Source organism: Melanotaenia boesemani, chromosome 19, assembly GCF_017639745.1.
Source record: "Melanotaenia boesemani isolate fMelBoe1 chromosome 19, fMelBoe1.pri, whole genome shotgun sequence".
In the NCBI taxonomy this organism is placed as follows: Eukaryota; Metazoa; Chordata; class Actinopteri; order Atheriniformes; family Melanotaeniidae; genus Melanotaenia; species Melanotaenia boesemani.
Genome location: NC_055700.1, coordinates 18,338,557 through 18,390,690, shown reverse-complemented (window position 1 = coordinate 18,390,690; position 52,134 = coordinate 18,338,557). Strand labels below are relative to the sequence as shown.

At 36.6% G+C, this 52,134-nt stretch overlaps 4 protein-coding genes across 8 annotated transcripts; 2 read left to right on the top strand and 2 right to left on the bottom strand.

The window, feature by feature from the left end:
- Positions 1–863: 863 nt before the first annotated feature.
- hook3 (hook microtubule-tethering protein 3) lies at positions 864–23,046 on the bottom strand. Of its 4 annotated transcripts, none has more exons than XM_041969957.1 (25): positions 22,898–23,046; positions 17,084–17,169; positions 16,197–16,269; positions 15,948–15,998; positions 15,713–15,845; positions 15,535–15,602; positions 15,350–15,412; positions 14,930–15,013; positions 12,513–12,676; positions 12,260–12,400; positions 11,924–12,011; positions 11,660–11,773; positions 11,377–11,487; positions 11,103–11,187; positions 10,898–10,967; positions 9,161–9,301; positions 8,818–8,905; positions 7,677–7,711; positions 7,430–7,512; positions 6,971–7,071; positions 6,757–6,861; positions 6,536–6,607; positions 6,041–6,073; positions 5,457–5,593; positions 864–5,285 (listed from the first exon to the last, which is right to left on the bottom strand). In XM_041969957.1, the coding sequence occupies exons 1-25, from the start codon at positions 22,952–22,954 to the stop codon at positions 5,273–5,275; spliced, it is 2,196 nt and encodes a 731-aa protein (XP_041825891.1). In that variant the 5' UTR covers positions 22,955–23,046; the 3' UTR covers positions 864–5,272. The 4 variants fall into 4 exon arrangements, with proteins under 4 accessions (XP_041825891.1, XP_041825890.1, XP_041825892.1 ...); XM_041969956.1 differs by having other exon boundaries at positions 864–4,060; XM_041969958.1 differs by lacking the exon at positions 6,041–6,073 and having other exon boundaries at positions 864–4,060.
- A 2,158-nt stretch (positions 23,047–25,204) lies between these two features.
- Positions 25,205–29,785, bottom strand: rnf170 (ring finger protein 170). Of its 2 annotated transcripts, XR_006008543.1 has the most exons (8): positions 29,578–29,785; positions 27,816–27,973; positions 27,393–27,468; positions 26,874–26,988; positions 26,548–26,621; positions 26,145–26,276; positions 25,624–26,041; positions 25,205–25,491 (listed from the first exon to the last, which is right to left on the bottom strand). XR_006008543.1 is itself a non-coding variant. In XM_041970843.1 (7 exons), exons 2-7 carry the CDS (start codon positions 27,947–27,949, stop codon positions 25,772–25,774), a joined length of 801 nt encoding a protein of 266 aa, XP_041826777.1. In that variant the 5' UTR covers positions 27,950–27,973; positions 29,578–29,785; the 3' UTR covers positions 25,535–25,771. The 2 variants fall into 2 exon arrangements, 1 of the variants encoding a protein (XP_041826777.1); XM_041970843.1 differs by lacking the exon at positions 25,205–25,491 and having other exon boundaries at positions 25,535–26,041.
- Positions 29,786–30,262: 477 nt separating this feature from the next.
- gpn3 (GPN-loop GTPase 3) lies at positions 30,263–32,519 on the top strand. The gene is made up of 8 exons (XM_041970688.1): positions 30,263–30,420; positions 30,558–30,666; positions 30,870–31,037; positions 31,187–31,311; positions 31,412–31,527; positions 31,764–31,860; positions 31,937–32,065; positions 32,168–32,519. Exons 1-8 carry the CDS (start codon positions 30,373–30,375, stop codon positions 32,231–32,233), a joined length of 858 nt encoding a protein of 285 aa, XP_041826622.1. The 5' UTR covers positions 30,263–30,372; the 3' UTR covers positions 32,234–32,519.
- Positions 32,520–32,592: 73 nt separating this feature from the next.
- arpc3 (actin related protein 2/3 complex, subunit 3) lies at positions 32,593–35,681 on the top strand. The gene is made up of 7 exons (XM_041970689.1): positions 32,593–32,710; positions 33,104–33,203; positions 33,687–33,763; positions 34,237–34,305; positions 34,585–34,711; positions 35,192–35,286; positions 35,435–35,681. The coding sequence occupies exons 1-7, from the start codon at positions 32,705–32,707 to the stop codon at positions 35,495–35,497; spliced, it is 537 nt and encodes a 178-aa protein (XP_041826623.1). The 5' UTR covers positions 32,593–32,704; the 3' UTR covers positions 35,498–35,681.
- The last annotated feature ends 16,453 nt before the right edge of the window (positions 35,682–52,134 follow it).

The following is a 52,134-nucleotide window of genomic DNA, read 5'->3' as shown; positions in this document are numbered from 1 at the left end:
AACTTAAATAACCCCTTAAACAATCGTCATTGAGTCTTCGTACCATATGCAACTAAAGAATAGAAAACATCAATTTCTGTAACTGAACATAACTAATCCCCCCTTATACTTGCTAATCAGAACAAACCCTTTAAATATAGGAAATTATGTGCTTTTCCTCCTGGAACACAGTAAGTATGGTCAGTAATGCTATAAAATTAAATATTTAACAAACAAAACAGTTTTAACCAAATAAATAGAACTAGATGTATGAATAGTGTCTGTGTTGCTTTCAACAGATATTTATGTATATTAGCTGTACTAGAAAGCAAAAACAAACCAACCCAGGATAGTTAGTGTTTGCCAACCTCGCAGCAAGATCGAAGCAAATGTTAAATCAAACAAGTATGGTTAATTCATGACTGTTGGAATTGTGTGAAACAGAGATAAATAGTGTGGACTTACCTGCTTTGTTACAGGGGTAGAAACTTAATTTAAAAACTAAATTTTTCAAGATCAATTTTGGAAATTTAACAGTATATATAGTATGGCATTGTAGACTGATTTGGGATGGGATTCTGGGAGACAATCAGTTTTTGGGTATGCTTGAGTTACAGGCCATAGAAAAATCCCTCTTCCTTAATCTGCTCTCTAGAGGTCTTTAGCTGGCATAGCCTTAATTAAACTGAATAATGTCATATTTAATTTTTTTTATTACTTTTATTAGCTACCACAGGGCTGTTTTTGTTCCTTTCCCCATAAATTTATATAACATGAGGAACACACTAACAAATTAAGCCTGAAGACTAATTTCTGCAACTTCATTGTTTAAGGTGTGTGTAGGTGTGTGGTCACTGAACAATTTACAGAAATGAGAAAACAAGCAGGCAGAATATTTTATTGTTTTTCTTTACAAGTTTTATTTACAAGGTTGTTTCCAGGTTTTGTGGTTTAGGAAGCACATTTCCATTAGCAGGTCCTCAATGAACAGATGTGAAATAAAACCCACCTAAGATGCAAATTTTACTCTCTCATTCTCAGATATTTAGATACTTCCTACACCACTAATACATACTGTATGTACAAAGTATTTGTATACAAGCAATATAAAACTTGGCAAATGGAAGGTTATTTGCTACTTCGGTATTTCAAATGAGTAAAAAAAATAAAGCAACCACAACACGCGTAATAATTCTGACCTGTGAGCAGCCTTGTGTTGCTCATGTTATCTAATACATTTGACTGGGCCACGGCGCAGTTAGCAGCAAAAACACACGGGGAGGGCAATGCAGATTCAATTCAACATAGTGAGTTTTGTGGATTACTTTAACTCAATTAAAATATTTAGTTTAAAAAAAATGAGGAGTTATACTTTCAACAGAGTAGCATGTTGTCTTTTTTCCTTCTTCACTGCTGATCAGTTGGTATTGATAAACCCTGAAAATGGCCCAAAGCTGAGTTCTGACATCAGGTAGTAATAACCACAGAAAATCTAAGCAAATAAATATGAAGTGGTAAATTTAATGGGGAGAAAAGGGAGAAAAAATCCCTTTTGAGCGAGATATTAAAAACAAAGGTTTTCCCACATCCCTGACAGAAATGCCAGCAGGTCCAGCAGTGTGGATGAGTTCCATTATTTACAGATTTCTTACCTGACTTCTAGGGATGGACGGTTAATCTAACTTAACGCTCCAACTGCAAGATGTTTGGTGGGTGCTTTATAAAACACTTGGACGAGACTATTTTCTGAATACACGCCACAAATGGAATTTTACCACTCAGTTTTGGAGAACAAACTCCTTCGGTGACTAATTTCGGCTGCTAACACTGAATCAAAGCTTTTTCAAATGCAGCTTTGAGCTTATGACGCTGGTCTTTGTTGCTGTCTAAACCTAAACACATCACCTGCAGGATCGTCGCAAATTCACGATTTCAGTCAATCGAAATGTGCTTTTTAGTTAAGAAAAAAACAAAACAAAACATTGCATACACAATATCTTTGCACAGTGATTTTCTTGTGGAAACCAGAGATTCATGTACTGTAACATTTCTCTCCTCCAGTTTACACCATTTGTTCAATGCATTGCTCCTTTTGTATTTTTAACTCCATCACATCCATTGTAACAGTATAAGTGATAATACTACTGATAAAAAGAACAAGTGTTAACACTGCTGTAGAAGCGGCAAAAGAATAAATAAGCCATTAAGAGAAAATACATGGCATTGATCAAATTATGGTTAAACGATTGAAATATCTTAAGTAAAACAGGGTATATATACAGAGAAAAAGCCCTCATTAAGCCCGCGTAGAGGTTAATTATCAAGCAGATGAATCTCCACTGAGACATTTTCTTTCCTTAAAAATGACATAACGCAGCTCATGAAGCAAGATGCCTTACTGCCTTTAAATCCTAAAAAACAGAAGGTTTTAAATTATATAAAAAGGCACTAAACTGGAGGATTCACTCATCTCTCTCATTTAAGTTTTTCTATGCATTTACACCTACAAAATGCATACAGCTTGGTGTAGTGTGTAAACTTCAAATTTTAATAAGCTCTAAAAATAAAACTTAAATAAGAAATTTATTTAAAAAAGCCAAACAAAATGTACAATATTACTTGCAGCAACATATGTTTCTCCATGTCTAAAACTAAAATTTGTGTCATTTAGAACACTGCATACGCAAGGAGTCCCCTTATTCTAGTTAATGCCAACATATAAATTCCTATGGTTACACAAATGAACAACACTGGCATCTAATGCAGGATGTCTTTAAAGTGAATAGTGTGAATGTTTTTTTTGTTTGTTTCTTTTTTTCTTAAAATAGTCTGTGAGCCAAATAATAATTTAAGGTTATTTACTGCATCTGCTTCCCTTTCCTTTCTACATCTTCACCTCTTTGAGCCTAAATGAATGGCCCTGGCATTAGCCTACACAAGCAAACGCAGTTTCACATTCTTATTTTTCTTTTAAATCTTATCAAAATATTGCTCAAAATGCATAAAAAGGTATGAAAAATTGCACTTAGCAGAACATATTTGCCCCAATTAGACCACAAATGATTTGCCTTAAAGGCAATAAATAAAATAATAAAAACACCTACACCAGAAAGACGAAGGAAATGACTTTTAAGTGTGCATCGCACGAGACAGAGGCACACTGAAAAGCATTGCAAATAGGCTTAATGGGGGCTTTTATCCTGTGTAAAAGCACATCAGTAACAATGTTGTTCATTTAAACACTTTGTAATCTTATGCTCCAGCTGCAATCTGCCCAAAGAAAAGCCTTCAGGGCAACACAGTGAAGCCCTGTAAAGCTCTCCTTATTCTAAAACGGGCTATATTTGATATGTGAGGTTTACAACAAAGGTAGAGTATGTCTCTAGAGCAATCTGGAGACGTGTTTAGAGGAGGCTGGACATAAACATTTAATGTATAGGTTTAAAGGATGTCGACTCCTTACTCTATACCATTCAGGCTGGTTGGCAGGGTACACCTCTCAAATATTACCTCCATCCTTCAACCATGCCAATTGAAACAGATATATGTAAATATGTCACTGAGGTATCCTCAAACAGCCAGCCAATTTCAAGATCCACACAAATACTACAGAAAACAGACAATATTGCTGTATCCTATCCCCTCTTCCATATGATATGTTGAACTGTAACAGACTGGATGCTCAAGCAGGCATGTCCATAAGAAATGAAAGAAATGGAGAAAAGACAGAGGGAAACAGACAGAAACAGTAACACAAGAGCATCATAATGAGCGAAGAGTAGCCAGAGTGGTGGAAAAGAAATTAATTGGGAGAAGAGTTTTTCTTTCTGACCCCATCCTGCCTCAGGCTTGTCTGGAGGTTATGCTGCACAACACTGCTGAGGGAGTTGTTAGTGCTCATGCTGCTGCTGCTAGAAGGCCGGTTATTCGCAGGCTTGCGTCAATGCAAGGTTCATGCAAACAGTACGCAGGGCAGGCAGTTCATGCATTGCATGCCTCAGCCTAGCCCAGCCATGGAGACAATGTAGGCCACAGAAAGGCTTGGGCAGGTCACTGGTGTGTCAGTCATGCAGTAACATTGCTGTTGAGGGAGGAGAGAGAGAAGTGATGGTCAGATGGGAGAGCTTGTTAGCGTGAATTCAACATTGCGCCCTTGATCTACTCAGACACAGATCAGATTAAGTTCAGAGTTAAGAGAAGGTCAATCGTGATATGATTTAAAAACAAGAAAATTGGTTAGAGAAAAGGATCAGAATAATTGCCTTTAGATAAGGTTCAAAATTCCTATTAAGAATGACACAGGCAGTTCTATCGAATGTAAATAGAACCAAACATTCTTATTAAATTATGACAGCAATCAACTGATTCTAATCTGATACGGAAAAGCGAAACAACTTAAATGCGCAAAACTAATTACAGCCAGCTTTGTGTTTGTAGCCCCAGCGTCTTCAACTTAGCAACAGTCTTGTGGTTAAATGGTTTTATGTCAGATCACTGATACAATCAATCTCTATGGCACATGAGGTGTTGTCCGACTATCCTCGTATATGCTGGTAGAGCCAAAACCAAATCAAGTAGTTTTGCTTAACAGTGACTTTGTTATTTGCTAGATAAAACAAACTTATAACGGCTATTAGATAGATCAGCATCTAAGAAAACCACCAAACTGAAGATTGCACATTCTTAAGAAACTTTAAAACCTGCCGAAGCACCTTTTCTTGGGAATAACCATAAAAATTATTGCTACACTGTTACCAGCCAGCAGTTACCAGCTTTCACATCATGTAGTCTTACTAGAAATCATTTAAGGAGATCATTCAGACTTTAAGTAGTCAAATCAAACATTTACATGTGATAATGCATCTTCCTTTGCCTCAATCAACTTAAGACTAATTCAAAATTAGATGACTTCCATAAAGCTACATTGTAAGACAGTCTCCAACCCAAAGAATACATGAACATCAAATGTTATCACAGGTAGAGATGTGCATAAATACTGCATGAACAGGTAGAGCAGTTCCTCTTATTAAAAATGACAGTAACTTGTCAACAAGATGTGTTTCTTCTGAGCCTTGCGGTCCAGATTATCTGAATAGTAAGTTTGCCACACAGTACAGGCTCAACAAGTGGTTGGGAGGGGACGAAGAGAAGATGCTTGGAGGGATTAGTTCCTATCAAATATACTGGGGTTTGAAAAAAGGTAGAAGTCTTGCTTCATAGGATTCAAGGTAAAGAAAGTTTAGTCAGGAAAAAAAAAACTGGTGCAACAACTGGGCAGCCTTGCCCGGCATCTCTACCTCATGGATCTGATTGAGAAGAAAAACAGAAAGTCAATAGGCAGAATGCAGTAAAACAAGAACTCGCATTAGACATGAATGTAAATAGTGTGCCTCAAAACAGGCACACCTACTGAATGCAAGTTCAGGGGATCTGAAAAGTAGCTTGTCCCAGTATTTTTGGGTTCTACAGCCATCTACCTTGCGGTAGCTGGCTGGACGTGGCCTGGGTAGGAGCGGCGTGTGCTGGTGGCCTGTCTCTGCCGGGCCAGGAATGACTGACCAGAGCCCGTGTTAGCAAGTCGGTCTTCAGCCGCCTTCTTCTGCAGCGACATGCCCTGGGAAAACATAAAAAGGAAGCATCTTAATTGATGGTAGAGCTTTATTTGTAGGTAGAGCCAACACCTACATAAGACTACAAAATGTTTTAGTACACAAAGTCTGCCACCATCAGTGCAATAATCCTCATGCTGGAAAAAGTTAATTAGGCTAGATTTATTAGGGCTGATTTAACAAATCACAAACAATATCAGGTATTGATCAGATGCAGAAAGGTGACAAATCAAAGCAAAAATTGACACAAAGTGTTGCTCTGCTTGTCTGCGGTGCTTTGACGCTGGTTCGACTGGAGGGACCATATGCCATTTTTCCAAAAGATATTCCCTCTTTTGTTTTGATGATAGAGGTAAGAGCCACAAGTCAGTCCAACTGTGTTCAAATTGGCAGACATCAGGTAACTATAAAAGTCATAGGCCATTTTCAAATTCATCAAATCATTTACTGACCCCTCGTGGTCTATGGATCGGGGCAGTGCCATTCTGGAAGAGACGACACACACCAGGAAAGAAATGGGATGACTCAAAACAACTATGTATTGACTTACAATGATCCCTTCCCTCAAAGGGAACATTTGGACTCAATACATTCCAACACATCACATCTCTGACTGTAGTAGGGGCCCTTAGTCTGGGCCTAGGTCTTCCTTTAATTTGTTATCCATCTGTACGTTATGAGCAAACATGATCTGCTATCATCATAAAACAGTCTACGCTGCCCTCTAGTGGCTGAGTTGGTTGATAACAACATCCAATTCTTCGCTGGATATGAAGCTGTTTTTGCTTGTTTGATCTATTTTTTGACTATTTGATCTATTTATGACTATTGATCCATTTTTCTCCTTTGCATAAAATCTCAAAATAGAGCCATAACAGAATTTAAAAAAAGAACACTGGCAACCAGAGATACCAGTGGTGGTTTCAGTCTATAAAGCTGCTTCTCACCATGTTGTACCAGGCTGAAACAATCAGTTTCTCCTCGTGGTCCCTCTGGCTCTTCGTCTTGTCCATTTCTTTCTGTTTGGAAGAAGCACAGATACAAAAAAAAACTGAAGCCTTTCAAGAATTTTCTAAACTGCACCCCAAAGCTATCCTAATGTTAGAACTCTAGTGACAGATATAAAAACATTTTTTGTAGGACTGCTGATGGATTCTTAACTTTCTACCTCCAATGAATGCAACATCCTCTCCTTCTCCTGCAGCTGGTTCTTCAGCGCCTGGACTTCTGGACCTGAACCCTGGTTCTGCTTGGGGTCCAGTGTCCGGATCACCTGTAAACAGCAGATTTCATATGTTTGCTTGTTTTTGTTTACTTACAACAAACATAAGGGGTAAGTGTACATCCAGTAAATGATATTTAATTGATGAAAATTCACTCACACTCTTGGCTTTTTCAAGGTATTTCTTATATCTCTCTTCCATTTGCTTCATCTCTTCATCTTTCTTTTTCAAGGCTTCTTCCAGCTCTTCTACTCGTTGGGCTAAAAAGGGGGAAAACATTGTAGTTTAGCTGCTTCTACAACACCTCTACACCGTCATTACAGCTCTGTTTTCAGAATCAAGCCTCTTCCACTAAAGCCAATGTTTCACTCTTCAATTTTAATAAAAGCCACCTAATTCTGCACGATATTGATGGCTTCTTTCTTTGCCCAGGTTTCAAATTTCCACCAAGTTTACTAAAGTTCACTTTGGTAGCTTTTGCATTATTTTGATGCCAAACAGAGAAATGAAAATAACCCAATTTCTCTTGCCTTGACAGCGGAATGAAAGCGAAAACAGGAAATCAAAGAGAATGAAAATCATCAGGTTTCAACAATTCAGCATTCACTCCAAACTCACAGCTGGCGTTGTACTTTGGCTCCATTTCATCAATGAAGGCATTTTTCTTCAATAACTCATTGTTTAATTCTGTTACTTTTTCCCTGAAATAAAAGAAGAAATCATTGATTAAAAGTGACCCTTTTTGTCTTATAAATGTTTCATAGAAAGCACTCTGGGATTAAATGATAAGGACACATAAAAGTCATTTCCAGAGAAATTGCACATAATTCTGATCCAGTGAAAGAAACATATGAAGATCACTTACATGTGCTCTTCATATTTCTTCTTAAGAATTGAAGACTTGGGGGAAAAAAAAGAAAAGAATATCATGTTAAATAACACATGTTCAAATTTCTGATCACTATGGTATGTTCCCCTTCTTTTAAACAGATAAATGAATTCATATTTAATATTCTTTCAAATCAAAGTTGCAAAGAGTCCTGAACATTGCTAAGTATGTCCATTTGGGAAAAGTGAATATTAGACAAGTGTTAGAAACTTTCATCACATACTAAATCAAAGCGGGTATGGAATAATGATCAATAATGAGTTTGTTAGCAATATCCACCTCAGCTTTGTATACCTTAAACCAACTTTGTTTAGATAGTAATAAAATGTACAATAAAAGCTGCACATCTTTTTTTTATATTGTATTTGGAATCAGAGCCAGTAATGAGTGTTTCAGTGTGACATGTAGTCAGGCGGTATGCAGCACACCGGTGTAAAAGCCAATCAGTTCACACTATGGAAAGATCACAGGTTCTGGTTTGTTACAGGATGTAGTTAAAGGGGGAAGCAGGACTGGGTTTCTACTCAGGGAGGTGTTCTCGCTCTATTTTTGCTCCAAACATTTTTTCAGTGCACTAAATATACTTTATTCTATTTTTCTATACTATACATTTAATTCAGGGGGAAAAATAAACAAACAAAAAAGACAACATCTTGAAGGTAAAAGTAAATAGATATACTTACTATAGTCTAACAGTGGAGCATTATTTGAAAAGGAAGTGGACAAGGGTTGAAACTTGTTTACCAAAAAGCAAAAATCTTACACAGACCAAATGTGTAGAATTTATCATTCATGTAATAATCTCAGTTGTCGTTTAGATTTTTGGCACTGACTTAAAACAGTCCAGCCCCCTGCCTAAAAGCACTAAGATAGGCAGAGTAGAACAAAATAAAAAGTCATTCTGATGCTTTTGGCTACACAGAGGCCAGTAAGTGCATGTTGAAAAAAGTGATGGTCTGTCTTTTTAGCCTTGAAAGTTGAAAATAAAATGATCTATGAGTGTAATGTAGTGTTGGAAAAGTGGTATGACTGGAATTTGGATTTTTTTTGGTTAATAAATCTATTTCCACTGATATCAGAAACACACAGAGTACAGAAAAAACATGAAACCACTTACATCGTCTGCTTTAGAGCCCTGTTCTTGCACAGTCTTCTGCAGTTCTTCTACCTGACTCTGTTCCTCCATCAAACGCTGATTGATTAACCTAGATAAAACAAACAGAAGGCCAATTTGAAAACATAGACTTTCACACTGCAGTGAGCAAACTGATAGCTAAAAAAAAAAAAAAAGATAAATAAAACATTAGGTCTGTGCAGACAAAGAGAACCTTTGTGGGGAAATGAATGGCTGACTGATTAACACTAACATGCAGGAGAAAAGTGACACTCAATGTGAACAAGCCAAGAGTCCCTGCAGCAAAATCTTTCTTTACCCAGCAGAAGAACGAGTCTGCACCGACCTGTTCTCTGTCTCCAGTTCATTTTTTCTTCTGTTGGCATCTTCTAGTAGACTCTGCAACAGAGCAATCTTCTCGTTGTCAGAGCCCTCCTGGGCCAGCTTCAGCATCTTGTTCTCATGCTGAAGACGGATCAGGTGTTCGCTTTAGAAACACATTAGACAGTAGCAGGTTAGTCTAGATAAGGTAAAGGTCCTTAAATTTACTTCAGCCAACCAGATCCAATCTGATCACATTATCAAGCATGATTAATTCTATCCATAACTTACAGAAACATAGACAAAGACACACAACTCCATCTCATTAATAATTAAAGCTTTACAGCAAATAAAGACTCATTCCTGTTGCTGTAATGAGAGACTGCAAGTGTTTGACCGTCACACACTGACACCACCAAAAGCTAAAAATAAAAATAAGCCTGAGTAACCCCTGTGGTTGCTAAGCTGGGTCAATAAAGGTTGCCTTTTTTCACACAACATTGATGATCCAAATCAGGGGTGGTACAGTAGCAGGTAAAAGCCGTCAGTATAACCGGTTTGCACTTAATATCAGAAAAGAGTCAACCAAACAATGACGGAGAATTTAACATTTACAAAGGAAGGTGAATGACTAGGACAATCTTATCTTGGACACAGGTCTGTAAAACATCTAAATAAATAGTGAATAAGAGGGCTTTGTGTTGGGGTAAACATTAAGACAGAGGGTGGAGAGCTGGGTCATTTCTGTGTCCTGGCATTTTGCCCCTTTGTCAGATCACAGGTTGGTTGTTAGTCTGTCGCTTGACTCATGTTTTTTAGGGTGTAGCTAGGAATTGTTTTCCAGCAGGAGAACCGACAAGTCTTTCCATTCATTTCCATATAAAACTCACAGGTCCTGGCAAGCAAAGGTAGAGCCAGGGTAGAACCAGTACAGTAAACTGAGATAGGAATAATATTTCCAGCTGATGCTCTTGCTTTGTCAGCTTACATAATGTAACACTAAATCCCTGACAGGGCTTTTAAAAGCAACAGGTTGAAGCTGAACAGACACTTAAGAAACACAAATTTGCATTATTTCAGACACCAAGTGGACATTTTTTCTAGTTTAGTCTAAGTAAATGACTAAATATTACCATAGCAACACCTTCAAAGGCTTTCCGAATGTGAAATCAGGTCATGCCCCAATAGCATTGTTTGGTGAGTAATAAGTTTCTTAAACTTAATTCATTTAAGGCTTTTCCCCCTCCAAAAAAGCAGCTTTTCAAAGATTAGGATTAGTGTAAATCCACAATTGTTCTAGGTTCAAAAGTGCTGTAAAAACCCAAAAGCACAGTATTGAAAACTCCATCTTAGAAAGCTGTTATCAGACTGATGCAACTCTTGCACAGTTGTTTCCTAAGTTTCTACAGAGAGCCCTCTGCTAAAATTAGCTCCCTTAAACAGCAGAAAAACCCAATGAATAGACTTAAGGAGCTGGTTACACCATGGATGACTGCACCACGGATGTTCAATACTGTCCAAAACCTTGAAAAAAATCTTTGTTTAAAGTAACTTTCTTTTAAGTTATTTCCTTTTTTTTGCAAAACATTTAGGAACATGTCTAAAATAAAAATAGAGATCATTGATTTCCACACAGAAATCCTATCTTAGTTTCTATTCTTTTACATAGTTTGAATGGCTCCATTGTAAGTTGTATGGTTTTTCCAAAAAAAAATGTATTAGAACGGTAAAATAATTTCTGAAAAGACGTTTATTATTTTACCGAATCTCTGGAGTGGTGATCTCAGCTGCCAGCGAGTCAGAGCCGTCATTGTTGACCAGCGGGAGCAAACCTTAGCAAACAGATAACACCCATTAATACATGGTCGTCTCAGCTGGGAAAGAGCCGGTAGACTACGCTCATATTTAAAATAAATAAATAAGTTCAATCAATCCAAAATGCATGTCTCAGTTGGACATGTCTTTACCTGATGTAAGCTGTCCCTCTTGAGCCTGGACACAATGAAGTTCCTCAATTGTCTCCTTTAGTGAGTCTCTCTCAGTCCTCATACGCTACATAGGAGACAGAGTTAAGATCTGAAATAAAGTCTCTTAATGTGCTTGAGGTTGTTATTGTTTTTGATTTAAAGTAGGCCAACTTTCTACCCTAAAACATGACCCAGTACTTGCATAGTTTGAGTATTAAGAAAAATACTTTTTGGACTATTATTTTCTCTGTATAGTCAAAATAAATGTACATACATCCTTTTCTTTTTGTAGTGAGTCCACTTTCTCTTTCACACGTTTGTACTCAAACTCCATCTTATCAGCTTTTTTAGACTCTTCTGACAGTCGGTTCTGAAGTTCCACTACCTGTGCAGAGAGAAGACAGGTCAACAAAAGGCATTATCTCCCCAAAATATAACATCTGACTTGTGCATGAGAGCATTGCAACAGCAGAGGGGCGTTACACTGCACAGCCAGGGTTAGTGCTCATAATGAGCTTTGCATATGTGTGTCGACATGGTTGCTGTCTGTTGGGTACCTGTCTCTTGTAGGTCTCCAGCTGGCCCTTGGTAGCATTCGCCTTTCGAAGCTCTTCTTCCAAGCTGACGTTGGTCTGCATTAGTGCTGTGTTTTTCTCCTCCATAAGTTTATTCTGAAACAGAGTAAGCAGCAATGTTAGCTTACTTTCTGATTGCTGTTTTCCACATTTTTTTAAAACATCCAGACAGTGATGGGTATTAAAAGATAAGAAAATTTAAATGAGAAACAACACAAAAGGATATATGGATCTGTTTGTGTGTACCTGTCTCCTGAGGAGCCCCATGTCCTCCAGCTTTTTCTTGTAGTGTTCCACTGTGCCCTCCAGCTTTGACACTTTGTCAGAAGAGTGCCTGAGAAGGGGAGCAGTTCTGTTTTGTGAGGTTCTATAAACTAATGCTAACATCCAAAAGGCTTTTGGTGAAATACCTGGGATGTATGTTTTAATCAGCCAGTTATTAGAATCAGACAACTTTCAGTTTGCTCGTCCAATCAAGTTCACGTTTTCTGATGTTTTTTTGTTTGTTTTTTTTCCGCTCAGTCAATCCAGTTGTAAAGACCTCTCCTATTCTCTGATGCACTGTTAGTTCTGTGTTCTTACCTGAGGACATCCATCTCATCCTTGAGACTCTGCGCTTCATCAGCCAGTGAAACAAGCTCTTCATTCTGGGACTTCACATCCAGGAGTTCTTTCTCAAGCTCCTCACAACGGATTCGGTAGTCGTCTTTTGCTGCCTCCAACCTACAAGATAACAATAACAAATCATTACATTTAAACATTATAGAAATCAGCATCAGTCAGTTCAACTTTTCCTTGTTATGTAGCTAAATCTTTGCATGTTGCAGCTCCACACCTGAAAGTTTCTTCCTGTAGTTGCTCCAGTTGTGTCTGCAGCTGGAGATGTCTGCGTCCAGCAGGGCTGTTTATGTCCTCTATGGAGTCAGACTGGTTAAGTCTCTCCATTAGAACTTGGTTTTCCGCCAAAAGACTGCTCTTCTCCTCTTGCAGGGCAGCAACCTGAGGAAAGGAAGGTGTTGAAGAAGAGTGTAAAGAAAGGAATGTGTGAGATCAGCAGAGGAGATAGACAGCAGGGATTTGGAAGGGTAAAAATGGAAAAGCAGGGAAGATAAAAGGAATGAAGGGAAACAAAAATGCAGAGAAATATAGATGGAAAAAATGTCAAGGATGAGAGGAGATGCAGAAAAGGGAAATGAGTTAGATTAGAATGAAACAAAAATCAAAATGATTTCTCTCAAGTTACTAAAGTGTGCTTGAAACAACTTCTTAACACTCAATCCATTAGGTCACCGCAACACACGCCAACAAGCCAAATGAACTCATGTAGCAAGGCTGCGTCTGGGTTGATGCTGTCATCTCAGTGATAGACAGGAAACCAAACTCCACACGAAGCAAAGCAGAATAAATAAATCTGTCCTTTATACTGTATATGCATTTTTTTTCCTTTTTTTTTTTTTTTTAAAGCCAAAGCTTTTCTGGAATTCTGGCAGAGTTACTTGTGATATTCAAAAAAGAATTATTGAATTTGCTCCGTTTCTATGGTAGAAGCTATATAATCGTGTGGCAGAACTTTGTATTTACCTTAAATTATAAAATACAGTATATCCCACCTGCTGAGTCTTTTGTGTATTATGCAACTAATTTAAAATAATTTTTAAAAGACTACATATATACAATTTTAAACCATTTAACCTTTAAAATGTATGCCATATCATAGAAATGCTGGTAACAGGAATATGTAAAAGCACTCTGGAAGAACTTACACATGTGTGAAAGTTCTCTCACAAGCTTATATCACATCAAAGATGTGACCAGGACTTTAAAAAAAACAATATGGGGGATCAGCTCAATTCAAAACCAGAAAGAGGTTACCCAGAAAACATGCTTGATCATTTATAGCTGAAAACTGTAAAAAAGAAACACACAAAAAAGGGTAATTTTTCTATGTGAAAAGAGAAAATTAAGCAGATGAAAACTACATGGGAATAATTTCCTTTACTATTTTTTTAAGAAGAAGTGACTCCTTCCTGGATTCAAATGCCAACCTCTTTCCGTTGCCATTCATTGTTGCAGTAGGAAAGCATGACACACACCGAGGTAAGACACGCTGAGGGTTATTAGTGAGGGGGCGACATCTGACACACCCAGACAAAACTGCAGTTGAGGCTGGTGTGCCCATATTGGACCACTGTGTAAACGTGTGCACAAACATTTGTGCACAAGCGTATACACACACATGCACACACAGTGTGGAGGAGGAGAATTTGGTGCAAGCAGACTTTTAAAAAAAAAAAGGACTACTTGACACACCACACATCATGAAAGGAAGAAAGCAGCACAGAAAAAAAGAAAAAGTTTGGATTTACCCTCTCTTCTAGCTCATTAAACTCTAACCTCAGTCTATCACGCTCTTCTTGGACATGGAGGGCCTTTAAAACAAGGCACACAGTATTGAAATGGTAAGGAAATAGGAGGAAATCCATTCAACAAAAACGTTTAAAATTATAGCTCCAATTTTCCTGAATTAACCCTCCATTTGCAGACAATAAGTGTAACATATGTGTTTCCCATTTTGCAGAGAAGACAGACATAAAAAGTATGGCTTCTTATTTTCTTTCTGTTTTTATGCAAAGATTAAAAAAAGTAAACGATTTCACAAGGAAAATGTATATGTTCCCATTAATAACAACAAAAATTGACAGTTTAGATACCATGTCATTGTAGACCAGTTATGTCCAAATATAACCTAATAATATATCTATATCACTAAAGACTGGCAACATCATTTAAACAGTAATTATTTGCAAAACACTACACAAAAAATATGAAAAAAAGTTTACATTCAATATAGATTCAAGGTTGGATACAGCAACTATTTATGCATTTTACCATTTACTTGTCTCACACATGTTAAAAGTAACAATAACAATAATAATAAATAAGACCATGTTAAACCAATTTTGTTATCATAGCAGGTATTACCATACTGATGTCACTTGGCTACAGAATAAGATGCAGTGCAATTCACTATGTTTTCATCACTATTATAGATGGACAAGGAGGCAGATGTGCTACCAAAATAAATAAATTAAAAGACAAATATTAACAACAAATAACAATGCTTGTGTCCAAATGTAAAAAAAAAGTGTCAAAAACCTATAACAGTTTGGATGGAAAATTAGTCATTTGCAAGAGTCATTGAAAAAGGGTTATGTGTTAAATCATGGGAGATAATCACTTCCTGAAACTAACCTGCATGTCAAGCTCACGGCACCTCTGGGCGATCTCTTCCTTTGTAGCCAGAGCATCATTCAAATCCTCAACAGTCTTCTTCAGCTGAAAACGGAGAATACTGTAACTACTGGAAGCAGTTTGCTCTAGTATTTGTGAATGAACTGCAGGAACTGGGGCAGATGGTTGCTTATACAGCAGCTTTATTTTGTCTACCTTAGCTCCTATTTAAAAAAGGAACTTCCCAAAATTAGGAGAACCATCTGCGACATTAACTACACAGCAACAGGTTCAGATGAACGGTGTACATTAACTGATTAAACATGCAAAAATAACATCGGAACCTGCCATTACAAACTTCTTTGTAATTTATATAAAGGACAGTAAAACAGGAACATGGACATAAGAGACAGAAATAAGTGTTTTTAAACATCTCCATACCTGTCTGTCTAGATCCACATAAGAGTCATTTCCCCCTGTGACCGGAGTCTCTTTACTCATCAGCTACAGAAACACAAACAGATTATTGAAAAGTGGTAAGTTACACACAGCATTACCAAATTAGTAAAGCAGTCCCATTTGCTAAGATTGTTTGATCAAGGACAAAAAAAGAATGATAAATCTACCTCTTGGATGGCTGTCATGACAACATGCTGCACCGACTCCTCCATCATCATTATGGTTTGGATGTATTCTACAGATTACAGAGACGCAGACAAAAGGAAGGTAAATTCAAGTTCTTGAGCCCTTAGCAAAACACACACGCAGAGGGAGGGAAAAATAAACAGTGCATAAGAAAATCACCTTGTTTCTGTTCACAATTAACAGCACATCCTAATATGAGCTGTAGCATCCGCCCAAGTTCTGCTGCATCAGAATGTTCTCCAATCAGATTAACATCTGGTAGTGTGAAGTCATTGATGTGCTGCCCTAACACCTAGAAAGGGACAAATTACTTTATGTATACTGTGTCATTATATTACAACAGGATTATGGTTGATGAGATATGTGTTAGAATTTCTCAAAAAAGTCTTCTTACCTCCTGGTTATAATCTAAGATCCCTTTGAGGATTTTCTTTAAATTACTGATCTGGGAAAACAAATTTAAAAAAAAGCTGTAAATTTTAGAAAAACATTGGGTGGGATAGCTTTAATAGTAATCAATAATCATGATTACAGATGTGCAGTGCTTCCATAGATCAAAGAAGAACAGACTGATGCTGCTTCATATCAACTGCAGAAGCATGAAATGCCACATCTATATCTTTGAGAAAAAAGCTTTTCTTACCTTTAACCTCCAGTTGTCCCCAACCTCTGGCTTGACTCTGCTGATCCAAGCATCATTGAAATACACTATATCTCTAAAATATTCAGAAAAAGTAACATGTTATGAGAACACAAAACATACTTTGTAAAATAAGCCTAACTCACACTGCAAGATTTTGAGCCCAGTTGTCAAGTTGCAGAAAAACAGCACCAGGAAAATCAGTCTAATTGATGAGCATCAATTGCTTAGTGTGAACACCTCAGCCATGTTTGAGATGCTAGAAGTAGTAAAATCTGCTTAAATCTCTGAAATGTTGGATATTTAGAAGCCGTTGGTGGGGAGAAGATGGTATGTGAGGGATGACAGCCAATAAAAGCTTAGATGAGAAAGACCAAAGTGAAAAAAACTATGGTCTACTCAGGAAACTTGAGAATTTGGTTAATTGTTTTGAGAATATCAAAGTCTTTCTAATGATATCAGCTTGCAATACCATGACAGACACAAGACACTGAGGAGGGGGAAAAAAGTTAGTTCTCTTCAGTCATCAACAACTTAAACTTGTTACATACTCCACGAGAAGCGAGGAGTTTGTTCTTGTTGTCGAGGCTGCAAGAACAAGAAAAAAAGTTTGTACTGGTCCCGTCAACTCATACTCCACGAGAAGCTTTGTGGAAGCGTTTCACACACATTAGTCAGACGAGTCGGGATTAAGTCTGGAGAAAAATCTTGGTTATGGCAGATCAGTTCTGGAGTGTGAAGCCACTAAGACTTAAAAACCCCCGATCACAAGACGGCACACAGTGTGAACAATACAAGTTGATGACACACAAAATCTTGCAGCGTGAGCTTGGCTTTATCAAAGCACAAACAAAATAGCTACAGGTGTATGTTCTACTCGGGTAGCTTACATTTTCTGCAGAGCTTGGGCCATGACGACACCACTGGTTAAGTCTTCTACGGTCTTGCATGGCGCCTCCACTCCAAATGTCTGAATCTAAACAACAAAAAGAAACACAAATGTTGAGTGCTGGGTGAGATACAGATCTTGCAAATGTACACAGCAACCAGTTCATCAACCACTTTCAAAAAAACGTCTCAGAATTCAAATAAACTTTTCAGAAACATACTAATCACAACTCATGGCTGCTTCATAGGAAGCTCCACTGTCAGAGTGATGACTAGTAATAAGATGCTAGGATGGCCAACCTTTCACCACTGAAATGTAAAGAGACAACTGGTGAAAAATATCAGAAATTAAAAAAAAAAGTGGTAGTTTTTGTCAGGAAAATCAAATAAAACCATCAACTGGACAAGAGTCAAAGTTTTGTTTTTCCAGTGTCTCCATAAAAACTGTATTTATTTGATCCACAAGCAATAGAGAGATTACTCATAGTCCCTATTCCAGCAGACTTTGCTCGTCACTGCTTTCTTATTGCATCACCTTTATCGTGGAGCAGATCTTTTCCTTAGTTTCAAACTACATTCCTGTGTTGTCACATTTCCTTCTTTCACATATGGTTCAGACAGAAAGTCTGCTGTCCAAACAGAAATTATACTCTACAGTCTAGATGCCAACGACCCATATGCCAAAGGAGGAAACTAAGAGCAGGAATGTTGGATTTCAAACAGGAAGAAACTGAGGAATTGTAATGCTGCCTGAGTATAATTTAGTCTCTTTCACTTTTCTTGGCTAAAAAGCATGCAAATATAAACAATTCATCTACAACTGAACTTTAAGAGATTATCCAAACTCTTTCAGTAATGGGTGATCAATTGGACACGAAGAGTTTATCCTGAATCCACATGAGATACTTAAAACTAAAGAATATATTCACACATATTTAGATGAACCTGTTTCAAACACAAACTCACTTGAATCTGATGATTACAGATTTTAGTGCAAAGTAGCATTAAATGTATCTTAATGATCTTGAGATCTTAGCAGCCATCATCTCTATATATAGCTACAATCTACTTCCCACTTTTGTGCAATTTTCTGAAAAATAATCATTATACACAAACATCCTGTCCAATTATTGCACAGCATGTAATTCTAACTAAGCATAAACCAGATTTTAAAAGAGGTAAATTAATCTGTGATTTTAAATTTTAAATTCTTAAGCAGATTATATTAGTCTGAAGAACTAGAAAGCTTTTGATTAAGCCACAGAAAGCAACAGAGTTGCATCATCATTAGCAGGGACGGGGAGTGAGATCAGCAAACAGGAAGACACTTGACACTGCAGTCAGTACGAGGACAAAATTCACATGCTGTGAGGGCAACATGATGCTGACAATAACACCCACCACTACTAAAATCTATTTAATCTAAATTACACAATTTTACACATCTGTTTTATTCTAGTTTAACAGTAAAACTTAATTTTACTGTTTCAGTGTAGAGCAGAGTATTAACTCTTACTGTTTCCTTTGTTATATTGACCTTCTGAGATCAATTTTGCATGAATATATTCAACTTTTAAAATTACGGACTACAAAAACAACTAAAAGAGCTTTTAAGGCTGCTGAGCTCCAAAAACATGGGCATCTTGTAGCTAAATCTAGTCACTGGCCTAGAGCCAACACAAAAAAAGACCAAAACAATACCCCTGGTTACATAACACTAATTACCAGTGAAAAGGAGCAATGCTTTACCTGCTTCAATTACACATGTAGTGACTGCTCAGTCATCTAACACTTCAGTGAAACATGTCTCTGGGTTATATTAACATTTCTGAATGAGATGGCACATCAGCTAAAATACATCCAAAGAATAGCTAGTGAATGCTTTTTAGGGAAAAATAAACATATTAAAAACACATTTGTACAATTTACAAAACCCTGCATGAGGAATTTATTTACTTCTGGATATGCATAAAACTAAAGAGGGTTGAAACAAAACAAAAATGGTACAAAAAGCTGTATGCAGACCTATTGTTCTAACCCAACCACAACATTTGGTCTGCATCCTTTCCCCTCTGCAGGAAAGATAAGGAAGGAAAGAAAATATAGGATGAACCAGTAATTCAACACAAAGACTGTATGCTCTGAACAGCTGTCAAAAGGCTGCAAAAGCATTTGTGCAAAGGAAATTAACTAATAACCCTTTATATGCAATGCTTTTAGTAGTTGATGACGGGTTGGAAAATTGACCAGCACCTGTTTTTGCATTTCCCCCGGTTCTATCCTAAACCACTGTCCCCTAAAATTCTGTTGTAGTAACGGCTTTATACAGCCCGAGCAGATCTGAAAGGTATTTATTACACCATCACATCAACAACCAATTAGCTTATTACGATGATACTAATCATGAAACCTTGGAGGCTCTGACCACAGAAAAAAAAGGTCAATCACCACTTCCGTTTCTAATGAAATGAAACTTGCTGTGTTTACATAACTCCTATGGAAAACTACATTAATGAATGTTCTGTTGTGCTGCTCAAAGCTTAAATGCTTTAAAATGCTCTTTAATGTTCAACATTAAACCCCCATCTGTGCCTTTAGCTGTGGGATTTGTGCAATCACTACTTCAGCCTTTTCTTAAAGTTTAGCCTTGATTATGCAGGTGATTACAGCAGATAATTGATTGTTATGAACATTTATACGTCTACATTATGTGCTATTTTTTTTCCAGAATATCTTATGTCTTATTAATGTTTTATCTATGAGTGGAAAAGCAGAATGATGAATGAAACCCAATTAATTCTGGAAACAAAGCATTGTGTGGACTGATGCGTTCAGCCATTCTAAATGAGCTAGATTTGCTCCTGTTTCATGATCTTAATAGATTACAACCATTCTGCTTTGAGCACACCACCCAGAGCACTGTGCTAAAGGGTACATATAAGATCTTAAAAGAAGCTTAAACCATAATACCCAGTTTACTATGGAAGTTATCCAACACAACTAATACTTACTTATAGGACAGAACCATACTCAAAAGTTCAATGTGCAGCAACAAAATATTTCTAATATGTTGAGATGTAAAAAAAATTAAGTTAAAAGGAGGAAAAAAAACACAAATTACAAAAAACAAACAAAATAAATAAATAAAAAGCAGGAAAAATAAGTTTGACTGCACGAAGTACATGCAGGAATTAAACAGACGGGCGACCTAAGGGCCAAAAAGGAAATATACACCTAGATGTTTGCAGAAACTGGTTAGAAAAGAGATGGTCAGACAGAGGTAAGAGCATGCCTCGCTCAGCTACAACTAAAGGCAGCAGAAACATGCTAATTATCGCATAATGATAGTGATCAAGTTTAAAGAGGAAACTATAATCACCACAGGGGGCTGAACATCAGTCAGCTCTATGTTTACAATATATGCTATATTAATTAAATAAAAAAAAAAATCCACACTACATTCATGTGTGCTTACTTGGTGCAATTTTAACAAAAAAAAAATAAGAGACCCCCCCCCCAAAAAAACATAAATAAATAAATAAAACAATGATATGAACTCTTTGCACAGATAAAACAGTCCACAACAGCGGAGGAAAAATCTTGGAGCTCTTCCGCAGTGCGAGTTATTTATTAAAGTGATTTAAGTCCAATTGTTGGTTTGTATCAGTGTTATTATTTTGTGATAATATGGTGCATAAACAGCATAAACAAAGGCAAACACAAATGATCACTACGGCAAAGCTTCCAACTTCTGATTATGTAGCAAGCCATAGGCAGCTTCTTTTATCATTTATAGTTAGACTCCTTATATACTTCATTTTAATTTAATTTTGTTTACAATTGCGATCTTTAACAAAAATAAAAATGAATGTCACCCTATCTGGCTGTGTGGATGTTAAATCCAGCTTGAAACAACATGATGGAGAGAGAGAGTCATCATAACAACTTATGAAGATTTTCACATGGGTGCAATAGTAGCCCTGGGCCTCTGTCTGAACCTGCAGTCCTCCCAAGGTGTGAGACTTTATGATTACAAAAACTCTGTAATCAAAATATTTAATAGTACAAAAATCTCCACTGCACTTATAAATGATGGGGTTTATTTATTTATTTATTGTTTATATATAATGTATGTCATTCTTATAAATAAATCTTTGAGTAAAAGGTTGAGCACCAGGTGTAGTAGAAATGCACTTATTGAGAAAATCAATGGAATGAAAATATTTTTTCGAGTTTGGTTGCCCAGTTGCAAATAGGCTTTGTTTATGCTGTAAATGAAGCCTCTGCTTTCCTGGGAGACTCAAAGACAGCAAGAATTGCATGGCAAAAGCACAAGGTGGATAATGTCATTAGTCCACAATCATTACATTGTGCAATCACCAATTTTAAATTAGCTCTTGCCTCCTAAGTAAGAGTTAACTTCAGATGATGATTGTACTTAGAGTCATTTCTACATAAGTAAAACCAAAAAGAAGTCCAGTGATTAATATGTCATAAGACATTTTCATGCACTTTTTTCCCTATTCAATTTATCATCAGGTTAGCGTTATCCATCAAGTCAAATAGACTACACACTGCCTTCCTGCTACACCCATTCATAAGAGGTACCGTTTCAAAGACACTAGCAATGAAGATCCTTTGGCAGTCAAAAGTCTGGGGTCTTTAACTATCATACCCTCTTTTCTGACATCCACCTGAAACTGATCTGAGTCCAGCTTCCCTCTTAAAAGCATGCAACACAAGGAAGCACGTGTACAGATGTAAGGTAGCATCAAGCCCCTCTGTCTGTGTCATATGCATGATTTTATTATACACAACTGACCCATGCTGGTATTATTATGTGACAACAAGTTTGTCAGGCAAAGTGTCAATAATATGACATCTCAGCCCGTCCATTTCCATTCCAGTTAATAAATCCAAGTAATATTCACTGACACAAGCTTCTGTTACATAAACTGCAACATTTCACTTGTATGAAAATCTATATTAGTTAAGAGATATTCTGGAGTTCTTGCCACTTAAGATATATGAGCTGAACAATGTAATTGTACTCGTTTTTTCTCCTTTTAAAATCAGTTTATTTTCATTAATGAGAAAAAGAAATAAAAGAAAAAGCAAGTAACCGTTTCGAGCAAGTAACTCGAAAGCCAAATTCATATTTTAAGTAGTAGCTGTGATGTTTCATTTAATAATGTAAACAAGAACCACTAAATTAGCACGTGGTTATAACGTCTAGTAACTGTTTTATTGTATATGTTCAATTTCTATTTTCAAGCTTTGACTAGAAAGAAGGGGCCTGAAGACCATGGGAAGTAAACACATATGACACTTGGATATGGGAAAGGAATGACGACGGACATGCTAAGATCATGGTACACAACACAACAATGATAGGAATTCAGTACCAACGCAGACACTGAGCAGTACGTTAAATGCGGAGAAGAAGAAGAAGAATTTAAAAAAAGCTTTCACCAAAGGAGTGTTAAATTCTCCCATGGCCAATCCCCTTGTTTCAACACAAGGCAGAGATTTAGCATCGGAAAGTTGAGCTAACGTTGTGTAAAAGCGTATTTGCTCTGAGATAGAATCAAACTCAATGGTAGATGGTTTGCTGCTGGCTAGCAGGGATATCAGTAGCTAAACACAGCAAACAGCTGGCCTGCATACGTAACCAAAGCGAGCCCGTGTCATTTTCCTCTAGTCAGCTAGCGTTCCACTCCGTTAGCTCATCGAGCTATCATTAGCCTTGAATGCTACCTAGCATCGCCGGCGCCGGAGAGCTGTCACTGGAAAAACATTATATTTGTATTTCTTACCCATGTTAAAAGACTTTCACAGAGTTCCATTCGATCCAAAGACTCTGATGTACTCATCGTTACCCAACGTAGACTGACTTTGTTTGGCGAGGGAGCCTAAACTAACAGTAAGCTTTCATACACTGTCTGGCTCTCTGGGTGTCTCACAATCCGTCAGCCAATAGTCGGGTTCGTTGCTTGGCCAGACCGGCGTCTACCAGAGGCGGACCGTGTGGGCGGAGCTTCTCGTCTGTAAAGGAAAAATCCCACGAATAACAATATTTTGCTTAGATTTTAAAAGCAATGCATGTAATGTAAATTTAACTTTTATATAACATAATAATAATAATAAGAAGAAGAAGAAGAACAACAACAACAACAACAACAACAACAAGAAATAGAATAAATGAAGAGATTAGTATTCCTTAAAAAAAAAAAAAAAAAGAAAGAAAAAAGAATGCACTAAAGCAATGGCAATTACCCGCAATGCACTATATAATACTTTTACTTTTTGTCAGGCAAAATGTAATATGAAATAAGTCCATGTAACTACGTTCTCATCTGACACCTCACTGAGAACCTCCAAAGCCAGCACTGGGAAAGTGCATTGCTGGCAAAGCACTTCTGACGTGTACCAAGTCCTTTAGTCAGTTGGACTGACTTATCTAGCATCAGAAGAATGAAGACACACCAAGCTCAAGCCAAGTACTATTTCAAGCATGATAAGTATCCTGACTGACAAGTAGTCATGGACTACAACAAAGAAAACCTCAAGACTGTTTCATTATATTGCATCATAGTTTAATTTCAAATCACTTAAGGGCATTGTTTTGTTGCAAACGCCTTGATCTAGACTAGAGAAAGTGGCACAGAAGATACAACTGGTATGTGTGACTTTTAAGAGCATACAGTATTCAGAGATGTATTTGCACATGTACTTTGAGTATACTGAACCATAAATTATTAATATCATGCTTTTGAACAATAAATGTATATTTTCAAAATTCTGAGGCAAACAACAACAGCAAGTCTCTTGCCAAACCAGTTCTGAGGTGCACATCAACAGTAGCCACCATGCTCTGACTAGCTTTGTCTGAAGAATCCATGAAAGGGTAGAGGTTGCTCAAAACTTTTGAAGACAAACTTAATGAGACGTTAACCAGTATAAAAAGGTATGACATGATTTGGCATGTGTCTTAAAGACAATTAAAATGTTAAATCTCTGCTGACATTACAGAAAAACTCTGGAACACAAACATAAGAGGTTGTCTGTTTTAACCATTTAAGTGGGGTTTTTGTCAAAAAAAAATATGCAGTGAAAAATTGTAATACTTAAAAATTTAAAAGAAAATACACCAATCATTAAGTATTTAAGGTGACATTTATTCTGTCTTTGTTTATAATGCATTTTAAGGAAAAAAGTGATTAAACTGAAATTGGCCTGTAAGGATGGCTGAATAATCCCTTTAAGAATACAACATGGCATATAAGGAAAAGATAGATATGCATAATTTCTCATTCAAAACCAACAAATGATCTCCTTAAATGACATTTACAAGAAAACCTTAATTGTTAGCTTTTCTGTTTTTCAGATCTTAGATCATTTTTTTGAGTCTGTCCCTGACAAAAACCCCAATGAAATTAACGGATAACCAAAGCCCTGTGAGCTAAACAAGTGTTTATTCCCATAACAGATGTTGCTTTTCCAAAATGACAAAAAAAAAAGAAGCCAGAACGCTTTAACTAGTATGAATAGTTTTTTTAGTTGTTCATAAAAACTATTTGGGTATTTTTTTAAGGAGTTACAAGATAAAAAAAAAATCTTAAAAATAAGAACTGCATATTTGCATCAGTCACACCCTGGAAACATATAAAATAAATTTCCAAAACTATTTACATTATGAAACACAATATGCAGAATTTTCATTTCTAAAAATCTGGGTTTGTTGTAAAAGTGAATAATAAAAGGGTACTAATGTTTGAAGAATTTGAAGTCTGATGCACATGTTTACCATCGCTGATCTTTAAGATTTTATGTGTGCATGAGAGACACCTAAACTTACAACTACCTTTAACATAAACTTTAAAAAGTATAGTTAACATTCATCAATAAAGTTATCATTTACATTCAAAATGGTCCATGATTATCCCTTTAAGTTATTAGTTTGGCTTCTTTTTTAAAATCACAGCATTATTTTGTTGTATTTATCCAGTAATCTGTCATTTAAGAAGACTTATCACAAGTGCAGCATCCGTCTGCCTGGATGCAAGCAGGAAGCTTCAGTTTACGTCAGATTTGGTCACTGAATTCAAAAAGTTACCAGTAAAACAAGTCTGTGATTTTTAACACAGATTTAACACGTTTTTCAAGTAATAATGAATATGCATAGTTACACAATGAAAGAGGAGCAATTAGGTTGACTAGTAACAGGAACAGTGAGTCCTGCAGCTCATATTTGCCTTGTAATCCAGATGCAGACAGTCATCTTTAAATCCATTTAATAAAGAAACTTGTTGAGTTCAAGCTGTTGTTATATTACAGAACTCTTTTTATGATGATATTCACATTAAACAACTGCTGTCACAGTAATTTAGTTATCACAAAACAATTCTGGCTGACTGCAGTACTATTGGTAACATATATATATATATATATATATATATATATATATATATGTGTGTGTGTGTGTGTGTGTATAAAGAAAAAAATATATAATTTTCTTATTTTTCCTTATATTTTTGCTTACCCTTCTTCTGCATTAAAATTTTAGCTCACAGTTCGTGTAAACCCATCTGAGTAAAAAATACTAATGAACAACTCTGAACTTTTACATGTCCACCTCAGATGTGTGTTAACTCTTCACTAAGCCTCATTTAACTTTTACGAGCAACCAGTTAGCCGTTCAGTCTCTGCGTGACCACCTCTCTGTACATGATGGAGATGTACACAAACAAAAGAAGGATTACAAAGAAATCATCCATAAAACCCAGGAGGCCAAATAGCGCCTCTGGGAGGATGTCAAGTGGCGAGGCCAGGTAGGTGATCGCGCCAACCAGGCAGAGAAGAATTCGAATCCTGAACATCCAGAAGAGGCCGCCCACTGAAAACATTTCCCTGAAGGCGTGACGAAGCAGAGTAGGTACGTCGCGCAGCCTGTCCAATAACTGAAGGGATGTGCAGAGACAGAAAAACACAAATTTATGTTTTACTCAGTAAATTATCACAAAACAAGTTATTCAAGTCTAAATAAGAATGAAGGATACTCACAGATCTTGGCTGGCCTGAAAACCTCCGGTTGTAATCATTGATATCTCTTAATATAAGCTGAGGTTGTGCCTCACCATCTTGTACCGTCTGAGGAGAAGTGTGCTCATGAAATAGTGGAAAAACCAGTGTTACCTGGGAATAAAGAAAAGAAAAAAAAATAAATACATAGCAAGCTTTACAGGGGACTGCCACCATTCCCTGGGATAAAAATTGTAATACATACCGTCAGAATGCACAAACTATCCACAAACTGAAGCACCCATCATTTACACTGTCAGAATATATTTGTATAAAGCACAGCTTACTCAGTATTGGGCAAAAACGCAATGCTATATGCTAACATCAGGCTTTTGAAAAATCAGCATTCAGTCCACTGGCTCTAATAACAACATACAGGTCTCACCATCTGTCTGCAGATTGGACAGTTGATAGCACCCAGCCAGGTGCCATATCTCCAGTAAGCTATGATGCAGGAACCTATGAAAAAGTAAGAAAGATCGGACATGACATGACACAAGCTTTAGGTTGGAGCGATTTGATTAACACCTAAACTACCATTTTAGTAATTTGCATGTTTGCAATTGAACTCTTTATTTGTTGCAAATCTCTACTTGTATTTCAAAGTTAGTCCAGTTTATACAGAGGTAAAAAAAAAAGCTGATTAAAAACTTAAATATGTCATTAAATATGTCTTGTTTATTGCATATGTGTAATTTGTGCAAGTCTTACCACAAAAAAGGTGTCCACAATTGGTTTCTACAGGCAGCACAGCCTGCTGTAAACACACGGGGCAAGACATGTCTGTGTAGTACTGCTGCCTGGCTTCAGCCTGAGGATTTTCATCCTGACGACAGAAATCAAACACATACATAAAGAAAAAAACATTCCAACACATCTGAATGCTTACTTGTGCTATTAAACTAGGCAAATTTTTACAAAAGTGTAATATATTAATAGTGGCCATTTAGAAATTCCCTGTCATTGTTTGACAAACTACACTTTTTACTTCTCTCTGGCTTCTAGTTCTTCTAGTGTAAATAAAAAGGGGCTTTGCAAAACAAAATATAGCTTATGCGTTAAACCTTTTAAGCTTACTTACAAGATATTAAAAAGATTAGGTACTTGAAAATATTATGAATTCCAAGTCAACTTTTTCACTGCACAAAAATGTCTATATATATTTTTTTTTAATTAAATAAAAACTATTCTCTCCCTCATATCTCTTTTAAGCTGTGTTTGCCTCCTTACCTGCTCAGTCTGGAGCTGTTGTCGGACGGCTCGAACATGTTCCTGATTCTCAGGATGGATGTTCTGCTCCTCCTGTCTGGAAAAAAAAGCAAACAGTAGCAAACAAAGCTGAAACATCTAACAGCATGCAGGATAATTTCATATAAAAGTGTGTGATCACTAAAAAGAAGTGATTGCAACACTTGATGTTTTAATTAGGCCACAATGAGCCAATTTCAATGTGTTGGTTTATCTAATAAACTGCTTTCCATAACTATCAACTATAACACAGCAGTCACCAAGCCAAGACCAACAAATAAAGTGTTTAAAAATAAAAAGTAAAACAATTGTTGGCACTGGTTACTTTCATTTAGGCAGTAAAAAATATGTTTCAGCAATGATCCAAAATTATTTAAACTTCATCAGTTTGAATTGGCTGCTTACCTGCAGAGCAGAGTGAGGAGGCCTGCTAAGAAGGTGAAACTAAGGACCACGACAAACAAGACCTGGTTGCTGACACCCTCAATAATCGTGTCCTCATCTTGGATCAAAAAGTCCCCACATTGAGTATCATCCATCACCCACACTCATACCCTACAATTCTGATAAAAACAAGAACAAAACCAACAAGAAATTAAGCATTTTACTGGGTACAGACTTGCCTCCGATTCATCACTTTGGACATAAAACTAATGACAATAATAAAAATATAACTGGACAAAAATAATTATTATAATTTTTATTTTGAGTACCAGTAACACTTTATTAATCTGTGAAGGTACCGGGAAGCAACAGATTTAAGTGACATATGTTCTAAGTACCTGGCATCATAATACAAGCTAACAGCTCTGAATTATTGATAGACACTACAATTTGACTAGTGCCCCAAAACCACAACAAACAACACAAACTGTGACCTTTTGAAAGACTTCAATATGAACCAATTTAAAAGTATTTGCAGAAGAGCAAAATGCAAAGCTTCAATTATATCGAAGCCATAACCATGTTCTTTTAAAGTGTTAAAAAAAAGCTAGATTTATCCTTACAACCATGGCCAACACCCAATGGCTACCTCCTGCCACACCCTCCCCTTCCAAGAGTGGAGGAGAAATTGTGGTATAAACTAAATAGGCCGTGGTTTGTTTGTTGTGGACAAATGTAGTGATGTGGTGCTGAAAAATTCTGGATGGATCTGGAACAGGAAGAAGAATAAGACCTGGAAGACGATCAGTGGCGTCTATTTATATAATGTAAAGTGCTCATTCTTAGACATTTTGTACTCCTATGCAAACATAATCCTTTGGCATCCTTTTGAATAACATATCCCAGCAATACAATAAATAATTTAAATTCTTATTTCACACTGTAGTGAGCAGCAAACAAACAACAGCGGTTGGTGCAGCCCAATTATATTTTTCATTTTTGGCACCATCAAATACTGCAGTACTTTCTTTTTTCTTACCACAGCAATAACAAGAATCCCAGTGAATATAATCAAAGCTGCCTCGTGTCTGTACACTTGATTATATCACCCAAAAAAATGTTAATATCAGGTTTAAATTAACGCTAAATCATTTGCATTTGAATTAACCCATGTTAGGAAGGTAAGTTACCCATGCTGCATTTAATGGCAACTGGGTACTTGGAATGTCTGATCTATTAACTATTAAAAACTCCTAAATCCAGATTCCATATCCCCGTTGTCACAACTGTAATTTGGTTTAAGTTTTTCACCAAACACGTGCCAGTGTTGGAGTAAATTTATTTTATTTTTCAGCATTAAAATGTCTCAAAATTCTGAAATGTAATATTTTATTGCACCTTAATTAACGGGTTTCCACAGCGACGTGTTGAGTGTGCTTAACTCGTTTATCAAGACTCTGTAAAACATTTGGAAATACCGCTGTTGCTGATAAAAAACAGACCCGTATCGTTTTGCTTTTTGGAAGTTTTTCCTCGCTAGCCAGCATAAAATATTAATGATATTTAAGACAGACAGAAAATGGGCGGATTATCGCTCATAAATAATACATATACAGTATATAGCTACCTTTCTGACAAGCTAACCATGAGCGTCGTATCGTTCGGTCTATTGTCACTAAACAGCAAACGAATTACAAACAGCGTGACTGAAGAACACAACTGTGAAAATAATATGTTTTACAGACATATTTTACACAGACATGGGGCATGGGTTAAGACCTACCAAGAAGAAGTCGAACTTCACCAGGGATCATTTGTCTACTAGCCTGACCTGAAATCTCCATTCACTCTATCTAAACATTTTATTTCCAACAACAGCTGACTTTAGAGGTATTTGACCACGTCAGGAGTTTTTAGTGGTAACGCTGTTGCTGATTTTTGAACATGCTGATGCAGTTTCAGTTTTCTTCTTCTTCTTCTTCTTCTTCTTCTTCTTCCGCCTCGAATTTCTTGTTCTACGATTTAAGGCTTATTTTTAAAGGCATCTCGGCGCACTACCGCCCCCAACAGGGCTGTTGGTAATTTTCACCAAAGATCCTCTACATCTGTTTCTGAAACTCCTCTGAAGTCCCTTTGGATGTGGTAAATTACCTAAGCATATATACAACATTTTGAATTTGTTTTTTGTTTTTTGACGAAAGACAGATTGTATGAGCGTCTGCAAAGTTAGTCTATTATTAAACGTATTATAATGTAAAACTAAATTATCCTTGGTAATAAAACATATGTGACACTTTTTGTCTCTCTTCCCTCCCCCCCCAAAACGATACGTGGGTTCTTATTCATCTATGTGTCATGCAATCTGGTGATGTAATATCAGATACGTTTCCGCAGTGCCTATAACTGTGGTTATAGCATTAAATTCACACTTTCCTCAGTAGGTGGCAGTAATGAGTAACTCAGCGCGATATCCAAAGAAGAAGACGAGCTACGGCATTAGTGCGCCAGTGTCAAGTATAATAAGCTACAACAATCAGAAGGACCCAAACTTCACTACAACCTTTATAACTGAGGCAAAATGCCTCGTTATGCACAGATAGTGATGGGCCCGGCGGGTAGCGGTAAGGTAGGTAGTCACTAATACCTCTGCACGTGGTGCTATATCTTATGTTATTCGCTTAGCTAAAGCATTGTAATGAGGCTGTCTTCAGAACATATTAAGTTGTTTTGATTGTTTATTGTTTACTAATTTTTTAATTCCAGAGTACCTACTGCTCCACTATGATCCAACATTTTGAAAGCCTAAACCGCTCAGTTCAGGTGGTGAATTTGGACCCTGCAGCTGAGTACTTTGACTACCCAGTGATGGCAGGTGAGTGGTGTGTTTCATACAAGTTAGCTACAAACGTAGCAAGGCATCTAACTAAAGACAGGACGAAATAAACGACGAGACATTTAAACAGTTGAAGGGTAAAACTGTAAATAATCATATAAGAAGGAGTCAGTATTTTTTGACGTCTTTTTTTTTTTTTTTTTTTTTTTTTTTTTTTGTTGTTTTTGTCTGTTTGCCTTCAGACATCCGTGAACTCATCCAGGTGGATGATGTGATGGAGGACGATTCTCTGAGATTTGGTCCTAATGGAGGCCTTGTCTTCTGCATGGAGTACTTTGCCAACAACTTTGACTGGCTGGAGGAAAGCCTGGGTCACACTGAGGATGACTACATATTGTTTGACTGCCCAGGTACACCTAAAAGATGTTTACACCCAGGGTTCAGGTTTTGCTTGTTGCTGAAATCAGATCCACTCTGACCACTTTGTATCAACTGTAAACATACAGTGTTGTTGAGTTTGATCATAAATATGGAAACATTGTTCTTTTTTTTAATACAGGTCAGATTGAACTTTACACACACCTCCCTGTGATGAGGCAGCTGGTAGAGCAGCTCCAGCAGTGGGAGTTTCGAGTTTGTGGGGTCTTTTTGGTAGACTCACAATTCATGGTAGAGTCGTTTAAGGTAGCCATCTTTCCATTGTTTGTTTGTTTATTTATTTCCTTAATTTCTGATTTTTTTTTTTCAACTTAAATGTACTTATCTTTCACTTGTCTGCTTGCAGTTTATCTCAGGAGTCATGGCTGCCCTGAGTGCCATGGTGTCTTTAGAAATTCCCCAAGTAAACATCATGACAAAAATGGACCTGCTTAGTCCCAAAGCCAAGAAGGAAATCGAAAAGTGAGTTTTATATAAATGGCAGCACTAAAATTAATGGAAGTTCACTGAAATATACAACAGTAGTGGCACCAGGACCCGTGTGAAGGAAATGTTGTATACTAAAATGTCAAGTAAAATACTCAAATGTAACAAAGATCTGGTTCTTGGTTTATTATGGTCTCTAAAACTTCCGCAATCCAAGTCTTGGTTCATTCTTCAACAAGAAATATTTAAAATGCACTTTATATCTTCACCAGGTATCTGGATCCAGACATGTACTCATTGATGGAAGATAACTCTGATACCATTAGAAGCACAAAGTTTAAAAAACTAACCAAAGCCATTTGTGATCTGGTAAGTGAAGTTTTAGATTTGAGTCATGAACCAGTTATGGATCAAATTCTGACCGTTTCTCTGTTTGTTTGTTCAGATAGATGACTACAGTATGGTAAGGTTTCTGCCTTTTGACCGTACAGATGAGGAAGGTATTAACATTGTACTGCAGCACATTGACTTCTCCATACAGTATGGAGAGGACCTGGAGTTCAAGGAACCTAAGGTGAAGAAACTTACATGGATCCAATTAAATATAACCTAGCAAAATATGCATACATGTTTCTTTATTTCTATTAACATTTTTCCATGCTTTCCTTACCTACAGGAGGTTGATGAAGAGCCAGCTAACCTAAATTATGATGAGATATTTCAGGATAAAGTCAGCAGCTGACAAGTGATGGGATTCTCTGGAACCTGGAAAAATGGACTTTGTAGATGAAGGTCGAGAAAGAAGTTAAACTTCAGATTTGCATCTGACTGCATGAATGTTGAGAAATGGACATGAGTGGCGTAATACTTACTTTGGACTTGCATATTCATATTTAAAAGATTTTTTTTCTGTATTTGTAACTCACTTAAAAAATCTACAAATTTTATTATTGAAAGACATCATAGACGTTTAAAGACTGTTATAGAAATAGATGGCATATTTTTTAAATAAAATATTACACATTGTATACAACTTGCCTGTGTGTTTGATGAGAAATTATGCATCAGCGCCCCCACGTGGCCGCTGTGCCGCACGACACGTAGACACTTCCTGACTGTAAGCTGAAGGGTGGGACAGGCGGAAGCAGCGTCTTGCTTCAACTGCTTACATATTTCTCTCGCTGTGCAGTTGGATTGATATCCTTAATTCAACATGCCGGTGAGTACATATTAGATTATCACTTAGAATGATCGCCTCTTGTTCGGGTTAAATAAAAAAAAGTACCCAAAACGTTATTGACTTAATAAAAGGCCTTTCAGTTGACGTTAGCTGTGATGACGATTTTCGGTAGCATATTGGGCTAGCTACTTGAGCACTTGGTTAAAAAAAATAGGGATATTTGACGCGAAAAATATTAACCACGCTTTTACTTAAATGCATATACCTCTAAATTTAATAATTTTGACTTTTATTAGTTTCGAAGGCTGCTAAAAAAAAAAACCTTGTAATTAGCACTGTGGTAGCAAGGATGCTACTTCTGCTAGCTGGCACAGTTCCTTGATAAACATGGATAACAGCAACAACTTGTCCGATGTTTTAATTTATTTTTAGGCCTATCACTCAAATCTGATGGCCCCTGAAACCAGACTGGTTGGGAACATAGCGTTGCTCCCTCTCAAAACCCAGTTTAAAGGACCAGCCAGAGGAGACGGTAAGACTATACGAACCAATTATTTGCCCCCAAAACAGATACCTTCTTTAGGTATCAGGCATATTTGAGTTTCATAAAATGGTCTCAGATGTGTTAGTTTTATGCAGCTTTATACGTTGCTAAGGCCAGTATTCAGTTCCTGAAACGTGCATTGGCTTAATTTCCTTATATGGCCAGAGAAGTGCATCTTCGAGCTTAACTTCTCCAGTAGAGTCTGTTGAGATAAAAGAAGACATTGTATTGCATAATGTTGTCGTTTTTTGCTACTGAGAGCCAGAATAAGACTGTTTGCTTTAAAATGAACAACTGTACAATCTCTGATATAACTGTTTGGATGATTGAGGCATTTTTAATTAGTTGTGATATTCTGAATCAGATGTAGGACTGGACTAGTGCCAGAAATGTGATATAAACAGGAAATTATGTTCTGAATTAGCAAACATAACATTGAACTGAATGTTTTTTTCTTCTTTTTAATTCCAGGTATAGATTCTGATATAATTGACGAAGCTATCTATTACTTCAAGGCCAATGTCTTCTTTAAGAACTATGAAATAAAGGTAAGAGATTTCTTTAAAAAAAAAAAAAAAGTAAGAAAGTTGGAATTTTGTGTTCAGAAGCCTGAACAGAGACATGGTTAAAGAAAAAGGCCAAATATGTTAAATGATGGCATCTTTACATTTAATAGTTAACTTTTAATCAAGTCAAACTAATTAAGGCAAATAAATAAATAGAAATATAGACCAACAGTGCATCACTAGTGCACTCATATGTTTTCCTTCCCCATCTTTCTCTCTGTGTTGTAGCAGCTATGCACTTTGTTCCTCCACATGTCCTGGCTTGCTTTCTTCCACTCCCGTTAGCAATGCAAGCCTCTCATAGTTGTTCACGATCTGCACTATGCAGTCTTTTTATGTTTTTCAGAATTGACAGGGGGTGTGGAAAGTCACAGTGACATAAACACTGCATGCAAAGTTTACATTCTTATTAAATCTTTAGGGTATTTCAGTCAATGTGTGTGCATTTCTTTCAGAATGAGGCAGACAGGACGCTGATCTACGTCACACTTTACATTTCTGAATGCCTGAAGAAGCTACAGAAGGTAAATTGAACATTTTTCTTTTACATATTGACTGTTAACAGTTGAGAAAGTGCTTTGTGAAAACATTGTAAGGTTTCTGTTTTTTTGTTATAGTATTTTATAGTATTGGTAGATTCTCAGACTGAAGGTCAGTGGGGAGGAAGTAGGAGCTTATATAATAGTGTGTATATATATACATATATATATAATTTTCTTCTTTTCTCCTAATCATGTGCAGTTTGGTGCTAATAAAACGGGTGATTTAACACATTATGTGGGTTTCTGTTTGTCTCTTTACAGTGCAGCTCCAGGAGCCAGGGAGAAAAGGAAATGTACACTCTGGGCATTACAAACTTTCCCATTCCAGGGGAACCTGGCTTCCCTCTTAATGCTATGTATGTTAAGCCTGCAAACAAACAGGAAGAAGGTGAGAATCAGCACTGAGAGCTCTCTGCCTTCATTGGGAAGTTTAGCAAACATAAAAGGGAGAAAGCAAAAAAGCGTGACAGAGGCAAAAAAAAGCAAGACTCTTGCTGAGTCTAAGATCCACTGAATTGATCACTCATCTATAAAAGGCATCATTGAAGCTCATTTCACCTGCCCCTATTCTGAATTGGCACTAGTTTCCTGATATCATCCTTAAATTTCAAGGAATTCCCAAAAGTTATTTTAAATCCTTACTTTTCTCTTGTACTGTGCCAGATCTGTAGTTGCTTTAAGTCACTGAGCTTGCATCTAGATATTAAATCCAACTTTTACAGCAAACAGTTCTATTAAAATTTATTTCAGGCAATGCTCAAGAAGGCAATGAATGAAGCATTGTGAGGTTATATGGTACTTTTCTCATAGTAGAAACTGTTGAACAGCAGTTTACACTTTCAGTGAGAATGTTTCTAATCTTTTTCAGAGACAATGAGAGCATATCTGCAGCAGATCCGCCAGGAGACTGGCTTGAGACTCTGTGATCGTGTGTTTGACCCCCAAACTGACAAACCCAGCAAGGTCTGTTGGTCATTCCCAGAATAACAGCACTTTGTTAGAACTAATGTCTCCTTAAGCAATTAATTAACCGAGCTTCCAGTATGTAAATAGTTAAATATAGCACTACTGCTTTGGAAGGTTTTATTAATTATTTGTTTCTTTCTTTCAGTGGTGGATGTGCTTTGTCAAGAAACAGTTCATGAACAAAAGCCTGTCTGCTCCTGGACAGTAACCCGAAACGCAGCCACAGTTTTTCTTCTACAAGTTTCCAAGATGGTCGGATGGAATTTTTTGGGTGGGGCAAGATGGATTTGTTTTTTGAGATTTTATACTTTTTGAGTTCATTTGTCCAGATGTTCAGTTGTCTCATATTAAGCTGGTGCTTAATTCAATAAATAAATTGCTGAGATTGGAAAGAAATAGTCATTTTTATATTGTTGCACTTTACATGTAAACAGTGCAAGTTTTCATGGTGTCCCGACTTACTTGATCAATGATGGACGTTAAATTCAAGATTTATATGTTTTGTGATTTGTAGAACGGTGTGTAGGTAAAAACATTTGTCTATTGAAATCCACTCTGAGCTTTACTCTTAACATTTTTGTCATTTAGCTGAGAAGTCAATATAGCTACACAGGTTTTAATCAAATAATGTCCATCCTGCTTTAACCATAGCAAATTAACTTTAATGGATGGTTTTTGGTGAACTGAATGATTGTGTTAATGTCATGCAGCAACAGAAGGTTGTATTTCTTTACAGGTGCAACAAGTACAGTTTAGACATGTAGCAGACTTATTGGAGACATTTGTTGGTCTATAACATGGACTGAACAGCCTGTCAAATTAAGGTAATAAACCCAAACACATATAGGGCATCTAAAACTAGCACAATTCAAAATAAAGGAAATAATTTATTAAGAAGTAGTTAGTTTTAAAATCTGAGGAGTGTATGTGTAGCACAAAATATTATGCTCACAACTGTTGGAAATTTAAGTTAAAAGGTAATAAGTCATTAACTTCAACAACCATTTCTAAACAGTTCTGTTTTCAAAAGGAAGACGATGAGCTGCAGTGACCTCCCGGGTCTTTGTTGTAATTACGCTATGGCAGGTGTACTTGTGATCACAGCAGTGCAACCTCAGAGAAAAGCCATTTCTTCACTCCTCTGCACACATCCTGTGTTTTTTTTATTTTTTTTAGTCTTAAACACTCCTGTGGGATCATCTCTCTTCTTCTGTAACAGCAAACTCTTACCTATAGTGGCATTTATTACTCTTTCCTCTATGGTTTTGCCCATAGATTTTGTATAAAGTTCACAGCTGTGGGCTTTTTAGCTGTTTTCAGTCTCCAGCATAAAGAATGAAAACCTCATATTTAAATTGCATTTTGTCCTAAAATAATAAAATTAAAATTTTATTTAAGCATTTTTTTTTACCTTGCACTTTGCATATATATACCTCTTTAAAGAGGGACCAGGTTAAAAAATATAACAAATTCTTAGCTTCTCATATAGCCTGCTACATGTATAATTTAAATAAAAACCCAGAGTTTATAAGTTTTTGTCTACATGGACTGGAGAATCCCTACTGGTGGGGGTATGCCAGCATGGAGATAGCACTGATCTGGATGATGTCAGAATCGATGTGATTTGAACCTCTCTTTTTTTTCTCTCTCTCACTCTCTCTCTTTTGTTTTTGCCATTGACAAATGAAAACGCAAAAGCATAGCACACTTGTTGCTACATGGTGCTAGCACTTTATACATCAAAATGTGATGACGTTGGTGGGACAACTGCAGCTGTTAAGTAACAAGCAGCTGCTGTTTCAAATATAAATGCAAATAAAGAAATGTAAAGTTTTCATTGAGTTCTTATATCTAACATAAAACATCTGATCATCCAAATTCCCTTATATGGATATGATGAAAAGCATACAATTTCACTGATATTATATTGTAACCTTATTTCAGTAGGAATTGCAGTTAAACCTTCAGATTAGACTTTACAGATGTGCTTGAAAGTTCAAAAGGTTATATGGTTATACTTATTCATAAATATAACTAAAAATCAAAATAACATTTAGGACCTAAAAGTTAGTGAGGTGAAACCATTTAAATTAAAAGTGTTGAGCTCATGGAATTAAATTAAATTGATGGAAATCATTTAATATTACAACTTTAAATATATTTTCTAGTGTGACGTTTAATAACAATAACTGAAAGATCTGATAGGCCCCTACATAAAATTTCTGCTCTGTCGTCCAAACATCACAGCTTCAACACTGGGAATGTTGGAAGATTTTCTACCGTGAAGTGCTCATTTCAGGTCCTTTAACAGCTTTTTTTATTCAAATCAGTATTTGATTTCATTTGTCTGTTTAAGAACATGACCATTTTTCTCCTTTAGTCACTATTTGGTGTAAAGACTTGGGTTATTAGTGTGGCTGTCTCACTATATGACCCAGTTTCTCTTACCTTACAATACATGGACAGATAACCTGACAATTTACTATTCCACCAACAATTCTAAGCCACTTTAGCCCAAACAATAATACCACCACCACCCTGCTCCACAGATGGGATAATGCTCTGTTGGAATTTATAGTTTTCTTCAAATATATTTTTGTTAAAGCGTCACACATCTAGCAAGCAGTTTACTGGCTTGTCTATGAATTTCTTACCCATCTGAAAACTGTACAGGCTGCTTGTTGAAGAGCACCACTTTTGTTGTTGCTATCCTGCCATGCACAAACTGTTGCTCAGTTTTAAAATGATAAGCGCCTTTGACCGTGCTTTGAAACACTTCCAAAGTCACATGCTGTGCAGCTTACAGATTCTCCATTGAAACATAACACAGAGCACCTGCTTCCACTTGATGGATATTTAATACTAGATTATTTTCCTCAGTAAATGAATCATCAAATATATTTTTGTCTAAGTTGTTTGAGTTCTCCATATGCACTTCTACAACTTGAATGATGGTCATATGATGTTGCAGCTCATATTTATGCAGAATATATAGTTTGCAGACTTCCAGGCAGCTGTACAATGACGGCGATGCTTCTAACTAACTGGAGGCCAGATTTCTGTCACAAACTTGATCTTTGGAGGCTTCAAAGGATAGTCAAAGAGAGAAGTTCAGATGGCTTTGAAAAAACTTTCTTTAATGCAAATGAGAAGGAAGTTGCTGTCACAAGCACACAGGGGATGATATTCAAATGAATACACAATTTAATAACTAATTAATGTAGATGGATGGTATCAAGGGGGGAGTTGGGAAGATGACTAACTCACAATATGTCTTGAGGTCCAACAATGACTACTTCCTGCTGATACCTGTCATTATCAGAGAGAACCTCTAATGGGATCTTCTTGAGCTCTCAAATGAAAGGAGAAAGTAAGTTTTAACTATTAGTACTCTGAATCTGTGGGGGCAAACTCAACAGATAACGGGAGCAAAATAGAGAAAAATACAGAAAAGGAGTGTAAACATGTTGGGTATTGTAGCTGCAGTTATTAGACAAAACAACTAGTCTCAAAGTATTTTCCCTAACTACTGTCAGGCTTGCTTTACATGTGCATTTACACTTTGCATATTTATAATGTTTTATCTGATTTTTAATGATTCAGAAAAATTCAAACTTGATACAAAACACTACCTAGAGAAACTAAGATTTCACTGGAGAAGCAAAGATAACAAAGAATGGAAAATCCTTTGTTATTAAATACTACATCCAGATGCCTTTCAGCTAATTTTGAAATCCATACATTTCTCTTTGCTTCATTACTTGCAGCAGCAACTTCGTTATACTGCTCCACCCCTGCTTGTGTGAATATAAACATTATAAGCGCTAAAAGCTCTACAATGATGCCAGGCTTGACCACAGACCATCTCCTTATCTTAGAGCTGACATCTGACTAACAGACATCCTCGTAAAAATATATATATGCTTAAATTCTACAAGAACAGTATCTATTACTTGTGAAGCTACTTTCTATGATTCTTATTTTTGGTTTTCCTCAATAACAATGTTATTTTTCTTTTCCCACAACTCAAGGGCCTATGAAAAGCTTTGGTTACAACAACATTGCTGTTCAGGGTTGATTACTTGCCTCAAGCTACTTCTCTTGCCAAAACAATTAGTACAACTTGATGCCCTAAATGTATTCTTTTTATGCTTTAATAGGGTTTCAATTGTAAGTACATAATTCACATTTTGGTGTTAAATTTTCTCATATGTACCCCTTTTAATAGTTTAAACTATCTTATATGTCTTAAAACAACATGGTGAGTGGCATATGTGTGGACACTGTTGATCTTGTAAACATTTACTGTCCTCATAAACATAAACCATTGCAGCTGCATGTTCAGCTGGCCTTCAGTGACTTGGAAAAAATGGAAAAAAATAGCATTTCCATTTATATTTAATGTCTCTTCTCATCTACTCTTCCAGTGATGCTACTGAGAATTTATTAAGCAAATATATTTATTATCATTGTTATTAATATTTTTCTCAAATTCATTGGTTGTAAATGTTATACCAACAAATACTTACCAATGACTAAGCATGCTTTCCATTTCTCTAACCGTTAGTTTTTAGGCTTTCTTCATTTGATCATCTGCACTGGTGCATGATTAATTTCTCCATAATGTTATGTAACAAACCAAAGAAACTCTAATGCATCTGTTTTAAAGAAACCTAACTTAGATCCCTCAGTTCTGACTAACCACAGGCCGATTTCCATATTACCCTTTTTATCAAAAGTTTTAGAAAAAATAGTGTGCATTCAATTACAGGCTCACTTAGATTTTAGTAAAGTTTTAGAAAAATTTCAGTCTGGTTTTAAGTCTCTCCACAGTACTGAAACTGCACTTTTAAGAGTTTTTAATGACCTGTTTTTAGTTACTGACTCTGGAAGTCCTGCGGTTTTGATTCTCTTAAACCTGACTGCAGCCTTTGACACAGTGGACCACCAAATCCTCCTGACCCGCTTAGAGCAGTGTGTCGGTATTAGAGGAACTGCCCTGCGCTGGTTCCAGTCTTACTTGTCGGACCGGTCGTTTTGTGTTCACCTTGAGGAGTTTGCCTCAGCTGCTGCCCCTCTCAGTTATGGGGTCCCACAGGGGTCCATTTTGGGTCCACTGCTTTTTTCCCTGTATATGCTGCCCTTGGGGTCTATTTTTCAGAAGCACAATATTGCGTACCATTGCTTTGCTGATGATGTTCAGATCTACATCCCCTTAAAACCACAGGGGGATTCTCTGACCAACCTTCTCAGCTGCTTGTATGATCTAAAAGCATGGATGGATTTAAATTTCCTCCACTTAAATAAGGACAAAACTGATATTGTTGTTTTTGGAAATTCAGAGCTTCTAAATGGTGCAGTTAGTGTTCTCGGTCCGCTGACCTCCTTTTGTCGAACCCATGCCAAAAATCTGGGTTTGATTATTGACAACTCCTTTAACTTCCACCGGCAGGTTAACTCTGTAGTCAAAAGTGTGTTTTTCCATCTGAGGATGCTCAGCAAGTTAAAGCCCTACCTACCCAAGTATGACTTAGAAAAAGTTATTCACCTGCTCATTATGTCCCGTATAGATTACTACAACTCCCTGTATTACGGCATTGACCACACATCTCTACATCGACTGCAGCTTGCCCAAAATGCTGCTGCTCGGTTGCTTACAGGGACAAGACGACGTGATCACATCACCACTGTGCTCGCCTCCTTGCATTGGCTTCCTGTTATGTTTAGGACCCAGTACAAGATTTTATTAATTGTTTTTAAAGCTTTAAATGGTTTGGCTCCCTCGTACTTGTCAGAGTTGCTACACCAGCATGCTCCAGCAAGGACGTTGAGGTCCTCCTCACAGCTCCTACTGAAGGTCCCAAATGCCAAATCCTAAGCTGTGGAACAGCCTTCCCCTTCACATTAGAGCGGCTCAGTCTGTCGCTGGTTTTAAGTCTTTACTCAAAACCTACTTCTTTGCACTGGCATTTGAACAAAACTGAGCTTGACATTCGCGTGTTTTATTATTTAATTTTATTCTAGTTTTTAATTCTAGTTTTGTTGTTTTTATTATTTTATAGATTTTATCTTTTTATCAATTTTTATTTCTGTTTTTATTTTTTATTGGTTTTTATTGTTTTATTGTGTAGTGTTTATTTTAACTGTGGAGTGTTTTTGTTCTGTTGTTCAGCACTTTGGGCAACTGCTGTTGCAGAAAATGTGCTATATAAATAAACTTGAACTTGAACTTGAACTTGGGAAATATCCACTGTACTTGCTGACTGATATTCTCTATTCTTGTCCTGTTTAATATTTTTGCACTTCCATAGCTATAATTTAAAAATATGCTGGTGCTTCAACGATCATTCCAATCATCTCTTGTCTGTTTGTTTTTTGTCCTCAGGCACCACAAATTCATTTTTAATCAAATATGATTGGCACACACTGACACTTTGTCAAGAATGGACAAAGTATTGAAAGGCTGTATTTTAACTCTATCAAGTATAATTTCTGGTTGGTTTTAAGAGTTTTATTTTCTTTCAATCACAGATTTGTGTGATCCATATCTTTTTTTTTAAATAAAAAGCTTTTATCTACAGTAGAAAAAAGAATTAAAATGGGATGAGGAAAAATGTTGTGGATGTCTGAATCCATCTGTTTGATCATGACTCACAAAGATTGTTCAAGCAGAGCAAGAAGTCAAGAAAATTTGCTGTTTTGTTCATGCTTCACAACCACTTGTCATTTTGCAGCTGTTTGTTTCAGCTGACAAGTTGCATCCAGTCATATTCATGGTTGATTACTAGTTGGCTATTAAAGACAGACTCCTGTTTACTCCTATTTGGGGCATAGTTTTTTAGTCTCTAAATAATTAAAATTGTTAATTAACTCTGCTAGTGGCCTTTCTGCAGATAATATGTTTGTCATGACCAAAGTGAAGGATTTGTGCTCAGTCACATCTGAGAGGTAGCTTGTCCTTTTTGCCCACTCACCATCTTCATCACAAGATCACTTATTTATTTATTTATTTTTTTGCATTCCTGGAAACTACAGATATGTGCCATCTAAACATTTTAGCAGTGACAGAGCCTGTGCTGTTTGCTGGTCTAATTTGTGAGAAGTAATGGTGCTATTAAATGCCGTATCATTAAGCTATGATATAGGATGTTCATTTTTAAAATGCGGCACACATGTGTGTCTGTGTGATCAAAGACTGCAGCAAAACCAGCAGGAAGCAAATACAGAGCCCTCCCACTTCATCACACACTGACACATCGTCAGGAAGAGGCAAAGTATCAAAAGGCCGTGTTTTAACCAAAGCATAATCATGTCCAAACTAAGACCTCGGTGCCTAAACCTTTAAGTGAAAACAAAACAAAAGAAACTAAGTTAAAATAATAACAATATTCTGCTAGAATCCAACAAGTTCTACAGGACCTATAGTATTATACCATGAAACTGACAGAAAATTACCCTTTTTTAGGCCATATACTTTGGGTCCAACCAACTTTAACTGGGCATAATCAATGAATAAGGGATATATCAGGTCACATGTCAGCTGAAAGATGCCGAAGGAAAATAAAAAACAAAAAAGGAAAGAACAACTGATCATTGCAAGGCAATGAACGAGTACAAAGACAATAGACAATACAATATAGTCATCAAAATTTTAATTCAGCTAATGTGGCATCAGGTTCACCACCACCAATATCCTTATTCATCATCTCCACATTTGGAGGCTTTGCAAGAACTAGGTCTAAAACTAGGTTACATGCAAGCAGTCTCATCTTATACTAAACTCTAATGTACTCACGTAAACTTATTGTCATCATCATGAAATGCTGAATTCCATAATTCTTTTGCCTTTAATTCAATTATTTGCTATACTTTTTTGTGTAATATATCTACAGGTCTTTGGCTTGCTTGGCTTTTAGCGGTTTATATGCCTTGAACTGTAAGATCTGCATAGAGCCAAGCTTTTACAAATTGTCACATTAGATGGTGCTGTAAGCAAAATGCAGATTAAAAAGTCCCTGTCAACACATTTATCTTTTCCAATGAAACAATAAAGAAAGACAAACACACAAACATTGGCTCCAGGGGAGGCAATTTTGCAGCATCTAATTTATAAAGGAATGTAATGGGGTTTGGGGAAATGTGGCCTTAACTCTGAGCAATAACAATACCTCTGGCAAAAGACAGAGGCAATACTTACTGTATATACACTGTATGCTGGTCTCATTTGTGTGAAGTAATGATGCTATTAAATGCTGTATCATTAGGCTATGATGTAAGATGTTAATGTTAAAAATGCTGCATGCATTTGTGTCTGTGCATGTGATCAAAGGCTGCAGCAAAACCGGTAGGAGAGGGGAATAGAGCCCTGGCCATTGGCTAATAGAATGTAATATGTTGCATTGATTGCATCGTGCTTTCCTGGATGAAAAGCACAATGAAGAATGATACTGATATTCTGGAAATTGACAAAGTAAATAACCGTGGATTTATTTATTTACTTGTGGTTTTTACTTTGAAACAAAAGAAAATATGTGTTTCAGTTGGTTTCAAACTGTTCACAACTGATTTTGGTGAGCTTTAATAAATTATTTTAATCTAGTTATTTATTTCATTACATTCAGGACATATTTTTTAAAATTAAATTTTGTACTATGGCTGTTTATAGTATTTTGGTGACAAACTCTGCTCTGCTTTGAAATTAGACATCTTAGAAAACGAAAACAACTTTACACAAAGATGGCCCCCAAAGTGTTTTTTTTCTTTTTTGTTTCTTTGTGTGTGTGTGTGTGTGTGTGTGTGTTCTTTTTGTTAGTTTAAGAACAAGCAAAAGTGTAAAGAGCAAACTTGTTTTTTACTAACTCTGAAGGATTTTTAAAGAGTTTAGGTGACAGAGTTTCTTGCTCTCTGAACTCTGCAGGTAACCTGGCTTCTTAAAATGATGAAATTGCATTTCAGCTGATTACAAAATTCACTCACTATCTTTACTCCAGAAAAACCCATCCGCTCAGGGATGTTCTTATTAAATCCAGTCACGTTACTGACCTGATGTCAGTGAACCTAACTACTAGTAAACAAGAAGAGTCCTGGTTGTCTGTCTCTGTCTTGACCCTGGGATGGACTTGTGACCTGTCTAGGGTGTACAGGGCCTCTAAGGCTCCAGCACCATCATGATCCTGTGCAGGGTAAAGCAGGGGCCCAGAGTTTGAAATGCTGCTGTGGTGTAAAATCTCCTGGCATCAGTGAGACACATACAAAGTGTACCTTACCATTGTTCTCTGATGCAGCGGTCATTGCAATGATGAATGGAAGTCACAAACTCAGTAAAAACTTTGTTCTCAAGTATGTACTTAAAGACAAAAATGACAACAATGTTGCAGGACTTAGAAACAAGAGTCTCAAGCTTGAAACTGCCTTGGGATAACTTTTTTTTTTCTTTCCATTCTCATATGTTCATAGAAATAATAATAGAATATTTCAGGAATATTACAGGATCCAGTTTCTCTTTATGATCCCCTTTTCTGCTCCTCAATTGCACCACCACTATGATCCTGAAGGTGACATTTCTTTAAAGAGTAGCTTTGTAGGCTACAGTATGGAATTTAGTTGTTTTTATTTCTGTTAATAATATGGTATTTAGTATTTTTCACATACAATTTGAAGATTATAGGTGAAACTGACAGAGGGACTGAACAGAAAGAAAAAGGCACAATTACAGGTCTGTCTGCCTCCTCAGCACCATGGACAGCTCCATAGATTTATCAATACACTACTGGCGGTGTGGGGAATCCACTTTGGCTATTGTGCTTGTAATGGAGAAAACTTCCACACACATCCTCATTTAACTATTTCAGTCTACAGAACTCCAAAGATGTTGTGTTTGAAAAATTTCTGCCCATGTGTGCTGACAGTCTCAGTATAGTATACAGTATTTCTCAGTCTCTAATACATGCCCTGATCTTTGTAACTGTGCATTTATGAATTTCATTTTTTAAATACTGTGTTCTTATTTTAATTGTATGATATAGTTATCTCACAGAAAAATGTAAAAGATTGATTGTGTAAGGGTTTATGTGTTTTTAAAAGAAGCTGAGGGCATGACGGGATGTTCCGTTACTAAGGTAACCCAGAAAATGAAGAGGGAACGTTGGTTGCAGATGGCTGCTTTATATTGTGGTTAACAGGGGCTTATTTTAATCCCAAAACAAAATTAAATAAACATTACCAAGGATTCTTAATATTTTTGTCTTGGGTAAAAATCTTACATGGGAGTCATGCCTTCACTTTCCTGCAACCCTCAAATATGCTATTTTGGGAGTAAATGGCCTATTCTCTTTTTGGTGGAAAGATGAAACTTTGGCAGCTGAAGCTACAATGCTTGTAGAACCAACCTATAATGCACATGAACAAACAAACTTCATCTAATTCAGGGTTGAATGCTTATTGAACAGTTCAAAGTATTGGTGGGTAAGGAAAAAATATACAGCAGTAAGCGGACCCTGCAGCAACCTGCAAAATACTGTAGTGGCAGAAAGTCACTGTCATGGTAATGAAGCAATTAGCAAAAAGGTTATTGCTCCTATTGCACGGAGAGCTAATGGGATTACCATCTCAAGGGACTATGATTGTTTAAAAGGGGTCACAGCGATTCACTGCCTTGAACAAGCACTGTTTTTATTTTCTTTGTTTTTTTTTCCCTCTGAGCCTATGGGAATATTGAAGTTCCTACACCTTATTATTTAGGAAACCAAGCAAAGTAATTAATAGATTAAAACCTTAGAGGCTCAGAGTCTATGTGCTTGCTTCCATCTGTTTGTTTTTCAGTTTGCGGCATGCAAAAGTATGTCGATGAAAACTGTAATGCACATTAAGGTTCAGGCTCATAGAGAGATAGACAGATAGATGATTGCATGTACTGTAACCCACTTACTGTATTCATTTCAATAAACTTGGGAATAGGATGATGCGAACATTTTTTATAATAAGATATACAATTCCTACTCAACTGACTTCAAGAGAAATCTGAATATAACATTAATAATACTTACAAATCTGCTGAGATTGGAAAGTTGGTAAAGTTTTGTTTCCATATACACAGTGAGTCACATTAAGACAATGATGATCACATTTGCTTTAACTTCAAGAGCTGCCAGACGTCCTATTGGTTGTTAGCTTTCAGCAGGTGGCACTGTAGCCCACATTTTAAACATCAAGCTTCTGCAATTTTACATGTATGTGTTCATCCTCACACTTTGAAACTTAGGCAATTGAAATGCTTTGACAGTTTTCTCATTTATTTTTATTTTTTTCTGTATCCACAGGAGGTTGCTGAGAGGGCAACTTTCTGAACAATCTTGCAAGACAAACACACCAGAGAGCAACCAACTGCAAGTGCTTGTGATTCCTGTAAAGTAAATGTGTTAGATAAGAACATCACTTTCCCAGTCCAGCTTCCTTCCAGCTCACCTGGGGAACTACACAGGCAATCTCTCAGCTGCAGAATAGCTTTTTTTTCTTACTTCTCAAGGCGCACATTCCCCAATAATCTTGGACATCTTGACATTATATTAGGATTATTTACCACAGTTTTAGGCTTATAAGCTCATTTTAATATAATATGACATAATTATTCATTAAACTGAACTCCAGAGAGAACAGATGTCACTGACCACATAACAGCCAGAAGAATGCAGTAGTCATTTGACGAAAACGAAGTCTAAACTAGGTTACATACAAAACAGCTTATGTTGTTACAATAAATGTTTTGCTGGGAAAACCCACTCCCTGAACGCAACAACCCACACTTCAGGACACACTCAGATGTTTTTTCTCCATGTCCTGACTGGTTTGAGCTCTTTTCGAGGCATGAGGAGGACCTACGTGATGTGGTCATGATATTATGGCTCACGTACTGAATCTGCACATACTAATCATACTATATGATTAGTAAGATCAATCTTAGAGGGGGACCTCTTCAAAATGTGCTGACTTCTGATGTTTAACAGCATTGCGCAACATTTGCTTGAGTGTGTTTTATTTCACATTGTTACGCCCTATTGGAGAATTAAATCCCAGGGAGGCATCACAAAACCCTGGGTGGCTGATTAAATCCTGCTTTGATTTAAATGCACTCATCCTTCACAAATACCCTTGGAGTTCAACTGTTCTGCCAGGAAATTAGTGGTCAGGACACAATGATTAATACATGTCTGGTAAATAAATCCTATCTTGTGTAGGTGACTTATCACATTCAAAACTCCATATTGAGGTCACATTATAAAGGATGTGTATGACAGTTTCTCAGTACATTTATTAACATGAATCCTATAGGTCCGTTGCAGATAAAAAAAAAATATATATATTTTTTTCGTTTGTTTTTCTTTATTCTTTGAAAAGATTCATTAATGCATGCCTCTGTCTCTGGAAGAGCTTGACCTTTCAGTTGAACATGAATTATAGACATAACAATTTATAATCCCCCCTAGAAAACAGATTAATCTACTTTTATGCTAAATAAACCTTTGATGTGTTTTTTATTGCTTGTTGACATTCAGTGGAAGACCTTTAAAGGGACTGGCACTGTAGATACATATTGTACAAAACCAGGGCAATAATTAGTAATTTGCTCAGAAAAACCAACAGCCCTATCACTGAACATTGTCCAGGGAAGTAACAGACAGAGGTTTATGAACAGAACATGTTCCTGTCCTGATTGTCCTCTCAACTGGGGGCTGTGAATACTTTCAATGGTCACCAAAGTTCATGATGGTTATTTACAGGCACACACAACAAGCTACGACCCAGAGGAAAACAGAATTGATTGATAAAATTACGCGATGGAAACAAGATCATTCATTCATCATCATTCATGCATGCCAATGTGTTGCAAGAGGTACTGGGTTTAAAACTACTTTATTATCCTCCTGGAACAGAGTTACGCTTTAAAATATTAATCTACATCTGGGAAATGTGTGATTGTGTCAAATCACATCTAGTTTTGAAGAGAAAAGTCTTTGATCTAGAGGGCACGAGTCTCACAGATTTTAAAGAAAATTGCCTCTATTTCCTGCTTGAAGTGCTTTACAGCTGATCCCTGTTAATGATGAAGATATTGCCATGCTTGTAGTATATTTCACTAAACATTTTTTGCCCATGGGTAATGACCATTTTCAAATCATTTCAATATATTTAATGCTTTTCTGTGTCATATTCCATATACTCTAAAAAGCAACACCCGGTGATCAATTCTTTAAAAAAAAAAAATCAGGTGTTTCAGGTTTCAGGTGTGGAAAACTCTCAAGTGCAATAAAACACAGGAGGCAGAAACAAGATTACTGATAATCTCTGTCTGAGAAGCTGAGAGTTTTGATTTATTACTCCCCAACATGACTGTAAGGAACACAGGTGTTGCAGTCAGAACAACGATTGGTGTAATCGAGTTTTGCATCTTTTATCAATATGTCTATATTCAAATATATAACACAGCTTAAAAAAATCTTTTACCACATTTATAAGGAAAATGCATTTGTGGGGCGAGCAGTAGTGTTGAGTATGTGGGATGCACCTATAAAAAACCTCCAAATCTTTGACAATGTTTGCCCTCACAGAATGGGGTTTTTATCTGAGACTGCTCAACCCCAGTGAAATCTCATGGGTTCATCTTGTGCATCCTATTCATACTAGAGTGACCAACACACCCACATTGCCTGACTAACAGCAGTTTTTTCTGGATACATGTCCCATGTATTAAGTACAGAATGGACTTGTAACTCCACCATTAAACACATATTCATTAAAAAAAAAAAAAACAATAGTCAAATTAGCAGGGCATTAATTAGAGGAGACTGCTATTGGCTGCATGGAGGTGTTGTGGTTAGCATTGCAGCCTCACAGCAAACCAGTGACCAGGAAGGTCACTGATTTGTGCCTCAGCTGGGGAAAAGTTCAAACAGTGGCCTTTTTGTGTGGAGTTTACATATTGTCCCCGTGTATGCGTGGGTTCTACTCCATCAAGTCCATCTACCTACCAAAAGACTAAACATGGAAATTAGCCTTTAGATATAATCTTGCATATTTACATGAAAATGCACATTAATATTCATAGCCCATATTTTTATATAAATAAATTGAAATTGAAATTGAAATTGAATGGGATGCTATCCCACAGCAGTGTGTGATCTAGATGGTGAGCAGCATGAAGACGAGGGGGCAGGGTGTGTATGGCTCTTCCACATCCTACTGAGGCCCCTGCTTATTAAACAAAGACATTGTTAAATTGCCAATAAGTCTTGTTTCTTCAGACTTCAATGATCCAATCCAATAAATGACATCAAACAAGAGCCAATTACAGAATAAGTTGTTTGACATTGGCAGAGAAGGTTTGGGAAGCTTTTTTTATGGGTGAAACCCACATACATAACTCTGCTGCTCATCCCCCCATAAAAGGGTTCTAAGAATAAATGAATTAATTAAAACATATACATTTTAAAAATTGTACAATGATGGGTCAAATTAAGGTCTAAATGACTATAAATTTAGCCATAAACATCTAATAAAAGGACAAAAAGACAGATATAAGTAATAGATATTTGAAATACTCTAAACAGTCACTTTATTAAAACTATTGTTCAGGAAATCTGCATTCTGTTTATTTTTATATACATGTACATTCATATCAATGTAATGATTTAAACTTTATCTGAAAGCAGTGTAGGATTATTTTATGCCAAATAGACCATAGTTAATAACATGCTTTGTTAAGACTTTGCAGATCCCAGCCTGCCCATAGTTGAAGATGAGGATGTTATCTTAGTTTAGACTACTGTTTTCATGTTGTTGCATGTCTATGTGTCCTTTGCCCAGAGGGATTGGCTGAGAGGTATGGGCATGGGAGGGTATAGATTAAAACACTTGTGAAGGAAGAATGAATTGTAAACTACTTTTCCAGCACTCTGTTTTCATGTTGGCATCATATAAATAAATTACATAAAAGACAACTGAAGATTAATTTCTCACAATGGTTTTATCAAGAATTTCCATGACAATATAAAAAGACTAAATGAATAATTTGGTCACAACAGTATCTATAAAGGTTTAGTTAGGGTTATTAAGCTCACAAAAGGCAGAATCTATTTTTCCTGGAGTCTGGTACAAAATACACGTATCAAGATGTATAATAAGTATAATACATACAATAACAATCAGAATAATTGTAAAGAAATAGTCAATTATATACATACATACATATATATATATATATATATATGTGTGTGTGTGTGTGTAATACAGGAAAAATTAAGTATAAATTAAATGATCTAAATTGTTAGTATATTTATTTTTCTTGGGTTTCCAACTGATGGGATTAAAGTAATTATCACTTGTTGCCTTCTTTTGTAGCAACAGTTGTTATGTGCTACAGATAGTAGAGTTAAACAGTCTTTTTTTGCTTCGGAAAGTTCTTAACTGAGTGTGATGACCCAGAAGTACTTAAATGGCAGCCATGATAAGAGCTACAGCAATTCTCTAATGCAGGAAAGGAGCTGGAGTGCCTCCTTTATTATTCTCTTTCGTGTAGAAGCACTTAACTATTTTTTTCTTTTAATCAAAGGAAATAAAATCTTACTGTCCTACTATTCTTTGAAGCCATAACTCTCAAAGCAACACTTGTTTATGTACAGAACTACAAAGAGGTATGGATGTAAACACATATGAGAATATCTGTTATATTTGTTATCCTCATCATGTATGACATTTTAGGTCACATGTTAAAACAGTGGCAGCTCAAGTCTTTAGGTATTAAGCAAGTTGATCACACGGCTCTAGATAAGATATACATGTTTTAATGTGGAACAGGATGACTAGTAAGAATGGTAAAAATTAAGCTCCAGCCTTTTTAAGTTGGTATTTATTCTTTTAGTGGTCTTGCAAAGGGTCCTTCATTGCACAAGACATAATATTAAGGTGTAACATACAAGTGCTCCTAAAAAATTTGGATATGTTCTGGGAGCAAAGAAAGAATATGTTAGTCCCAGTGGCTTTTGTAAATTTTATATTCTTGACTCTTCTTTATAGAAAAAACATACATTAAAATTCTGAGCTACACATTTTTACAGGGATTTCAACAACTATGTCTATGGTCAACTATAATTTGGAATTTAGGGATTTGGTACACTTACATGTGTAGTGATAGTGGGCATACTCTATTCTACAGCTCCCAGACCGAATGATCTCCCTGTCTCTGAGGCTGGAGATTTCTGATAAGTTTGCTATTTCTACCTATTTAACAGTTAACTAGCTTAAGCCTAAGCGACAGGGAGGATCAACGGTTAAAGTGGGTCTTTTTTGTTAACTTATTTTACTGCTATTCTACAGGACCTATTGATTGGGATTGTTAATCAGCCATGTGTGCTGCTGAGCAGCTTTGTCTATACTAAAAGCTGTTCTTACTTCCATCTCCATCTGTTATATGTTCTTTAAAGAAACAGGACACCTTGCGATCAAGACAGTTTTTTTAATGCTTCTTTTTTTACATTCACTGGTTCATGTCCTCCATCTTTGTTTCATTGTGCATTGAGATGAGGACAAAATAAAGGCAACTACTGCAATTTTATCCCTATTGGCCACATGGCAAATTGGCCCTTTATCAAACAAGAGCTTCATCTATCGAGACAAAGACAGGTATTGAAATAGCTCCACTGGCTACAAATCAGGCCAATGGACCAGCCTTTATCTCAGACAAGGCCGTCATCACTCGGTAGTGGCTGGAAGGGGAGGAACCAGGCCATCCGAGAGCCTTTCCCTGCTGATGGATGTGGCCTACTTGACCTCTCAGTAACCAGGAGATGCTGG

Excerpts from the sequence above, each read along its gene's own strand:
- arpc3 (XM_041970689.1), top strand. Across the intron at positions 33,764-34,236 it reads TTAAGAACTATGAAATAAAG|AATGAGGCAGACAGGACGCT; the intron begins GTAAGAGATTTC and ends CATTTCTTTCAG. Across the intron at positions 34,306-34,584 it reads GCCTGAAGAAGCTACAGAAG|TGCAGCTCCAGGAGCCAGGG; the intron begins GTAAATTGAACA and ends GTCTCTTTACAG.
- gpn3 (XM_041970688.1), top strand. The coding sequence starts at position 30,373 with ATGCCTCGTTATGCACAGATAGTGATGGGCCCGGCGGGTAGCGGTAAG. Across the intron at positions 31,528-31,763 it reads GCCAAGAAGGAAATCGAAAA|GTATCTGGATCCAGACATGT; the intron begins GTGAGTTTTATA and ends TATCTTCACCAG. Across the intron at positions 32,066-32,167 it reads TGGAGTTCAAGGAACCTAAG|GAGGTTGATGAAGAGCCAGC; the intron begins GTGAAGAAACTT and ends CCTTACCTACAG.
- hook3 (XM_041969956.1), bottom strand. The coding sequence starts at position 22,954 with ATGAGTACATCAGAGTCTTTGGATCGAATGGAACTCTGTGAAAGTCTT. Across the intron at positions 11,774-11,923 it reads TGGGGCTCCTCAGGAGACAG|AATAAACTTATGGAGGAGAA; the intron begins GTACACACAAAC and ends ACTCTGTTTCAG. Across the intron at positions 10,968-11,102 it reads AGAGGGACAGCTTACATCAG|GTTTGCTCCCGCTGGTCAAC; the intron begins GTAAAGACATGT and ends CTGTTTGCTAAG.
- rnf170 (XM_041970843.1), bottom strand. The coding sequence starts at position 27,949 with ATGGATGATACTCAATGTGGGGACTTTTTGATCCAAGATGAGGACACG. Across the intron at positions 26,277-26,547 it reads GTCCAATCTGCAGACAGATG|GTAACACTGGTTTTTCCACT; the intron begins GTGAGACCTGTA and ends CTTTATTCCCAG. Across the intron at positions 26,042-26,144 it reads TTTCAGGCCAGCCAAGATCT|TTATTGGACAGGCTGCGCGA; the intron begins GTGAGTATCCTT and ends ACATCCCTTCAG.